Raw genomic sequence first — 71,208 nt, forward strand, 5'->3', positions numbered from 1 at the left:
AATATTGTGATCATGCATTGGGCCTCATCCATCCACATTTTCATATGGCCATTTATTGAGTATGTGTAACAAGAGAGGGCTCAGGGTGAGGTGGCAATGGACATCAAGCAGTCAGTTATTTATAAGTATAGGCTGAGTGCAGGGATGTATGACTACTGGACAGTGGGAGTCAACCTCAGCTCCTACCTGAGTGTGTGGCACCACAGGCTGATGCCATCTGAACTCAAGCCCACTCCCTTCCTGGACACAGTGTGCTACAGCTCTTAATGATTCTTCTTAGGCCCTGTAAGCTCCATGATCTTCTGGGGCAGGGTCTTGGTCCAGAACTGCAGCCTGTTGGCCTTCAGGGCCTGGCCCAGTGCAGGCTGGATGTCCAGCTTCAAGTACTGCTCATCGTGATGGAGCCTAGGCCAGTGGGGAAGGTCCTCACTGTTGGGGTTCCTGTGGACACACATCCCAGTAGGGTTAGTTGGGGACATTCTGATACCAAGTTTCAGATCTTGGTCAGGCCATGCAACCAGCAGGCTATGGGTGTGTAGAGACTGAAAGCCACATCCTATCCAGACAAGGAAAGTAAGGACCCAGTGTTTGGAAATGTGGGACGCAGCCAATTGGCATATTTGTCCCTTCTTCTCTGACGTAGGCTCTGATACTGACACAGTACACTGGACCAACTCTCATGTCTCTTGGACAAGGGCCAAATTACTGGCACTCACATCGTGACCTCCTCCTAGAGGAGGAGAGAACAATCCTATGATTAAGGACACGTGCATGGTAATGAGGCCACTCCAGATGAGAGGAGTGCTGGATGAGCCCAATGCAGGGATTGGGGTGTGTTGGGGTGCTCTCACGCATTCCGAGCAAAGTTGGCCCAGTACTTCATCATCCTTCTGCTTAGCAGCTCCTCCTCCTCAGTGAAGTCACCTGCATGGAGGACAGGTCAAGATCTGGCCACCATATCAGGGCACCCATCAGGCTCCACCCTCAACACCCTCCATAACCTGACCCTGGACCCCAGGCCAAGTCCCGTTCCCTCCCCTAACACTCAGGGCCAGGCTCTCCTTTGCCCAACCTTCGCTTATTCATTCCAACCTTGAGCTGTATCTGTCCTGAGCTCATTCCTGACCTCGCAGCCTCATCTTTCCTCTAACTCTGGGATATCCTTTAGGAACAATCATGCCTTTGACACCCCCCCAAGAACCCATACCTGACACTATGGTAGGTGCAGACAGTGGAAGGAACACAGGCTAGAGTCTGTGAGAGCTTGGATTATATCCCAAGCTTACATGGGTGGGTGGGAGGTCCCATCCCTCACACCACTCCAAGGTGCAGCAGGCTTAGGGAGTGCAAACCGCAGCGATCCAAGAGGTGGCTTGGCAAAGGGAATTCCCAGGAAGGTGTGGACCCCCACATTGGTGCCCTTCACTTGGACGAGGCTGCTCTGCACCTGCCCTGTGAGAGTGGTCCTGATGGGTCCGGCTGAGTTCTTGCCTGTGAGTGGAGAGAAGCACATGAGAGTTGGTTCTGCCCAATGAGATGTCATGCACGCTGTGAGTGTTGCCACCTCCTTGCTACTCCCAGGTCTGCCCTTGTCAAGACACTGGTCTGCAGACATTGGCCTCACATGGTTTCTCCTTTTAACACTTACGCTCCGACGCCACTTGTACTTAATTCTATTTTTGTAAAAAGTTCAAAATTTTCTATCACTAACAGGGTCAGTAGCTTGGTGTCTAGGGCTGAGGTTAGGGGTTGTGTTTGGGGCTTGAGGAATGGAGGTAGTTAATTTTGTGAATGTTCTAAACAGCATGAAATTCACAATGTGTTTACAGCCCAAGGGAATTTGATTGTTCTTCTGTAGAAGCCAGGAGTGTGGTGTAGACAAGTGCCAGTTACTATACCTCCATCTCAGTGAGTTCATATCCCTGGATTCATTCAATCTTGCAGATGGAAAACATGAAAAACAAGCAAGCAAAGAACTCTGTGCATGTGTTGACACACACAGACTTTTTCTTCATGTTCCCTAACCAACATAGTATTACAATATGTATATAGCATTCATGTTGAAGTAGTCACTATATGCAACCTGGAGGCTTTTCAAAAGCTACAAGCTCAGGTTACATGCAAATACTAGGCCATTTGTACTTTTTTGTGCCATTACGGTCTGAACTCAGGGCATGAAGCTTGCAAGCAGGCACTCTATCACTTGAACCACTCTACCAGATGTTTTCTTTTGAGTTTTATTGAGATAGTCTTATGAACTATTTGCCTAGAGCTGGTTTTGAACCATGATCCTCCAGCTCTCTGTTCCATATCCCATTTTAAAGTGGAGTCATTAGTGAGGTCTTGCCTAGAATGCCCTGGGGACTTTCCAGATCCTGACCAGGAGAGGGTAAGATAAGGAGTCCAGCAGTGGCAGCCATGGATGGGGAATTCTTAGGGCAGATTAGATTGGGTAAATGGGGGAAGTTATCATCAGGTCCCACACCAGGGGATTTAGGGGAGAGTGAGGTCAAGGGTTGCACATACATTCTGGGCATCGAGCCCTGAGAGCATGAACTTCTAATAAGATCCTGGAGAGTACGTGGCACGCAAAGAGCACATTCCCATTGCTCTGAAAGCAAAGTCATTACTTTGTCCAAGTCAGGTTCATAGTATGAAATGAACCCAAGTGGTCTCTCCTTTCAGCTTTGAGATGTGGTACCGGGGGTTTGTGAATCCTTTCAGGGCCAGTAACCTTGACTGGGGCCCATTTGGAGGGTGGCACGGCATTTTCCTGCCCCAGGAGATGTCACAATCAGAGACAAATAGCACTAGGAATGTATTATCACCATTGTGTGCTGACCACAAATGCAGGAGGAAAAGGTTCTAAATCCCACCCCAGGTTTCTGACCTGCCCTCCTGGCTCTTCACAACCCTCCTTAATTGCCTACCTATTCAGTGATGTGTCCTCAGCCAGCCCTGACCCTCTCAGCTTCAAGGACCACCCTAGGTTTTGGACATGTTAGGTGGACACAAGGTTCCCACACTTGAATTTTTATCACAGGTGTAACCGGGACCAGAAAAGGAAAATCCTTTCTGGATAGCTAGCTTGTCTTCTGGCCAGGATACTCTGCTGATTGATTAAACTGACTCTCTTTCCCCTCTTTGTCTAATTGCTGGAGAATCTGGTAACAAAGGTTAACTCCCTTTGTTCTTCAGTTACCCCCGGGGGTCTTCTACCCTTTATCTCTTCCTGACCACCAGAGCAGTAAACCTTCCAGCCAAGGTACAGCTTCAGAGAAGTGGTGACCGACACCTGGAGAATCAAGACCAATAACCAAGGTGGACACACCATTCAAGGTCTCCCTTCCAATATTGCAGGCCCTGTGTGGGCAGAGCTCTCCCTGCCCTTAATATTCCTCACCTAATTACAGCTGGGCTGTGGGGGCTGAAAGAGGCCCACTCCTCCCATACTGGGTCATCTCATAGCTCCTTCATGTTAACTGGACAGCAACAGGGTTTCTCCCTCATTCCTAGTTCTGTGACTGCTGTCCATCTCATGGGCAGGGTGTGCTCATGCTCTGCCACTTCCACTCCACCAACTCATTGACCTTGACCATGGCCAAGATCATAATAGAATCATGCAGTGAATAAGTCTCAGAAGTATATAAGCTCAGAGGGAGAGAGAGTAATTAACAGAGAGCGCGAGAGCAAGAGAGAGAGAGAGAGAGAGAGAGAGAGAGAGAGAGAGCACTATGGGGAAGGGGGTTGGAGGCCGAGGCTCAAAGTCTAGATTTCTATTTCAGTGACACACCCATTCTATCAAATCAGTTGTAAGACCCATAAGAACAAATGGTCAGGAGTACATTGAACAACTGGCATCGACTTGGCATCTGCACAGTTTAGGCAGATCTGAGCCCGGTTGCCATCTCCTCAATATGAGCCTCACCCAGTCTCAGCAGAAGGAGCAGGAGCCCACTGGACACAGTCCCCTGCTGCACTGGGTGTTGTTTGAGGGGCATGGTCTTCTCTCAGGCATACGTCAGTTCTGCAGAACAGGCCCAGACTTAGTGACAGCAATTGAGATCTGGCTGGACTTTGTACAGATCAGCAGAAGTTGGGGCTCTGCCTTGGCCTGGGGAAGCAGGGCTACAAGAGAGTGGCACTGAGGAAGCAGATTACAGGGTGGGCCAGGGCAACCTTTATGGCATGGTTGCCTCCCCTCTTCCCGTGCCCCCTTCTCCTCTTCTAAAGGTGCTGAGTGCCTTTTGCAGCACCTCAGGAAACCCAGCGTGAATCCTGCAGTACCAAGTTCAGTGTCGTTGCAGTCACAGTCTGATGAAGATATTGAGGGCAGAAAGGAAAGAGCAGGGAATGTTTGAGAACTTTGACAGGGCAAAAGCAACCACTTGAGCAGAGGCAGGGAAATGTGACTGTCCCCTTCACCCTGCAATTCCTCCTTGTTCTGAAGGACTCGAGCTCTACTGGAACCCCTTCAAATCTCTCCATCTTTAGGGTCATGGTCGCTGGGTCTGCACGGACCCATCCCAATTTGGGAAGGGGTATTCCGTGGACACACACTGTGACTAGCACTTCTTAAGGACCGATCCAACTACTACCCCCATCCCACCCTTTGACTGGCCTGGAGGCTAGCTCCCACCAAGAACAAACTCAGTCACCTACCTATTTGACATTTAAGAGGAACTTTTTTTAAATTTTATTTTATTATTCATATGTGCATACAAGGCTTGGGTCATTTCTCCCCCCTGCCCCCACCCCCCCTTACCACCCACTCCGCCACCTCCCTCTCCCCCACATCCCCTCAATACCCAGCACAAACTGTTTTGCCCTTATTTCTAATTTTGTTGTAGAGAGAGTATAAGCCATAATAGGAAGGAACAAGGGTTTTTGCTCGTTGAGATAAGGATAGCTATACAGGGAGTTGATTCACATTAATTTCCTGTGAGTGTGTGTTACCTTCTAGGTTAATTCTTTTCGATCTCACCTTTTCTCTAGTTCCTGGTTCCCCTCTCCTATTGGCCTCAGTTGCTTTTAAGGTATCCGCTTTAGATTCTCTGTGTTAAGGGCAACAAATGCTAGCTAACTTTTTAGGTGTCTTACATATCCTCACCCCTCCCTTGTGCGCTCTCGCTTTTATCATGTGCTCAAGACCAATCCCACTGTTGTGTTTGCCCTTAATCTAATGTCCACATATGAGGGAGAACATAAGATTTTTGGTCTTTTGGGCCAGGCTAACCTCACTCAGAATGATGTTCTCCAATTCCATCCATTTACCAGCGAATTATAACATTTCGTTCTTCTTCATGGCTGCATAAAATTCCATTGTGTATAGATACCACATTTTCTTAATCCATTCGTCGGTGGTGGGGCATCTTGGCTGTTTCCATAACTTGGCTATTGTGAATAGTGCCGCAATAAACATGGGTGTGCAGGTGCCTCTGGAGTAACCTGTGTCACAGTCTTTTGGGTATATCCCCAAGAGTGGTATTGCTGGATCAAATGGTAGATCAATGTCTAGCTTTTTAAGTAGCCTACAAATTTTTTTCCAGAGTGGTTTTACTAGTTCACATTCCCACCAACAGTGTAAGAGGGCTCCTTTTTCCCCCGCATCCTTGCCAACACCTGTTGTTGGTGGTGTTGCTAAGGATGGCTATTCTAACAGGAGTGAGGGGGAATCTTAGTGTGGTTTTAATTTGCATTTCCTTTATTGCTAGAGATGGTGAGCATTTTTTCATGTGTTTTTTGGCCATTTGAATTTCTTCTTTTGAGAAAGTTCTGTTTAGTTCACTTGCCCATTTCTTTATTGGTTCATTAGTTTTAGGAGAATTTAATTTTTTAAGTTCCCTATATATTCTGGTTATCAGTCCTTTGATGTATAGTTGGCAAATATTTTCTCCTACTCTGTGGGTGGTCTCTTCAGTTTAGAGACCATTTCTTTTGATGAACAGAAGCTTTTTAGTTTTATGAGGTCCCATTTATCTATGCTATCTCTTAGTTGCTGTGCTACTGGGGTTTCGTTGAGAAAGTTCTTACCTATACCTACTAACTCCAGAGTAGTTCCTACTCCTTCCTGTATCAACTTTAGAGTTTGTGGTCTGATATTAAGATCCTTCATCCATTTTGAGTTAATATTGGTATAGGGTGATATACATGGATCTAGTGTCAGTTTTTTGCAGACTGATAACCAGTTTTCCTAGCAGTTTTTGTTGAAGAAGCTGCTATTTCTCCATCATATATTTTTAGCTCATTTGTCACAGACAAGTTGGTTATAGTTGTGTGGCTTCTTATTGGGTCCTCTATTCTGTTCCACTGGTCTTCATGTCTGTTTTTGTGCCAGTACCATGCTGTTTTTATTGTTATTGCTTTGTAATATAGTTTGAAGTCAGGTATTGTGATACCTCCTGCATTGTTCTTTTGACTGAGTATTGCCTTGGCTATTCGTGGCCTCTTGTGTTTCCATATAAATTTAACAGTAGTTTTTTCAATCTCTTTAATGAATGTCATTGGAATTTTGATGGGAATTGCATTAACCATATAGATTACTTTTGGGAGTATCGACATTTTTACTATGTTGATTCTACCAATCCATGAGCATGGGCAATCTCTCCACTTTCTGTAGTCTTCCTCAATCTCTTTCTTCAGAAGTGTATAGTTTTCCTTGTAGAGGTCTTTCACATCTTTTGTTAGGTTTATACCTAGGTATTTGATTTTTTTTTGAGGCTATAGTAAATGGAATTGTTTTCATACATTCTTTTTCAGTTTGCTCATTGTTAGTGTATAGAAATGCTAATGATTTTTCTATGTTGATTATATATCCTGCTACCTTGCTGTAACTATTGATGATGTCTAGAAGCTTCTGAGTAGAGTTTCTTGGGTCTTTAAGGTATAGGATCATGTCATCTGCAAATAGGGATATTTTGACAGTTCCTTTACCTATTTGTATTCCTTTTATTCCTTCTTCTTGCCCAATTGCTCTGGCTTGTAATTCCAGTACTACGTTGAATAGGAATGGGGATAGTGGGCATCCTTGTCTGGTTCCTGATTTTAGAAGGAATGGTTTCAGTTTTTCTCCATTAAGGATAATGCTGGCTGTAGGTTTGTCATATATAGCTTTTATAATGTTGAGGAACTTTCCTTCTATTCCTAGTTTTCTTAGAGCTTTTATCATGAAATGGTGTCGGATCTTATCAAAGGCTTTTTCTGCATCTATTGAGATGATCAAGTGGTTTTTGTCTTTGCTTCTGTTAATGTGGTTTATTACGTTTATTGATTTTCATATGTTGAACCACCCCTGCATCCCTGGGATGAAGCCTACCTGGTCGTGGTGAATAATCTTTTTGATGTGTTGCTGAATTCGATTTGCCATTATTTTGTTGAGGATTTTTGCATTAATGTTCATTAAGGAGATTGGCCTATAGTTCTCCTTTTTGGAGGTGTCTTTGCCTGGTTTTGGGATAAGTGTAATACTGGCTTCATAAAATGTGTTTGGCAGTTTTCCTTCCCTTTCTATTTCATGGAACAGTTTAAGGAGGGTTGGTATCAGTTCTTCTTTAAAGGTCTGATAGAATTCAGCAGAGAATCCATCAGGTCCTGGACTTTTCTTTTTGGGGAGACTCTTGATTGCTGCTTCAATTTCATTTTGTGTTATAGGTCTATTCAGGTGATTAATTTCCTCTTGGTTCAGTTTTGGATGATCATATGTATCTAGAAATCTGTCCATTTCTTTTAGATTTTCAAATTTATTTGAATATAGGTTCTCAAAGTAGTCTCTGATGATTTCCTGGAGTTCCATGGTGTTTGTTGTTATCTCCCCTTTTGCATTCCTAATTCTACTAATTTGGGTTTTTTCTCTCCTCATTTTAGTCAGGTTTGCCAGGGGTCTATCGATCTTGTTTATTTTTTCAAAGAACCAACTGTTTGTTTCATTAATTCTTTGTATGGTTTTTTTGGTTTCTATTTCGTTGATTTCAGCTCTTATTTTAATTATTTCTCTCCTTCTATTTGTTTTGGGATTTGCTTGTTCTTGTTTTTCTAGGAGTTTGAGATGTATCATTAGGTCATTGATTTGGGATCTTTCAATCTTTTTAATATATGCACTCATGGCTATAAACTTTCCTCTCAAGACTGCCTTAGCTGTGTCCCATAGGTTCCGGTAGGTTGTGTTTTCATTTTCATTGACTTCTAGGAACTTTTTAATTTCCTCTTTTATTGCATCGATGATCCATTCTTCATTAAGTAATGAGTTATTTAGTTTCCAGCTGTTTGCATGTTTTTTGTCTTTACTTTTGTTGTTGAGTTCTACTTTTACTGCATTGTGGTCAGACAGTATGCATGGTATTATTTCTATTTTCTTATATTTGCTGAGGCTTGCTTTGTGCCCTAGGATATGATCTATTTTGGAGAAGGTTCCATGGGCTGCTGAGAAGAATGTATATTGTGTAGAAGTTGGATGAAATGTTCTGTAGACATCAACTAGGTCCATTTGATCTATTGCATATTTTAGATCTTGGATTTCTTTATTGATTTTTTGTTTGGATGATCTATCTATTGATGATAATGGGGTGTTAAAGTCTCCCACAACCACTGTGTTGGTGTTTATATATGCTTTTAGGTCTTTCAGGGTATGTTTGATGAAATTGGTGCATTGATATTTGGTGTATATAGGTTTATAATTATTATTTCCTTTTGGTCTATTTCCCCTTTTATTAGTATGGAATGTCCTTCTTTATCTCGTTTGATCAATGTAGGTTTGAAGTCTACTTTGTCAGAGATAAGTATTGCTACTCCTGCCTGTTTTCGGGGGTCATTGGCTTGGTAAATCTTCTTCCAGCCTTTCATCCTAAGTCCATGCTTATTTCTGTCAGTGAGATGCATCTCCTGTAAACAACAAATTTTTGGATCTTCCTTTTTAATCCATTTTGTCAAGCAGTGCCTTTTGATGGGCGAATTAAGTCTGTGAACATTAAGTGTTAGTACTGGTAGGTATGTGGTGATTCCTGTCATTTAGTTGTCTTAGTTGTTTGAAGGTTTGATTGTGTGTACCTAAGTTGAGGTTACTCTCTACTGTCTTGCTTTTTCTTTTTCTGTGGTTTGGTGCTGCCTGTCTTTTCATGGTTAAGTTGGGTTTCACTTTCTGTGTGCAGAATCCCTTGCAGAATCTTTTGTAGTGGTGGCTTTGTGGTCACATATTGTTTTAGTTTCTGCTTATCATGGAAGACTTTTATTGCTCCATCTACTTTGTATGATAGTTTTGCTGGGTAGAGAATCCTGAGGTTGAAGTTATTTTCATTCAGTGCCTGGAAGATCTCACCCTATGCTCTTCTTGCTTTTAATGTTTCTGTTGAGAAGTCTGCTGTGATTTTGATGGGTTTACCTTTGTATATTACTTGTTTTTTCTCTCTTACAGCCTTTAATATTCTTTCCTTAGTTTCTGAACTTGTTGTTTTAATGATGATATGTCCTGGGGTAGTTCTATTTTGATCTGGTCTGTTTGGTGTCCTGGAGGCCTCTTGCCTCTGTATGGGAATATCTTTCTCTAGATTTGGGAAATTTTCCATTATTATTTTGTTGAATAGATTACGCATTCCCTTCGCTTGCACCTCTTCTCCTTCTTCGATGCCCATGATTCTCAAGTGTGATCTTTTGATGGAGTCAGTGAGTTCTTGCATTTTCTTTTCACAGGTCTTGAGTTGTTTAATTAATAGTTCTTCGGTTTTTCCTTTAATTACCATTTCATCTTCAAGTTCTGAGATTCTGTCTTCTGTTTGTTCTATTCTGCCTGATTGGCCTTCCGTTTTGTTTTACAGTTCTGTTTCGTTCTTTTTTCTGAGGTTTTCCATATCCTGGGTGGTTTCCTCTTTAATGTTGTCTATTTTTGTCCTGAGTTCATTTATCTGTTTATTCATCATGTTCTTTGTTTCACTTTTGTGTTTATTCAGTGCTTCTATGGTTTCCTTTATTTCTTCTTTTGCTTTTTCAAATTATCTATTTTTGTTGTCTTGGAATTTCTTGAATGTCTCCTGTACATTTTGGTTGACATGAATCAGTATCATCTCTATATTATTCTCATTGAGTACCTGTGAGTACCATTTGATCCAGCAATACCTCTCTTGGGGATATACCCAAAAGACTGTGAGAGGCACCTGCACACCCATGTTTATTGCTGCACTATTCGCAATACCAAATTATGGAAACAGCCAAGATGCCCTCTAGTAATGAATGGATGAAGAAAATGTGGTATCTATACACAATGGTATTTTATGCAGCCATGAAGAAGAACTAAATCTAATCATTCACTGGTAAATGGATGGAATTGGAGGACATCATTCTGAGTGAGGTTAGCCTGGCCCAAAAGACCAAAAATCATATGTTCTCCCTCATATGTGGACAATAGTTCAAGGGTGAACACAACAAGGGGATTGAACTTTGATCACAAGATAAAAGCGAGAGCACACAGGGGAGATATGAGGATAGGTAAGACACCTCAAAAATTAGCTAGCATTTGTTGCCCTCAACACAGAGAAACTAAAGCAGATACCTTAAAAGCAACTGAGGCCAATAGGAGAAGGGGACCACGAACTAGAGAAAAGGTTAGAACAAAAAGAATTAATTTAGTAACACACATGCACAGGAAATTAATGTGCATCAACTCCCTGTATAGCTATCCTTATATCAACTACCAAAAACCCTTGTTCCTTCCTATTATTGCTTATACTCACTCTTCAACAAAATTAGAGATAAGGGCAAAATAGTTTGTGCTGGGTATTGAGGGGTGGGTGGGAGAGGGAGGGGGCAGTGTGGGACGTAAGGGAGGGGGTGGGGCCATGGGGGAGATTTGACCCAAGCATTGTATGCATATATGAATAATACAATGTAATAAAAAAATAATAATAATAAAATGGGAGCCAATTAGTGATGGTAGGCAGAACTTCCTGCTGGAAGGTTGGAGACTTCAGAAAGCCTGGTCACAGCAGGCAAAGGAGGAAGGCCCAAGCGGGGACTGAGCAGACAAAGAATGGGGTCAGGAGATGGGCAGATCCCACGGTGGTTCCCACGGACCTAACGCTAATGAGGGCTGCCAACTCTATTAGCTCCTCTCTTTCCCAAGCACCTTTTTTCCATACTCTGTTTTTGCTTGTGCACAATTCTGCATAAATCTGACCCTGGTCCTGTTACCCTCAAAGATGCCTCACCCTGGCCCCATAGAAGGAGAAGCAGCAGACCACAGGCCACGGTGCTCGGCTGCACTGGGTGTCGGTGTAGGGGCATGATCCTCTCTCAGGCCTAGGTCAGGACTGCAGGGCAGGACCAGCCTCAATGACAGGCAGCTGAGACAAGGCTGGAGTTTGCACCCAGCAGGGAGGAGGCGGTGCTCAATTTGGGGCCTCTTAAGGTAGGATTGCAGGAGAGTGGTATAGAGCAGACAGAGTCAAGAGGATCAAGTGGATAGCATGTGAGCATGGCTGCCTCCCCTCTTCCCATGCCCCTATAGCCTCTTCTAAAGGTGCTGAGTGGCTTCTGCAGCACCTCCAAAATGCTAGGACCCCTGTTTAAAACCTGCAGTCAATAAGTTTACTCTCCTTGCATTGCAGGACCAATGAAGATATGGAGGACAAGAAGGGAAGACCAGTCAGCTGTAATGAGACATCAGGAAGGCTTCCCTGATGAGGCACAGCACTCAGGATCCCAGGGATGGATGATGGCATGAATCTTTGAAAACTTTGAAAGGGCAAATGCAACCAGTTGAGCAGAGGCAGGGAGCTGTAACTATCCCCTTCATCCTGAAATTGCTCCTTGCTCTCAACGAGTCATACATTATCCCTTCAAATGCTCTCCACTCTTTGATTCATGCTCTGAGGGTCAGCATGGATCCCTCCCTGCATGGACCCCTCATTGTCTGGGAATGGCTGTTCAATGGAAACACAAAAGGACATATCCGCCTACTAACCCTACACCCACCTTGTGTCTCCCCTGCTTCTAGCTCCTACTGAGAACAAGCTCACTGTCACTTATCCAGCAATTAAGAGAGAACTTGCTGTTGCAGTGCTGTGATGAGACTGTGAACAAGCTGCTCTTGCTTTTAAATAACCAGTGTATGATTTTTTGTGTCTTTGTTTTTGAAAAACAGGGGGTTATTGCAATGCTTCTCTGAATACCTGGAACTCGTGGGATTGCAACCCTCCTGTGTGTCTCACCAGTATCTTGGATCACAGACCCTCCCCACAGTGACAGGTACTTCTTGTGATAATCCTGTTGTACCAGCTGATCTCACTAAGACCCCAGGACTTTTAGTAACTCGGGTTTCTGTTGACCCCTTACAGATGACAGAGAACATGGGACTTTTCTAGAGGTGCACATGTGATTTTTGACCCCTGATATGGATAACATTGCCCAAAGCAGCTTCTTCATTTGAATGGAATTTGGGATTGGGAAGATAGAGAGAGGGAAGTCTGGAAGAGGACCAAGGTGAGCCTGAGAGTAAGGGGCCAAGGGCCAGTGTTGTGTGGAATAGTGCATTCATGCATTGGGCCTCATCCATCCACATTTTCATATGGCCATTTATTGAGTATGTCTAACAAGAGAGGGCTCAGGGCGATGTGGCAATGGACATCATGCAATGAGTTATTTATAAGTATAGGCTGAGTGAAGGGATGTATGACTACCAGACAGTGGGAGTCAACATAGCGCCTATCTGGGTGTGTGGGCACCTCAGGCTGATGCCATCTGAACTCAAGCCCACTCCCTCCCTGGACACAGTGTGCTACAGCTCTTAATGATTCTTCTTAGGCCCTGTAAGCTCCACAATCTTCCGGGGCAGGGTCTTGGTCCAGAACTGCAGCCTGTCAGCCTTCAGGGCCTGGCCCAGTGCAGGCTGGATGTCCAGCTTCAAGTACTGCTCATCGTGATGGAGCCTAGGCCAGTTGGGCAGGTCCTCACTGTTGGGGTTCCTGTGGACACAACATCCCAGTAGGGTTAGTTGGGGACCTTCTGATACCAGATAAATATCTCAGTCAGGCCAAGCAACCGAACAGGCTAGGGGTGTGTAGAGACTGAAGGCCACATCCTATCCAGACAAAGGAAAGTAAGGACCCACTGGTTGGACATGTGGGACGCAGCCAATTGGCATATTTGTCCCTTATTCTCTGACGTAGGCTCTGATACTGACATAGTACACTGGACCAACTCTCATGTCTCTTGGACAAGGGCCAAATGACTGGCACTCACATCGTCACCTCCTCCTAGTGGTTGGGGAGGGAACAACCCTAGGATAAAGGACGCGTGCATGGTAATGAGGCCACCCCAGATGAGGAGGGCCCTGGATGAGCCCAATGCAGGGATTGGGGTGTGTGGGTGTGCTCTCACCCATTCCGAGCAAAGTTGGCCCAGTACTTCATCATCCTTCTGCTTAGCAGTTCCTCCTCCTCAGTGAAGTCAGCTGCATAGAGAAGGACAAGGAAAGATCTGGCCACCATATCAGGTCACCCCGTCAGGCTCCACCCTCAACACACTCCATAACCTGACCCTGGACACCAGGCCAAGTCCCTTTCCCTCTCGTAACACCCAGGGGCAGGCCCTCCTTTGCCCAACCTTTGTTTATTCATTCCAAACTTGATCTAATCTGTCCTGAGCTCATTCCTGACCTAGCAGCCCCTTCTTTCCTCTAACTCTGGGATATCCTTTAGGAACAATTATGGTTTTGAAACACCCCCGGTACCCATACCTGACACTATTGTAGATGCAGAAAGTGGCAGGAACACATGCTAGAATCTGTGAGAGCTTGGATTGTAACCCAAGTGGTATTTGGGGCTGTAAGTTGGTGCACACCTGATTCTGTCTGTCTCTGAGCCTCAATTTTCCACTAGTGGACAACTAGGACAATCACCCATCAGGTCCCAAGCAGGGTCCATCCCAATTCCTGGAAATGAAGAAAACTCACCATTGTTGTTCAAGTAGTATCCGAAGACAAAAGAAACCTCATCACCATGGTCAGCCTTTACGTGGGGGGGCCTGATGTCCTTGAAAATGCTGGACTGATGCTGGAACTCATAAAAGTAGACAGGGGCACGGGAACCTAGAGGTGTGGACAGGTTGGAGTGTAGTGATCTGTCACCTTGAACTGTCCTTCCTCACCATTACTGAAGTGTGAGTTAGGACCACAGCTGTCTGGAATCTGTATGATGAGGAGTGGAGCTCCAGGCTGGAGCAGATCCAGTGGGAAGGCCATGGTTCAGTCATGGCCTTGGGCTGCCAAGCTGTGTGGCCTAGGAAAAGTCACTGACTGTTACTGACTCAGTACGTCTTCTGTAAAATGGGGTGACATCTCTCTCACATTAGCCATGACAATGTGCTGATATGTGGAACATCAAATGCTTGGCACTCAGAGCTGATAAGGACATGGATGGGGACCAGGACACCACAGAGCTCACCTGGGACCACAGGTCTGGGTTCCCCAATGGCAGTCAGGCCTCAGTCACAGAAGTACTCACGTTGAAAATGTGCTACTTGGAGCGCAGGTATCACAAACATGAAGTCTGCCATCATCTCATGGAAATTGGCTTGGAGGATCTGTGGGTCCTCAGTATCCCCCATGTATTCTTCCATCAAGAGACCACCACAACCAGCAGGCAACCCCTAGCTCAGGGGAATCAGAGAGAGTCATCATAGGCAGAATCCAGGACATGGAGTAAGGCACCTCAGGTGGGGAGATGGGGCCTGGGACTGGACCAGGTGTACTGGGCAAGGTCCAGCTGTGGAGTGACCCCACCACAAACACTCATATACTTCAAATTTTCTTGCAGTACTAGGGTTCCTCAGGCCCCATGCTCGCTGGTCATGGGGTCTAGGCACTTGAGCCCCAGCATTAGTCCAAGCCCACCCTTTATTCCTTGAGTTTACTGCGCCAGCAAGATACCTTCGGATATCTCTCCATTGGCATCCAACCCTGGATCCTCACTCACCATGTTTGCTGTCGTGCTCTCCATAATAGCAGGCAAGGTTCCTCTGTTGATTTCTTTTATGGTTTCAGAGTAGCCCATGTACTGGGTGGTGGAAGGAGACTTTAAGTAATGCCATTAAGCCACATACTGCTAGGGCCTCCTTCCCACTACATGAGATTCCTAGGGTCCCAGGAGTTGCAAGTGAGACTTACATTGGGGAGGCCAAAGCCATACTCATCAGTGTTGACACCTATGATGCTGGGGACAGGATGAAAATCCGCAGAGACCAACAGCTCCTGGGGGTGCCTGGGTAGGAAGGCCCCATCTACCACTCCAGGTATGGTCTTGAAAGGCTGAAGGGGCATTCAAGGTCAGGGATCCAGGTCAGGCACAGGACATTTTCCCAGGCCCTTGAGTTACTTTTACCCATTCTAAATTCACCCCAGGATGCTCACAACCATCCAAAGAGATCTTATATGTTGTTTAGTCTCTCTTAGTCTCGATTTGGCGTTCATGGCTTAAGGGAACCATTTCATGGAGAAGAGGTAATTATTTCAGTGTAGTAAGAACTGACTCCTCAAACCCTATGTATTGTCCCTTTCCCCATACCCACACTATCAGCCTCACCTTGTTAATAGCCAGAATCTCCTCTTCACTCTTGCCCCTCAGGCAGTGTACCAGGGCCTCTGAGTTTACCTGCCCACAGGCAGACAGGTTGGCAACCATCTGTAAGGAAACAGGGCAAAGGCTGACTCATCCTTTCAGACAGGAGAACGGCGTTTCCCAGACTCCACCATGCTCCATGTGTCAACATATCACCAGGGTACAGTGCATGGCTTACTGCTGATGTGAAATTGTTTCCACATCCCTGATGTTTAGAAGTCAGGGCTACATAGGACACCCTAACTGTTTATAAGTTTCTGCTCATGAAAGAGGTCCCAGGGTGGCAACTTTCCTGACAACTGAACACACTGAGCCTCTATGAAGCAGGGGGTGTGCATTATAACCTTTGAGCCTTCAATCAATTCACAGGACAGAAACGTTTTCCAGAGGATCTCCATGGAGACAGAGACTCTGAGGGTGAGGCAGGTGTAAGCTGGGGTAGTTGAGGTCACTCACTGTGTAGACCACCTCAGAGGAGCTGGAGATGAGGTCTGGCAGAAGAGCCACCCCACTCTCCATGATGGCACCGTGGAAGAGTCCTTTGGACATTGGGGACACGACATGTGAGGACACACTAGTGCCACCTGCAGACTCGCCAAAAATGGTGACTTGGGCAGGGTTGCCCCCGAAATGGGCGATATTCTTCTGCACCCAACGAAGGGCGGCCACTTGGTCTAGGTAGCCCCAGTTGCCAGATGCATGCTGGTCTCCAGTGCTGAAAAGTGGCAGAGACAAGGGTCACAGGCCTGTCCTGGGCCTACCCTGTTCCCACTGTCCTGTCCAGCCCTAGGCTCACCTGAAGAAGCCAATGACACCCAGGCGGTACTGGATAGCGACCACCACCACATTCTCTGTGGCTGCCAGTATGGAACCATCATATGAGGAAGCCATGCCTGCAACCAGTGCACCTCCGTGGATCCACACCATCACCTGAGGAAATAAGACAGAGATCACACGTTCTGACCCAGCCCATACCCTCTCTGGCCTCTCCCTATACTGCTCACTTCGGCCTGTGCACCTGCCCCTGTAGAAAGAACTATCTCAGTTCTCCTTGACTAGGATCATGCATTAGGGACACAAGGCCACTCAGTAAATATTTTGGGGCCATCTCTTGAACCCAATCTGGAATAATGGCTCCAAGATTGCCAAATGGTACCAGTATCCTATACACATATGAAGAGAAAAGAAAAGGGGTGTTTCTCTGAGTGGCTCACTTAACATTAATGGAAAAGATCACATAAGTTCATTGGCACAGTAGATGGTCCATGGCTGGGAACTTGGGTGATGTCAAAGATGAGCACTTGGGCACCTGCATGGGTCTTCTGGGCCCAACTTTTTAGAGTGAGCCCTCAGTTCATCAAAAGGCTAAGGCCTCTGGCCTCTGACCTCTTGGAGTTGTCAGGCCTCTGTGTTCCCATACTAGGATTGGTTTCCCTTTCTGGGTGAGAAGACTTTGTGGACATGGCAGTGAGAGACTTCTCCTCAGGTTCATATTACATTGGGAGCCAGGTGATCTTGGCTCATTCCATCTCCTTGTAAATAAATGTCCTCTGTCCCTAGGTGACCATGGCATATCACTCACAGGCAGGTTGGAGCCCTCATGGGCATAGGCAGGTGAGTAGATGTTGAGATACAGGCAGTCCTCAGACATGGAAACAGGAGGCAGGGTCTGCTTCAGCTGCTTCAGAGCATCTGTATTCATTATATCAGAAGTTTGCAGACACCTGGTGAAAATGGCAATCACTTTTTCCAGGTACTGTACAGTGGCCAATATTAGACCCAGGTGCTAGATTTGCTCTGCTCCATCCTTAGACTTTGCTTTCTTAATTCGCTGACACACAGGTGAGGAAGTCCCTCCCCAGCAAGGTATAAGCCAAGGCTCTAGAGGAGCTATAATAGAGCCAGACGCAAGGGAGTCCTCAAGGTTTTCAAAGACCTTGGATCTCACATCTATTGAGGATGGGAAATCATGACTATTAGCAGTCTCTACAAGATCCAACGGCTGCAAGTGCTGACATTCACTACTTTTACTTGGAACAGGGGAGCAGCCACGTGAAGACCCATCACACCACTCACAAGTACTGCATGAATGACTGGGGACCTCTTTCCCATAGGGAAGTAGGACATCCCTCATCCCAAGTCCAGACTAAAGGGACATCAACCCTCCCACAGAGTCTCCAGCTGGAAGCACATAAACGAGATCCTTTGCTAATGGCTCCTAGCCCTGCAGGTTGGCACAATCCCTGTGGAGAGTGGATCCCCAAGAAAGCATCCCTGCTGCCATGCTTAGGTTCCTGCAGATTCTGCTGCTGGAACCAGGGCTCTCACAGTTCATGGAGCCAACCTAGACCTCTCCCATAGACACCTCCCCTGGTGCAGAGAACAGCGGGAACACCCAAGTGTGTCTCTGCTCCTACCACCGCACCCGGAGGTAACATGTCCAGGTACCAAGCCCTGACTTTGAGCCTGGCAGGGTTGCTCCACTCTCTCAACCTTAGCCCATTCACTGGAAAAATGCATGTGGAATCCTCCCAAGGCAGAGGGAAAACATCTGTGAGTTCCAATGGAAGAACCAGTAGGCCCGGCACAGCTCAGGGGGCCCTACCCAAAGGACTGAAGTTCCCTGGGCCCTGGGAGAGCTTACATGGCTGGGTGGGAGGTCCCATTCCTCACACCACTCCAAGGTGCAGCAGGCTTAGGGGGCGCAAACCGCAGCGGTCCAAGAGGTGGCTTGGCAAAGGGAATTCCCAGGAAGGTGTGGACCCCCACATCGGTGCCCTTCACGTGGACGAGGCTGCCCCGCACCTGCCCTGTGTGAGTGGTCCTGATGGGTCCGGCTGAGTTCTTGCCTGTGGATGGAGAGAAGCACATGAGAATTGGGCCTGCCCAGTGAGATGTCATGCACGCTGTGAGTGTTGCCACCTCCTTGCTACTCCAGTTCTGCATTTGTCAAGACACTGGTCCGCAAACATTCGCTCACATGGTTTCTCCTTTTTACACTGACCCTCCCACACCACTGGCTACTTAATTCTATTTTCATGAAAAGTTCAAAATTTTCTATCACCAACAGGATCAGCAGATTGGTGTCTAGGGCTGAGGTTAGGGGTTGTGTTTGGGGCAAGGGAAATGGAGGTGCATACTTTGTGAATGTTTTAAACAGCATTAAATTCACAATGTGTTTAAATCCCAAGGGAATTTGATTGTTCTTCTGCAGAAGCCAGGAGTGTGGTATAGACAAGAGTGTGGTGTAGACAAGTGCCAGTTACTGTACCTCCATCTCAGTGAGTTCATATCCCTGGATTCATTCAATCTTATAGATTGAAAATATTAAAAACAAGCAAACAAAGACCTCTGTGTATTTGTTGACCACACACAGAATTTTTGTTCTTGTTCCCTAAACAACATAGTGTAACAATATGTATATAGCATTCACGTTGTAGTAGTCACTATATGCAACCTGGAGGCTTTTCAAAAGGTACAAGCTCAGGTTACATGCAAATACTAGGCCATTTGTAATTTTTTGTGCCATTATGGTTTGAACTCAGTGCCTCAAGCTTACTAGACAGGCACTCTATCACTTGAGCCACTCTACCAGATGTCTTCTTTTGAGTTTTATTGAGATAGAGTCTTATGAACTATTTGCCTGGGGCTGGTTTTGAACCATGATCCTCCAGTTCTCTGTTCCATATCCCATTTTAAAGTGGAGTCATCAGTGAGGTCTTGCTTAGAAGGCCCTGGGGACTTCCCAGATCCTGACCTGGACGAGATAAGATAAGGAGTCCAGCAGTGGTGGCCATGGGTGGGGAATTCTTAGGGCAGATTAGATTGGGGAAATGGGGGAAGATATCTTCAGGTCCCACACCAGGGGACTTAGAGGTGAGTGAGGTCAAGGGTTGCACAAACATTCTCTGCATCGAGCCCTGAGAACATGAACTTCTGAGAAGATCCTGGAGAGTACGTGGCATGCAAAGGGCACATTCCCATTGCTCTGGAAACAAAGTCATAACTTTGTCCAGTCAGGTTCATAGTATGAAGTGAACCCAAGTGGTCTCTCCTTTCAGCATTGAGATGTGGTACCGGGGGCTTGTGAATCCCTTCAAGGCCAGTAACCTTGCCTGGGGCCCATTTGGAGGGTGTCAGGGGACTCTTCTACCCAGGAGATGTCACAATCAGAGAAAAATAGCACTATGAATGTATTACACCATTGTGTGCTGACCACAAATGCAGAAGGAAAAGGTTCTAAATCCCACCCCAGGTTTCTGACCTGCCCTTCTGGGCTCTTCACAACCCTCCTTAATCGCCTGCCTATTCAGTGATGTGTCCTCAGACAGCCCTGACCCTCTCAGCTTCGGGAACCACCCTGGGGTTTTAGACATGTTATGTGGATGCAAGTTTCCCACACCTGAATTTTTAACACAGGTGTAACTGGGACCAGAAAAGGAAAAACCTTTCTGGATAGCTAGCTTGTCTTCTGGCCAGGATACTCTGCTTGTTGATTAAACTGACTCTCTTTCCCTCTTTGTCTAATTGCTGGAGAATCTGGTAACAAAGGTTAACTCCCTTTGTTCTTCAGTTAATCCAGGGGTCTTCTACCCTTTATCTCTTCCTGACCCCCAGAGCAGTAAACCCTCCAGCCAAGATACAGCTTCAGAGAAGTGGTGACGGACACCTGGAGAATCAAGGCCAGTAACCAAGGTGGACACACAGGAAGTCACCCATTCAAGCTCACCCCCTGAACTCTCCTTGGAAAGGTGGATATTTTCCCTCAGACATGGGACGACAGAGATTTAAGGCCTTCACTTGCCCAATCCTCGTCTTTGTCCCACAAATAATAAAATTTGTTTCCTTTTCCTCAAATACAGCTCCCGTGATTTGTAAATTGTGAATTCCCATTTAATCAATGGGACCAGTCCCTTCCGTCTTGAAGCCCTCGGCTCCCAATCTCGGGCTGTGTCTCTGCACAGTGTGGCAGATCTGACCCTGGACCCTGTCATCCCCTGCAGAAGTCTCACCTTGGACATGGAGGAGGAAAAGCAGAAGCCCACAGGCCACAGTTCTCAGCCACATAGGAAGTTGTTCCAGCCGCATGGTTGACTCGCCGCACTGTGTCTGCAGTGTTTCACTGACAGGCAACTGATGATCAGAGCCTCACCCTGACTGGAGTTTGGACAGGGAATTGGTAGGAACAGTGCCAGGTGGGTGCTGCATGATAGTGGCACTAAACAGTCATTGGTCACAGGAAACAAGTGGCCAGCAGGTAGTGTATGGCTGCCACCCCTCTTCCCATGCCCCCTTCAGCTCCTCCAAAGTTACTATGAGTCTTCTGCTCTCCTCAGAGATACCTCAAAGCTCCTCCACAGAGCGAGTCACTGCATGACCATTGTCTCTTCAGACTGCATCCTAGTGACTAGACCATAAGGGGTGAAAAGAGGGAGCAGAAGGCTGTAATTTGAAACGCCAGGAGGGCATCTCTGAGGAAGTGCTTGCTTGTGTTCTCAAAGATGGACACTTGTCAAATTTTTGAGGAGGTGAAGGGAACTGCTTGAGCAAGTGCCTTTTGTCTAAGTAACTGCGTCCTTCATCTGCAGAACTCCTCCAGGCCATCAGCATGCATTGCACTCATCCCCTTCAACAGTTCCTTATCTCTTAGAGTCCACGATCTGAGGGCCCTTCCCAACTCAGCCTTGGCCCTTCTTTTGTAATATACTTGAGACTGTGGTTCCCATCACCCCTGACCCAACCCAGTGCACAGTTACTTATCCACAGGAACATCAAGAAATGGGAGCCTGTTGGTCCTGCACTAGGAACTAAGTAGAGCTTTGGTGAGCCAGGGGTGTCAGGGCCTCTCCTGGAGATTCTGAGCATCCTGAGGGCTGTGCTCATGTACGGCTGCCATCCTGGGTCTGTGATCATCCATCCAGCCTGACTTCCAAGAGGAAATATCGTTAAAGTCAATCTCAGACAGCCAATAACCAACAACTGCCTGCTCCATGGAAACCAACAACTACCTCTGCGTTCCTGCCCCCATAGGCACTCAGAGCCCACCCGGCACAGTTTTTGTCCTTCTCAGAGCCATGGTGGCAGCAACAGCATTTCCCCGGGACTGAGGGGCCAGGAGCCTGGATCACTGCTTCTCCTTGACCTGCCCATTCGTCAAGGCCTTCTGTCCATTCAAGGTCTCCCATCCAATATTGCAGTCCCTGTGTGGGCAGAGCTCTCCCTGCCCTTAATATTCCTCACCTAATTACAGCTGGGCTGTGGGGGCTGAAAGATGCCAACTCCTCCCATACTGGGTCATCTTATAGCTCCTTCATGTTAACTGGACAGCAACAGGGTTTCTCCCTCATTCCTAATTCTGTGACTGCTGTCCATCTCATGGGCCAGGTGCTCTCGTGCTCTGCCACTTTCTCTCCACCAACTCATTGACCATGACCATGGCCAAGATCATAATAAATTCATGCAGTGAATAAGTCTCAGAGTATATCAGCATAGAGGGAGAGAGAGTAAGTGACAGAGCGAGAGAGCCTGAGAGAGAGCGCACTATGGGGAAGAGGGTTGGAGCCGAGGCTCAAAGTCTAGATTTCTATTACAGTGACACACCCATTCGATCAAATCAGTTGTAAGACCCATAAGAACAAATGGTCAGGAGCACATTGAACAATTGGCATCGACTTGGCATCTGCACAGTTTAGGCAGATCTGACCCTGGTTGCCATCTCCTCCATATGAGCCTCACCCAGGCCCAGCAGAAGGAGCAGGAGTCCAGGGGACACAGTCCCCTCCTGCACTGGGTGTTGGTTGAGGGGCATGGTCCTCTCAGGCCTAGGTCAGTTCTGCAGAGCAGGCCCAGCCTCAATGACAGCAACTGAGATCTGGCTGGACTTTGCACCGAGCAGCAGGAGTGGGGCTCTGGCTTGGCCTGGCAAAGCAGGGCTACAAGAGAGTGGCACTGAGTAAGCAGATTACAAGGGGGGCCAGGGCTACATTTAGGGCATGGCTGTCTCCCCTTCTCCTGTGTCCCTTTTAGCCTCTTCTAAAGGTGCTGAGTGGCTTCAGCAGCACCTCCAAAATACCAGGAAGCCCTGCCTGAATCCTGCAGTACCAAGTTCACTGTCATTGCAGTCACAGCCCCAATGAGGACATTGAGGGCAGAAAGGAAAGAGCAGGGAATGTTTGAGTTCTTTCACAGGTAAAACAACCAGTTGAGCAGAGGCAGGGAGTTGTGACTGTCCCCTTCACCCTGCAATTCTTCCTTGCTCTCAAGGAAGGACTCATGCTTTACTGGGATGCTTCAAGGTTCTGGATCACTAGCGTCATGGTCTCTGGGTCTGCACGACCCATCCCTATTTGGAAAGGGCTGTTCTGTGGACACACACTGTGAGCAGCACTATTTAAGGCTTATCCAACTACTCTCCCCATCCCACCCTGTGGCTGCCCTAGAAGCTAGCTCCCACCAAGAACAAATTCACAGTCACTTACCCATTTGACAAGATTTAAGAGGAACTTTCTGATCACAGAGCTGTGATGAGACTGGAGTCTATGGACCTGTGCTGTGTCTGGGGAGACAGGAGTGTCTAAAACACCTAGAATCCTGCCTGGACACAGCAAAAAGAGCTGGGACCAGGAGCTCCCACCTGGCCTTACTTCCCAGAGGAAGTGGTATGGGATTTGACCTCAGACAGCCTTTAGTGCCTCCTGAGAACAGCCCTTTGCTTTTCATTCTAATACACGAAGTGCTGGGAACACAGAGACTGCTGCCACAAGAATTCCTTCTTGATACCTTTCTGTGAGAGATTATTTCCCCTGACACAGCATGACCATGGCTTCCCTTGACCTCTACCCAATCAGCAAGGCCTGCTACATTACATTGTCTCCCATTGGAAGCACTCTGGTCTGTCTGAACACCTGCTGTGCAGATTCTCCCTGTCCTTAATTCTCCTGACTTAATTAACAGTGGGACATGGGGTCTGAGACATCCCAAATCATCCCATCAGGCTCGCGAGCACATCCTTCTGGACAACACTGGGCTTCTTCCTAATCCTGGGGCTGCTGTCTACCACTGCCAGGGAGAAGAGCCCCTGTGCTCCACCACTTCTTGCACCATCTTAAGGAGGTCCTGGCATCCATGATGGCTAAGGTCATAGTAAAAGTATGCAATGAGGATGTCTCAGGAACATTTCTGTATGCATGGGAAAGTGAGGAGAATTCACTGTGGTCCAGTAAGAGAGAGACAGACAGAAAGAGAGAGAGAGACAGATAGAAAAAGATTGAGAGAGACAAATTGAGAGAGAGAGTGAAAAATTGAACAGATGAAAGAAGCAGAAGCTAAAAGTCAGGGAGATTCAGGCATGGTGACATATAAGCATAAGCCCAGTAATTAGGAAGCTGGGGCAGAAGGAACCTGACTTTCAGTTCATTTGTCTCAAGAAAAGTAAATAAATTAATTAATTTAAAAGTAAAATGGGTGGAGTAGCTACAGTGGTAAGAGTGCCTCCCTAGCAAACATGAGGCCCTAAGTTCAAAAACCACCGCCAAATAAATAAATAAATAAATTTAATTTAATCAAATTTAATTAAGGGTCAGGGACACATCTACTACAGAGACACCATAACTTAACACCATTCAATACAATGAGATTGAAGCACAATACAGTCAAGTGTTGGGAACATGGAGACTGGCACCATCATTCATGGCTGGTGGAATGCAAAATGACCTAGTCATTTTGGAAGCCAGTGTGGCCTTTTCTTTAAGTAAAATACATATGTGTCATATGATTCAGCAATTTCATTCTCAGGTCTTTACGGAAAACAAATGAAAGTCATGTCTGAAAATGTGTATAACAGCTTTATTAAAAAGAGCCCAGACTGGTGCTTGGTGGCTTGTGCCTGTAATCCCAGCAAACTGGAGGCTAATACAGGGGGATTGGATTTTTGAGGCCAGTCTTCACGACATAGCAGGAGACTTTAAAAAAAAAAAGACCCACAAAAAACAGCTGAAAATGGATGTTACTCAAATGTACATCAATCCATGTATTGTGTGCACACAAGGGACGGCTTGCCTCAGTAAAAGGAAGGAAGTGTTCCTTGAAACTCAAAGACATTATGCTTGATGGCACAGCAAGTCACCAATGATTCCTTTAATACAAAGTGACAGAAAAGTTTAACGTTTCAAAACTGTGTATAGTTTCCATACTACAGTTCATAGAAAGCTATTAGATGTTTGCTAGGAAGCAGGGTTACAGAAGCAAAAAGCAAGGTCTAGTCCGTATAGGATTATGTTTAATTTTATGAACTACTTTACCCTAGTGCTATGCGACTTTCCCCTCCCTGGTGCTATGTCACCTTCCTCATTTTCAGATTTCTCAGGTTTTATCTCTCTGCTATGCCATTCCTACCTCCCTGCTACTGAGTCAGGACTCAGGCATAGACTGTTATTTCTGATCCTCCTCCCTGATAAATTATTCCCCCCATTGATATTCAGACCCACTTAGGGTTAAAGAGCATATCTTAATGTAGGGGTTTGTATTTTTATAACAGCATTACATGTAAGGCAATTTGTCATCTTTTTCTCAAGCTCTGTGGTCTCCCATGTTGGGCCCCCCTACACACAAACTAGCATGAAGTTACATTTAATGTCTGGGCTATAGACTCAGCCACTGAGAGGAACTAGCTTTAGCAGAGATGGAAAGTTCATTTTTCATTTCCTTATTGAAGGAGTGAAAAACTTGGTATGAGGAACTCTCATGGGTAACAGTTACTGATTTGAGGTATATCAGACTCTCAGGGTCAAGACCCTTTTTATCTATTTTTGTATCAATTACTTTTCCCCATGTTTAGTCAGATGGCTTAAGAACAGCGAAATTTACAGGGTTACAGGTGCCACAGGTGTTGTTAGGGAAAGCTTTCCCCTTGTGGAGGAGGGCTGCATATTTTGTCCTTTTTTAAAACCAGATCAGTAACAATAAATAGTAATTATGCATCCTGCTCAAAAGAGATTGAAGAGAGCAAATGAAAACCTTCCACCGTGAGACCAGTGAGCGGGGCGGTTTCTGCCAAGCCTATGGCGAAGACTAGGGTGAGAACTACAGCAGCAGATACAGACAAGGGGTGACAATGCATTACAGTGAGATAACTGGGGTGAAAAACACCCGTATGTCCTGTTGGAGAGTTGACTCCTCAAGCTTCTGCTGTGCGTAGTCTAGACAGCTTCCAGTGGTGACTAGCACAGGGCTGTCATTCCATTGTTCTTGGTCCCCTGTTGTTTCCTGGGAAGCAGAGTTCTGTCAGGGGAGGGTACTCAGGTTCCCGAGGGTGAACCTGCATAGTGAAGCTGGATCAGGGATGCACTCCCATTCGAGAAAAGCTGCCTTGACTTGACTGTGGTGGATCCAAGGAGCAATCACTGCTACTTTAACTATGGTAGGAGTAGACAAGGTAACAACAAAAGGGCCCCTCCAATGGGGTTTTAATGGTAGGCTATTTTTTTTTACCCGATGTCTTTTCTTTTTTTAACTGAGTAGAATTTCTATAGCAACAATATACTGTCAGTGTACATGTCCAAGAAAACTCGTTGTGTAAAAAAAGTTAAAATCACCATCTTTAAGTATCAAAGGACATGTTTAGAGCCAGTAAGAACAGTTATTTTGTCTCTATTTAAGTAGAAGACCCTGTCTAAAAATAGGAGTTTGTGTCTGGAAGGGCTTTAATGCCAGATAGCCACACATGCATAAGAACCATTTCTTTAACCCTCTCGGCCTTGGTTATTTTTGAGAGGTGGCACCAGTGACTCCATTGGAACTTTGATGGCATTTCCCCCTTTGTGTCCAAACTGCTTGGCTCTGAGCACTCTCTTCTGAAGATCTGTCTTCCATCCAAGTGCTAACCAGGCCTGCCTCTGATTAACTTTTGAGACCAGATGAGATTGGGTGTGTTCAGGGTGATATGGCCTTAGACTCAAGATCTTTCTTGATTGCTCATCGTCAGGATTTGCTTTTTCCTGGATTTTGGTTGGTTGGTTGGTCTTGGTCCCACGTCGGGAGGGAATAAGGAGCCGATCAGCTGGGAGTCAGTGCCAATTAGACCCTTTTGGCCAAATTAAGCAATAAAGAGGCTTAGAAGGAGTGGCTCTTAGGAGGTGGGCTTCTAGACAAGGACAGTATAAAACAAAATCTAACAAAAGCAGATGTCTAAAAAGCTAACCTGGGTGACACATAAGTCGTTATTAGAGTCCTGCTCCTTGCAAACCAGGGTCCAGTCACAGCTTTAGGAAAGAAATAGACGAATGAGTGGGTTGTTTTCTTTGCCAACTTAAATGGTATTTAATCTACAGGACCGTAGTTAGAGACATTTTCAGTAGTTGGGTTCCTTTGGGCTCATAATTGGGAACTCTAGGTACTATTGTCTGACAAACTGTGTGCTCCACATTCATATGTTGAAACCTAATGTCTGATGTGATGATATTCAGAGTCCTCAGGACTTTGCATGATATTCAGATGATATGTACCTCTTTAGGTACATAGGGAAGGCTGGAAGAGGACCAAGGTGAACCTGAGAGGAAGGGGCTAAGGGCCAGTGTTTTGTGGAATAGTGCGATCATGCATTGGGCCTCATCCATCCACATTTTCATATGGCCATTTATTGAGTACGTCTAACAAGAGAGGGGTCAGGGTGATGTGGCAATGAACATCATGCAGTGAATTATTTATAAGTATAGGCTGAGTGCAGGGATGTATGACTACCAGACAGTGGGAGTCAACCTCAGCTACTACCTGGGTATGTGGGCACCTCAGGCTGATGCCATCTGAACTCAAGCCCACTCCTCCCTGGACACAGTGTGCTACAGCCCTTAATGATTCTTCTTAGGCCTTGTAAGCACCGCGATCTTCCGGGGCAGGGTCTTGGTCGAACTGCAGCCTGTCGGCCTTCAGAGCCTGGCCCAGTGCAGGCTGGATGTCCAGCTTCAAGTAATACTGATCGTGATAGAGCCAAGGCCAGGGGGGCAGGTAATCACTGTTGGGGTTCCTGTGGACACAACATCCCAGTAGGGTTAGTTGGGGACATTCTGATACCAAGTTTCAGATCTTGGTCAGGCCAAGCAACCAGCAGGCTAGGGGTGTGTACAGACTGAAAGTCACATCCTATCCAGACAAAAGAAAGTAAGGACCCAGTGTTTGAACCACGTAGGAAACAGCCAATTGGCATATTTGTCCCTTCTTCTCTGACGTAGGCTCTGATACTGACAAACTACACTGGACCAACTCTCATGTCTCTTGGACAAGGGCCAAATGACTGGCACTCACATCGTCACCTCCTCCTAGAGGTTGGGGAGAGAACAATCCTATGATTAAGGACGCGTGCATGGTAATGAGGCCACCCCAGATGAGGGGAGTTCTGGATGAGCCCAATGCAGGGATTGGGTGTGTTGGGGTGCTCTCACCCATTCCGAGCAAAGTTGGCCCAGAACTTCATCATCCTTCTGCTTAGCAGATCCTCCTCCTCAGTGAAGTCAGCTGCATAGAGGAGGACAAGGTCAAGAACTGGCCACCATATCAGTGCAGCCCATCAGGCTCCACCCTCAACACCCTCCATAACCTGACCCTGGACCCCAGGCAAAGTCCCATTCCATCCCCTAACACCCAGGGCGAGGACCTCCTTTGCCCAACCTTCGCTTATTCATTCCAAACTTGAGCTGCATCTGTCCTGAGCTCATTCCTGACCTAGAAGCCCCTTCTTTACTCTAACTCTGGGATATCCTTTAGGAACAATCATGCCTTTGAAACGCCCCCTCACCTCCACCCCAGCACCCATACCTGACACTATGGTAGGTGCAGACAGTGGAAGGAAAACAATCTAGAGTTTATGAGAGCTTGGATTGTAACCCAAATAGTATTTTGGAGCTATAAGTTGGGGCACCCTGATTCTGTCTCTCTCTGAGTCTCAGTTTTCCACTTGTGGACAGCAGGTACAATCACCCATCAGGTCCCAAGCAGGGTCCATCCCAATTCCTGGAAATGAGGAAAACTCACTATTGCTGTTCAAGTAGTATCTGAAGACAAAAGAAACCTCATCGCCATGGTCAGCCTTCACGTGGGGTGGCCTGATGTCTTTGAAAATGCTGGACTGATGCTGGAACTCATAGAAGTAGACAGGGGCAAGGGAACCTAGATGTGTGGACAGGTGGGAGGGTAGCGGTCTGTCACCTTGAACTGTCCTTCCTCATCATTACTGAAGTGTGAGCTAGGACCACAGTTGTTTGGAATCTGGATGAAGAGGATAGGAGCGGAGCTCCAGGCTGGAGCAGGCCCAGTGGGAAGGCCTTGGTTCAGTCATGGCCATGGGCTTCCAAGATGTGTGGCCTTGCAAAAGTCACTGATTGTTACTGACTCAGAATGCCTTCTGTAAAATAGGGTGACATCTCTCTCACATTAGCTATGGGAATGTGCTGATATGTGGAACATCAAATCGTGGCACTCAGAGCTGATAAGGATGTGGTTGGGGACCAGGACATCACAGAGCTCACCTGGGACCACAGGTCTGGTCTCCCCAATGGCAGTCAAGCCTCGGTCACATATGTACTCATGTTGAAAATGTGCTACTTGGAGCGCAGGTATCATAAACATGAAGTCTGCCATCAACTCATGGAAATTGGCTTGGAGGATCTGTGGGTCCTCAGTGTCCCCCATGTATTCTTCCATCAAGAGACCACCACAACCAGCAGGCAAGCCCTAGCCCAGGGGAATCAGGGAGAGTAATCATAGGCAGGATCCAGAACACGGAGTAAGGCACTTCAGGGTGGGAAGATGAGACCTGCCCTTGGGCAAGGTCCAAGCTGTGAGGTGACTCCAGCACAAACACTCAGATCCTTCACCTTTTCTTGTGGTACTAGGGTTCCTCAGGCCCCATGCTCACTGGTCATGGGGTCTAACCACTTGAGCCCCAGCATTAGTCCAAGCCCACCCTTTATTCCTTGAGTTTACTGCACCAGCAAGATATCTTGAGATATCTCTCCAATGGCAACCAACCCTGGATCCTCACTCACCATGTTTGCTGTCATGCTCTCTATAAAAGCTGGAAAATTTCCTCTGTTTATTTCTTTTATGGTTTCAGAGTATCCCATATACTGGGTGGTGGAAGGAGACTTTAAGTAATGCCATGAAGGCACATACCTCCAGGCCTTCCTCCCCACTACATGATATTTCTAGGGTTCCAAGAAGTTGGAACTGAGACTTACTAGGGGGAGGCCAAAGCCATACTCATCAGTGTTGACACCAATGATGCTGGGGACAGGATGAAAATCCGCAGAGACCAACAGCTCCCGGGGGTGCCAGGGTAGGAAGGCCCCATCTACCACTCCAGGTATGGTCGTGAAAGGCTGAAGGGGCATTCAAGGTCAGGGATCCAGGTCAGGCATAAGACATTTTCCCAGGCCCTTGAGTTAATTTTACCCATTCTAAATTCACCCCAGGATGCTCACACCCATCCAAAGAGATCTTATACGTAGTTTAGTCTCTCTTGGTCTCCATTTGGCATTCATGGCTTAAGGGAACCATGTCATGGAGGAGAGGTCATTATTTCAGTGTAGTAAGGACTGACTCCTCAAACCCTATATATTGTCCCTTTCCCCATACCCACACTATCAGCCTGACCTTGTTAATAGCCAGAATCTCCTCTTCACTCTTGCCTCTCAAGCAGTGTACCAGGGCCTCTGAGTTTACCTGCCACAGGCAGACAGGTTGGCACCACCTGTAAGGAAACAACAAGGGCTGACTCATCCTTTCACACAGGAGAAAGTTCTTCCCAGACTCCACCATGTTCCATTCATCAAATATCTCCAGGGTACAGTGTATAGCTTGCTGCACATGTGAAATTGTTTCCACATCCCTGATGGTTAGAGATCAGGGCTACATAGGACACCCTAACTACTTATAAGTTTTTACTCATGAAAGGAGTCCCAAGGTGGCAACTTTCCTGACAACAAAACACACTGAGCCTCTATGAAGCAGGGGGTGTGCATTATAACCTTTGAGTCTTTCATCAATTCACAGGACAGAGACGTTTTCCTAAAAACCTCCATGGACACAGAGACTCTGAGGGTGAGGCAGGTGTAAGCTGGGGTAGTTGAGGTCATTCAATATGTAGACCACCTCAGAGGATCTGGAGATGAGGTCTGGCAGCAGAGCCAACCCACTCTCCATGATGGCACCTTGGAAGAGTCCTTTTGACATGGGGTGCACTACATGTTAGCACACATTAGTGCCACCTGCAGACGCGCCAAAAATGGTGACTCAGGCAGGGTAACCCCCAAAATGGGCGATATTCTTCTGGACCCAACGAAGGGCGGCCACCTGGTCTTGGTAGCCCCAGTTGCCAGAAGCGTGCTGGTCTCCACTGCTGAGAAGTGCTGAGAAGGGTCACAAGCCTGTCCTGGGCCGACACTTCTCCTGTCTAACCCTAGGCTCACCTGAAGAAGCCCAGGACACACAGGCAGTACTGGATAGCGACCACCACCACATTCTCAGTGCCTGCCAGTATGGAAGCATCATATGAGGAAGCCATGCCTGCAGCCAGTGCATGTCCGTGGATCCACACCACCACCTGAGGAAATCAAGACAGAGATCACACGTTCTGACCCAGCCCACACCCTCTCTGGGCCCCTCCCTATACTGCTCACTTCGGCCTGTGCACCTGCCCCTGTAGAAAGAACTGTCTGAGTTTTCCTTGACCTGGACCATGCATTAGGGATACAAGGACACTAGTATAAATTTTGGGGCCACCTCTTGAACCCAATCCTGAAATAATGGCTCCTAGACTGCAAAGCGGTTCCATTATTCTCTACACATGTGAAGAGAAAAGAAAAGGGGTGTTTCTCCAAGTGGCTCACTTAACGTTAATGGAAAGGTCACCTAACCTCATTGGCACAGTAGATGATGAATGGCTGGGGACTTGGGTGATGTCAAAGATGAGCACTTGGGCACCTGCATGGGTCTTCTGGGCCCAAGTTCTTAGAGTGAGCCCTCAGTTCATCAAAAGGCTAAGGCCTCTTCCCTTTCTGTGTGAGAAGACTTTGTGGACATGGCAGTGAGAGACTTCTCCTCAGGTTCACATTACATTGGGAGCCAGGTGATCTTGGCTCATTCCTTCTCCTTGTACATAAATGTCCTCTGTCCCTAGGTGACCATGGCATATCACTCACAGGCAGGTTGGAGCCCTCATGGGCATAGGCAGGTGAGTAGATGCTGAGATACAGGCAGTCCTCAGACATGGAAACAGGAGGCAGGGTCGGATTCAGCTGTTTCAGAGTGTCCGTATTCATTATATCAGAAGTTTGGAGACACCTGGTGAAAATGGCAATCAGTTTTTCCAGGTACTGTACAGGGATCAACCTTAGACCCAGGAGTTAGATTTGCTCCCCTCCACCCTTAACTCTGCTCTCCTTATTCTCTGAGGCACACGTGAGGAAGTCTGTCCCCAGCAAGGTACAAACCACAGGCTCTCGAGGAACAATAATGGAGCAAGACTCAAGGGAGGCCTCAAGGTTGTTGAAGGCCTTGGATCTCACATCTACTGAGGATGGGAAATCATGACTCCTAGCAGTCTCTACCAGATCCATTGACCACAAATGTTCACATTCATTCCTTTTACTTGGAACATGGGAGCAGCCTCAAGAAGACCCATCACACCACTCACAAGTACTGCATGAATGACTGGGGACCTCTTTCCCATAGGGAAGTAGGACATGCATAATATCCCAAGTCTAGACTAACAGGAACATCAACCCTCCCACAGAGTCTCCAGCTGGAAGCAAATAAACGAGATCCTCTTCTAGTGGCTCCTGGCTCTGCAGGTTGGCACAATTCCTGCGGAGAGTGGATTTCCAAGGAAGCATCACTGCTGCCCTGCTTAGGATCCTGCAGTATCTGCTGCTGGAGCCAGGAGCTCTCACAAATCATGGAGCCAACCCGGACATCACCCATAGACACCTCCCCTGGTGCAGAGAACACCGGGAACACCCAAGTGTGTCTCTGCTCTTACCACAGCACCCGGAGCTCACATGTCCAGGTACCAAGCCCTGAGTTTGAGCCTGGCAGGGTTGTTCCACTCTCTCAACCTTAGCACATTCACTGAAAAAATGCTTGTGAAATCCTCTCAAGGCAGAGGAAAAACATCTGTGAGTTCCGATGGAAGAATCGGTAGGCCCGACACAATGTTCAGGGGGCCCTACCCAAAGGCCTGAAGTTCCCTGGGCCCTGGGAGAGCTTACATGGCTGGGTGGGAGGTCCCCTCCCTCACACCACTCCAAGGTGCAGCAGGCTTAGGGGGTGCAAACTGCAGCGGTCCTTCAGGTGGCTTGGCAAAGGGAATTCCCAGGAAGGTGTGGACCCCCACATCAGTGCCCTTCACGTGGACGAGGCTGCCCCGCACCTGCCCTGTGAGAGTGGTCCTGATGGGTCCGACTGAGTTCTTGCCTGTGAGTGGAGAGAAGCACATGAGAGTTGGTTCTGCCCAATGAGATGTCATGCACGCTGTGAGTGTTGCCACCTCCTTGCTACTCCCAGGTCTGCCCTTGTCAAGACACTGGTCCGCAAACATTGGCTTCACATGGTTTCTCCTTTTAACTCTGACACTCCCACACCACTGGCCCTATCCTTGTCTTTGTCCGACAAATAATAAAATTTGTTTCCTTTTCCTCAAACCCAGCTCCCGTGATTTGTAAATTGTAAATTGCCATTGAAGCCATGGGACCAGTCCCGTCCGTCTTGAAGCCCTCGGCTCTCAATCTCGGGCTGTGCCTCTGCACAGCATGGCAGATCTGACCCTGGACCCTGTCATCCCCTGCAGAAGTCTCACCTTGGACATGGAGGAGGAGAAGCAGAAGCCCACATGCTACGGTTCTCAGCCAGATAGGAAGTTGTCCAAGGTGCATGCTTGATCACCACACTGTGTCTGCAGTTGACAGGCAACTGGTGATCAGAGCCTCACCCTGATGGGAGTTTGGACAAGGAAGGGGTAGGAACAGTGCCAGGTGGGTGCTGCATGACAGTAGCACTGAACACGCATCAGTCCCAGGAAATGAGTGGCCAGCAAGTAGTGTATGGCTGCCACCCCTCTTCCCATGCCTCCTTCAGCTCCTCCAAAATGTGCCTTTTGCTGACCTCAGAGATACTCCTTCACAGAGCTAGACACTGCATGATCATTGTCTCTGCAGTCTGAATCCTAGTGACTGGACTATAGGGGGTGAAAAAAGGGAGCAGAAGGCTGTAATTTGAGAAGCCAGGAGGGCATCTCTGAGGAGGTGCTTACTTAGGATCACACAGGTGGACAATTGTTCCCACCTTTGAGGAGGTGAAGTGAACTGCTTGAGCAAGTACCTTTTAACTAAGTGACTGCATCCTTCATCTGCAGAAGTCCTCCAGACCATCAGCATGCATTGCACTCATCCTCTTCAACAGTTCCTTATCTCTTAGAGTCCACAATCTGAAGGCCCTTCCCAACTCAGCCTTGGCCCTCCTTTTGTAATATACTTGAGACTGTGGTACTTCGGCAGGTTCCCATCACCCCTGACCCAATCCAGTGCACAGCTAAATATCCACAGGAACATCATGAAATGGGAGCCTGTTGGTTCTGGCACCAGGAACTAAGTAGAGCTTTGGTGAGTCAGGGGTGTCAGGGCCTCTCCTGGAGATTCTGAGCATCCTCAGGGTTGTGTGAATGTACTGCTGCCATCCTGGGTCTGTGATCATCCACCCAGCCTGACTTCCAAGAAGAAACATTGTTAAAGTCAATCTCAGACAGCCTATAACCAACAACTGCCTGCTCCATGGAAACCAACAACTACCTCGGCGTTCCTGCCCCCATAGGCACTCAGAGCCCACCCGCCACAGTTTTTGTCCTTCTCAGAGCCATGGTGGCAGCAACAGCATTTCCCCAGGACTGAGGGGCCAGGAGCCTGGATCACTGCTTCTCCTTGACCTGCCCATTTGTCAAGGCCTTCTGTCCATTCAAGGTCTCCCATCCAATATTGCAGTCCCTGTGTGGGCAGAGCTCTCCCTGCCCTTAATATTCCTCACCTAATTACAGCTGGGCTGTGGGGGCTGAAAGAGGCCCACTCCTCCCATACTGGGTCATCTCATAGCTCCTTCGTGTTAACTGGACAGCAACAGGTTTCTCCCTCATTCCTAATTTTGTGACTGCTGTCCATCTCATAGGCAGGGTGCTCTCGTGCTCGGCCACTTCCACTCCACCAACTCATTGACCTTGACCATGGTCAAGATCATGATAAAAACATGCAGTGAATAAGTCTCAGAGTATATCAGCACAGAGGGAAAGAGAGTAAGTGACAGAGAGAGACAGCTAGAGAGAGAGAGAGAGAGCGCACTATGGGGAAGGGGGTTGGAGGCTGAGGATCAAAGTCTAGATTTCTGTTACAGTGACACCCCCATTCGATCAAATCAATTTTAAGACCCATAAGAACAAATAGTCAGGAGCACATTGAACAACTGACATCGACTTGGCATCTGCACAATTTAGGCAGACCTGACCCTGGTTGCCATCTCCTCCAAATGAACCTCACCTTGGCCCTGCAAAAGGAGCAGGAACCCACTGGACACAGTCCCCTGCTGCCCTGCGTGTAGGTGGATTGGCATTATCCTCTCTCAGGCCTAGGTCAGCTCTGCAGAGCAGGCCCAGCCTCAATGACAGCAAAGGATATCTGGCTGGACTTTGCACCATGCAGCAGGAGTTGGGGTTCTGTCTTGGACCTGGGAAAGCAGAGCTACAGGAAAGTGGCACTGAGTAAGCAGATTACTAGGGTGGGCCTGTGTCTAAATTTGGGTCATGGCTGCCTCCCCTCTTCCTGTATTCCCTTTAGCCTCTTCTAAAGGTTTCGAGTAGCTTCTGCAGCACCTCCAAAATACAGGACGCCCTGCTTCAATCCTGCAGTACCAAGTTCACTGTCGTTGCAATCACAGGCCCGATGAAGACAATTGAGGGCAGAGAAATAAGAACAGGGAATGTCTGAGACCTTTGACAGGGCAAAAGCAACCAATGAGTAGAGGCAGGGAGCTGTGACTGTTCCCTAAACCTGCAATTCCTCCTTGCTCTCAAGATCTCATGTTCTACCTGGATCCCTTCAAGGGCTCTCGATCTTTAGGGTCATGGTCTCTGGGTCTGCACGGACCCCTCGCTATTTGGCAAGGGCTGTTCTGTGGACACACACTGTGACTAGCACTTCTTAAGGACCTATCCAACTACTCTCCCCACACTATCCTGTGGCTACCCTAGAGGCTAGATTCCACAAGAAAAAATTCACCATCTTTTACCCATTTCTCAACATTTAAGGGGAACTTTCTGATCACAGAGCTGTGATTAGACTGGGGTCTATGGACCTGTGCTAAGGCAGGGGAGTTAGGAGTGTCTAAAACACCTAGAATCCTGCCTGGATACAGCAAAAACAACTGGAGTCAGGAGCTCCCACATAGCCTTACTTCCCAGAGGAAGTGGTACGTGATTTGACCTCAGACAGCCTTTAGTCCTTCTGAGAACAGCCCTTTGTTTTTTCATTCCACTACCCAATAGTCCTGGGAACACAGAGACTGCCACCACAAGAATTCCTTCTTGACACCTTTCTGGGAGAGATATTTCCCCTGACACAGCATGACCAGGGCTTCCCTTGACCTCTACCCAATCATCAAGGCATGCTGTAAATTCAGTGAATGAACAAAACGGGTTTTGACCTGGGAAGACTGGTGGCCTCAGAGGATGAGTTAGCTAGAGCTAGAGCATGGTGGAATCCTAAGGTGTATAGAAAGCTTCTTAAAGACCCATACAAAATGATTTGTTTGAGCAAAGAAACAGATTGAGCACAATTTGGTACCTTTGTAAAATGACATAAACTGCAAGGGAAGACATACTAGAGTGGTAAAACAGTGTAGGGAAAACAATAATGCCATAATGAAAATTAACCACTGGTGGACCATGCAGAGTAGGAGATGATCAGGGGGTCAAAAACATGCCAGGAGAGCTCTGCAACACATGAGAACAGCCTGGATGGAGAGACCTCAGGGAACCAGGTGGTAGAAATCTTGTAGAGTCTTTCTGACCCTCAATCCAAACTTCCCACAGACAATCTTCATTGATGTTTTCTGATCTTGTCTCTGTGGGTTTCACAGTGTGTGCAGAACCACTTAGAATACTAGCAAATGTCAGGCCACCAAGAAATGCCCCTGCCTCTTCAGGTACCATCTGAGATGTCAAAGGTTCAAGAGTCAATGGACATGTCCACTCCTGCACCTTGAAAACCAGGGACAAGTCACAGTTTTTAGAAGAAATAGATGAATGAATGGGTTGTTTCCAATGCCAAACTAAATGTCATTCAACCTACAGGAACCATAGGTGTAGACATTTTCAGTAGTTAGGATCCTGGGGGTTGATATTGGGGAACCCTATGTTCATATGTTGCAACCCAATCCGTGATGTGACGAAATTGAGAAGAGAGGTCCTTAAAGGTGAAATATCATGAGAGCATCATGTGTCACCCTGAAGTAAGGACACAAGGAACCGTCTTTCCATCTTTGATGCAGGGAGAAAGCCCTCATCTGACAACAAATCTACGTGCACCTTGACCTCAAAACCTGAACACTTTTGTATTGCTTTTAAAGAACCCAGCTTATGATTTTTTTGTGTTTTTTTATTTAAAAGGAGGAGGGTTATTGCACTGTTTCTCTCAGATAACTGAATCTCCTGGGCTCATGCAACCTTCCTTTCTCAGTTTCCCCAGTAGCTTGGGTCACAGACACACACCACAATTCCAGGTTACAGCTTTTGATAATTCTGTTATAGCACCTGAACTCACTAAGACCACAGGGTTTTTGTAACTGGGGTTTCTATTGGTCCCTTACAGAATCAAGAGAACATGGGACTTTTCTAGAGGTGTACATGGATTTTTGACCCCCTGATGTAGGTAACATTACTCAAAGCATCTTCTTTATTTGAATGGATTGGGGATTTGGAGGATAGGGAGAGGGAGAGAAGGTGGGAAGAGGACAGAGGTGAGCCTGAGAGGAAGGAGCCAGGGTCAGCGTTGGGTGGAAGAGTGTGACCATGCACTGGGCCTCATCCATCCACATTTTCACATGGGCATTTATTGAATGTGTCTAACAAGAGAGGGCTCAGGCCAACTTGGCAATGAACATCATAGTAAGTGATTTATAAGTATAGGCTGAATGCATGGCTGTGTGAGTATGGGAATGTTGTAGTCAACCTCAGGCTGATGCCATCTAAACTCAAGCCCACTCCCTTCCTGCACACCATTTTCTACAGTTCTGAGTGACTCATTTTAGCCCTATAAGTTCCGTGATCTTCTGAGGCAGGGTCTTGGTCCAGAACTGCAGCTTGTCAGCCTTCAGGACCTGGGCCACAGCAGGCTGGATGTCCAATTGCAAGTACTGCTTATCCTGGTCAAGCAAAGGCCAGTAAGGCAGATCCTCTCTGCTGGCATTCTGAGGATCTGTCATCCTTTAGGGTGGGTGGGGTTCATTCTGATACCAAGCCAAGTCATCAGCCCCCAGATCTTGGTCTGGTAAAGCAACCAAGCAGGTCAGGGGTAGAGTGTGAAGGTTACATCATATCCTGATGTAGTAATGGAATAACCTCCCATGAGCATTTGCTCCTCATGGGGCAGGGCCAGTTGGCCTATTTTTCCCCAACTTTTCTGAGGAAGTCTGTGATAGTGCCATAGTACTATGCACCAACTCTAAAGTCACTTTGACAAGGGACAAATGACAGGCACTCACAAGGTGTCCTCTGAGTGGGTTAGAGAGGGTTCAATTTCATGAATAAAGACCCATGCATGGGAATGAGGCCACCCCATATAGGGATAGTTCTCGATGAGCACAATGCAGGGAAACTGGGGTGTGTGGAGGTGCTCTCACCCATTCCAAGCAAAGTTGGCCCAGTACTTCATCATCCTTCTGCTTAGCAGATCCTCCTCCTCAGTGAAGTCAGCTTCATAGAGGTGCGGTCACCAAATCATGCCACCCAGTCATGCTCCACTCTCAACACTCTGTATAACCTGGCTCTGGGCACCAGGCCACGTCTCGTTCCCGCCCCTAACACCCTTCCCCAACCTTCCCTTATTCATCCTGACCTTGAGCTGCATCTGTCCTGAGCTCATTCCTTACCCAGCTGTCCCTTCCTTCCTCTCACCCTGGGAAGTCATTCAGGAGCAATCATGCCTTTGAACCACTCCCCCCTCTACACCTATACCTGACAGTATGGCAGGTGCAGGAAGTGGAAGGAGCACAGGCTAGAGATTGAGGGAGCTTGGGTGCTAACCCCAGTGTTGCCTTTGACCTATAAGAAGGTGCACTCCTGATTCTGTCTCTTTTTGAACCTCAGTTTTCCTCCACAGGACAATGAGGACAGTCATACTTCAGGGACCTAAGCAGGGTCCATCCTAATTCCTGGAAATGAAGAAAACTCACCATTGCTGTCCAAGAAGCATCCAAAGACAAAAGACACCTAACGCCATGGTCAGCCTTCATGTGGGGTGGCTTGATGTCCTTGAAAAGGCTTGACCAATGCTGAAACTCATAGAAGTAGACAGGGGCATGGGAACCTAGAGGTGTGGACAGGTTGGGGTGTGGTATCAGTCACCTGGAGCTGACCTTCCTCACCATTATTATTATTGAAGTGTTAGCTAGGTCCATGGCTGTCTGGAATCTGGATGATGAGGTGGGAGCCCAGGCTTTAGCAGGCCCAGTGGGAAGGGCCTTGGTTCAGTTATTGCCTTGGGCTTCCTAGCTGTGTGGCCTTGGAAAAGTCACTGACTGTTACTGACTCAGTTTGTCTTCCCTAAAATGCAGTGACATCTGTCTCTCACATTAGACATGAGAATGTGTGGGCCATTGAGTGCTTGGCACTCAGAGCTGATAAAGACATGGATGGGGACCAGGACGCCACAGCGCTCACCTGGGTCCCACAGCTCTGAGCTCCTTATGGCAATCAGGCTTCAGTCACAGATGTACTCATGCTGAAAATGTGCACTTGGAGCACAGGCATCACAAATACAAAGTCCTCCATGATCTCGTGGAACTGGTCTCAGAGGGTCTGAGGGTCCTCAGTGTCCCCCATGTATTCTTTCATCAAAAGTTCACCACACTCAGAGGGAACCCCTAGCCCAGGGGAATCAGGGAGAGTCATAATAGGCAGAATCCAGGCATGGTAGCTGCAGCTTCAGGGTGGAGAGGTGGGGTCTAGGATGGGATCGAGTATACTGGGCAAAGGACAAGATGTGGGGTGGCCTTAACTCAAATACACACATACCACACCCTTTACTCCCATTCTTTTGTGGCACTGGGGTTTGACCTCAGGACCTCATACTTGCTCGGCAGTCACTTCAGCATTTGAGCCTCTTCCCCAACCCCATCCCACCCTTTATTCATGGAGGTTACTGCATGAGCAAGATATCTTGGGATATCTGTGCAATGCAAACCAGTCCTGGAATCCTCAGTCACCATGTGGCTGTCATATTCTGTATAATAGCCGGCAATGTTTCTCTGCTCATTTCCAGTATGGTTTGATTTTACCCCATGATCTGGATGGTGGAAGGAACGTCTTAGTTTGGGGTGGCATGGATCAAAAGTCATGAAGTCACATACCACTAGGCCCTCCACCCACTAACTACATGAGCTCTCTATGGTCCCAAGAAGCTGGGACTTAGACTTACCATGGGGAGGACAAAGCCATACTCATCATTGTGGACACCAATGATGCTGGGGACAGGTTGAAAATCAGCAGAGGCCAACAGGGGTGCCTCTGGGGGTGCCTGGGTAGGAAGACTCAGTCTACAACACCAGGTATGTCTTGAAGGGCTGAGGTGGCATTCAAGGTCAAGAATCAAGGCCAGGTGCAGGACATTTTCTGATGTCCTTGAGTCATTCCACCCATTCCACATTCTTCTCAGGGTGCTCACACCCCTCCTAATAGATCCTATACCTGGTTTAGTGTTTCTAGGTCCTATTTTACATTGATGTTTCAAGGACACGTAGTCATGGAGAAGAAGTAATTGGTTGAGAGTAGTAGGGACTGGCTCCAACACCCTATTTATATCCCTCTTCTCCCACACTCACTTCATTCAAGCTTACCTTGTTAGCCAAAATCTTCTCATCACTCTTGCCTTTAGACAGTCCACCAGGGCCTCTAAATCCACCTGGTCACAGGAAGACAGGTTGGCCACCATCTGTAAAGAAAATAATCAAGGTCTGCCTCATCTGTTCAGAGAGAAAAGACTTTTCCCAGACCCTAACTCAGTGCATGTGTCCCCACATCTCATATGGGACAGTTTTGGATTGATGCAGGTTGATATTGCTCCAACTTCTCTGACATTCAGAAACTCCAGTAGGAGGGACCACCCCAAATTTCACAAGGTTCTGCCCATAATGGGTTGTCCAGGGTGGTAGCTTTCTTGGCCATGGAGCACACTCAGTCTTTGTGAGGCAGAAGGGTATATATGGTGACCCTTGAGACATTTAGCAATTCCCAGGATGAAGATATTTTCCAAGGCACTCGATGGAGCCAGTGACTCTGAGGGTAAGGGTGAGGCAGAGGGTCTGGGTTGGGCTGAGGAGGGCACAGACTGAGTAGGACACCTCAAAGGTGTTGGAGATGAGGATTGGCGGCAGAGCCACCACTTTCCATGATGGCACCATGGAAGAGTCCTTGGTACAAGGGGAACACTACTTGTGAGGACACACTAGTGCCACCTGCAGACTCACCAAAAAAGGTAATGTGGTTAGGGTTGCCACTGAAACAGCGAAGTTTCTCCTTGACCAGCACAGGGTGGCCACTTGCGCAAGGTAGCCCAGGTTGCCGGTGACGTGCTGGTCTCCAGAGCTGAGAAGTGGTGAGACTAGGGTCAATGGACTGTCTGGTCCTACTCAGTTCTTTTGTCCAGTGCAGTCCCATGCTCACCTGAAGAAGCCCAGAACACCAAGGCCATACTGGATAGGGATCACCACTGCATTCTCAGTGGCTGCGAATATGGAACCATCATGTATGGAACCCGGGCTTGCAACCAGTGTACCTGCATGGATCCACACAACCACTTGGGTCTATCAAGATAGCCATCAGTGGCTCTGTCCCACCCAAACCCATCTGAACTGCTCCCTACCATATTCTCTCAGGCTCTCTGCACCTGTCCCATAAAAAGAAACTCTCTGTCTTCCCTGTTCAGGACCATGAGTGAGGAACTCAAGATCAATCGTGTAACTTTTGGGTACCCCATGAGCTTATATCTGGATTAGTGACTCCAAGGCTGTTATAATGGTTCCACATTGGTGCCCATCAAGTGGACGAGGCTGCCCCACACCTGCTCTGTGTGAGTGGTCCTGAAGGGGCTGGCTGAGTTTTGGCTTGTGGGTGGAGAGAAGCACATGAGAGTTGGGTCTGCCCAGTCAGCAGTTGGGCATACTGTAGGTGTTGCTGCCTCTTTACCTTTGTCACCTCAGCGTTTCAAAAGAACTAGTGCTGCCAGCACTGACTTCACATATTACATGCCTGTCACACTGTCCTCAAATCGCCACCTCTATTCTCTTGGCTTTGCCCAACCCATGGTATGAGGCTCAGTGAGGGACCTTGGGGCTTGGACCCTCATTCGGCACTCAGCTGTCAGCAGTGGGTCCCATGTGCTGAGATAGGAAGCATCCATCCACCAACCCTGCCAGTTATGCAGCACACTAAGAGGACTTCAGGAACTGGAATGAACATTTAGAGCCTGCACAGATGTCACACTGGAGGTTGCAAGAAACGCCAAGAAGAAAGATCCTCCATGCAAGGAGTGAAAGGAGAGGAGCAAGGAGAGAGCCATGTATCTGTTACCAGATCTTGAAACGGCAGTCCTGCCTGGAGTTGGCATTAGGAATCAAAAGTCACCTATAGGCAGTCCTGGTAACTGCTGAAAGTGGAATGGGTACATTGGGGTTTTTCTACCTTAAACTGGGACACTCCTGGATACTATGTACCCATCAGGCAGCATGGATCCTCTGCTTCTGGGTGCAAATAGGACCACAGTTCCCTGCTGTTTTGTCATCTGCTCCATCTCCCATGTCCATGGTGCTTTCCTTCTCCCAGTATCACTTTCTCCCTCTGCAGAAATTGGTAGGTCTTGTTTCCATTTGAGAAGTAAAAAACCCAAACACTCTGGAGAGACTAGTGTTCCCCAGCCTGATGAGATCCTTGTGTATTATCAAGTTTATGCCACCTGGGGGACTGAGACCGAAGTGGCAGTCACCCACAGGAACCACAGATGGCAATTTACCAACCCCTTTCCAGGTACAAAGGTGCATCCCTCATCCTTGGTTATCATGCTGTCTCCCCAAGATGCCTTATAGAAGGGGACCTCTGTCCTGTAGCTCGCCATGGGCACAAGCCACTGATTTCTGATACTTGTTACAGACAAGGACAAGCTTACAGACATGTTCCTGTTAGAGAGAAGTCCTCTGTGGAGCCAGGGGCTTGTGTGTCCCCAAGGGCTACAGTGCTAACCTTGCTGAGGACCCTTTCATGTCAGGTGCCTTTCTGGCCTAAAGAGTGACACATTCACAATCAACTGGAAGCATGAAAGTTGTTATTATTATTAATATAATAATTATTATTACCCATGCCACAGTCATAGTCACACCCAGAGGAGGGAAATGTCCCAAATCCTGCCAGTTTGCCAGAGGCTTCTGCCTTGCAGGTCCAGTGAACACGAGAGGCCCTCATTCTGGACTCACTATTTGGAGTCCTAAGGCATTTCTAAGCTTAGGGGTCCACCCTGGGAGCCTTTTTGGGGGTTTTGGGTGGCTCAATTTTCCCACGCTCTTCTGTCATCTCCATTGGCTCTTCCCTCTCTGGAACCTTCCCTCACAGGTCTCAGGGTTTGCTCTGAACAGTGTGACAATCTAAGCCCTAGCCCTGTTCCCCTTTTAGGAGTCTCCCTGGACCAGGAGGGGGAGTAGCAGGAGCACCCACATCACAGCATTCTGCCAGGCAGGATGTCTGCACAGAGGCATGGTTGGAAGAAACAGCTAGTCACTGCTGCCTTGAAGCACAGTGCAATTACTGACAGGCAGAAGCATAACAGAGATTCGACCAGGCAGGAGTTTGGACCCAGCATGAAGTAAGTGGGGTCACTCAGGGTGAGATCGCCCACCTTTTCTAGCTCAGCATTTGACCTCCTGCAAAGGTGCTGTGGCTCCACAGCTCATGAGATAGGAGGAGTCTGTCCTATTGGGGTCACTATGTTCACTGAGCAGGAGGTTATAATGGACAAGCCAGGACTTCTGCTCTGAAGAGAAGCAGGCTCAGGACCCTACAGATGGACAATGGGATTCACTTTCCAAGGGCCTCAGGCAGCCCCTTGAGCGATCTCAGGGAGCTGTGACCTGTACCTTCCATCCGGAAAATCCTCCTTGCCCTCAAGGATTCATAGTCTGCTTGGTCCCCCTTAAAGGTCCTTGTCCTTAGAGTCATGGTCTGAGGTTCTGCACAAACCCCTTCCTATTTGGAAATGACTGTTTCATTAAATTATAGTTTTGACAGGCACTTATTATGCACCCACACCTATACTCCCTTGTACTCATTTGGCCTATATGGCTGAAGGACAACAAGTCATGGAGAAGAGGACTGAAACAAATAGGATCGAGGTCAAGGCCATCTGGGCATAAATTGAGACATGATCTGAAAATGACCAAAACACAAGGGCTGGTGGTGTGGCTCAAGTGCTAAGATGCCTGCCTGGAAGGCATGAGGCCCTAATTTCGAGCCCTAGTACTGCAAAATAAAATAAATTAAATGAAATGTAAGATAAGTACTAAAAATCTAAGGAGATGCCAGGAATCCCCCTTGGGACAGTGTCCTGCTCATCACAGAACTGAAAGCCACACAGGGCATGTTCACAGCAGGAGCTCAGCAAGGCTCTCAGGATGCAGTGGAATATTATACAACAGTCCCCTGCACTCACAGGTCTTTTGCTTTTGACCAGAGCCCAGGCTTCATGTTATGCTTGTCTGTTATTTGCTGTCCATAGCAGGCAATGCCAGAATCTTCTCATTTGAACCCAAACGTCATGAGAACCCTGAGGGTGGGTTTAAGTGCAGTAGGTAAAAGAAGAGGAATTTTCTCTGGGACACTGGTCCCCTTCAGACCTCGGCCAAATTATCCAGGGAAACCACACAGGGAAGTCACAAGGTCCTTAGGACAAGGGATATTGTCTCTTAATGACACACAAAATACTTTAGAAGAGCAAAGAGGCAGACTGAGCACAATTTGGCAATTTGCATAATGGCATAAACTGTAAGAGAAGACATACACTGGAGGTCAAAAGACATTGTACGGACAACAATAATGTAAGAATGAAGATGAATCACACAGTGGACCAAGAGGGCAGGGGATGCTCAGGGGGTCAGAAAGTTGCCAGGGGAATTCTAACAGGCAGGAGGACACCTCCCTTAAAGGAGATTCTGAGATAAGAAGGGGACAGGAGTCTCTTCGGCTAGACATATCTGGACATTCTGACACCCAACGTCACTTACAGGACACACACGGAAATGTCACGATTTGTTGTGATTGTGAAAGTGTGGCCTCCCAGTGTGTGCAGAACCACTGAGAAGAAGAGCACACCCCAGGTGACCTAATGAAGAACCCTCCTGGCTCATCAGGACCCTCCCCATGTGGCCCAGTTTCAAAGGCCAATGACACGCTCAGTCCTGCGTCTCACAAAACAGCATGTATTTCTGTTGGGCATGAGGCAGCATCTCACGGTACTCATGTTACATCAGTCAGAATGGACTAAGACTCTGCGGCTTCTGGGGTCCAGGGTTTTCACTGGCTTCTTGGAGAATATCAGGACAGTTGCTGAGGGGTGGGCAAAGGTTCAGTCACCCAGGATTGGGAAAGTTCTCTGATGACCTTGGCAACAGTGGAGGTCTTGGTAATTCTGAGGTAGGCAGGTGAAGATGTGAGAGAGTGTTGGAGAAGGTGAGGAGCAGAAGGTGACCTAGCTCAGTGGAGTTTGGAGGAAGGTGGGTATTCATTGGGGCTTTGCCACTAGCAGCTTCCTGGGGGAATTTACTGAATGTTCACACCAAGAGAGAGCACAGCAGGGTTGGCAATGGACTTCATACAGGGATTTTTATGAGTGTTGGCTGAATGCATGGATGAGAGGGGATGAATGGCTACGTGAAAGTAGGCGTCAAACCCCGCTCCTTATGGAGCATCTGTGTACCACAGGCTGACCCCAACTGCACTCAAGGCACCCCACTCCTCAACACAGTCTGCTACAGCTCTTCTAGATTCTTCTCAGCCCCCATGACCTTCTGGATACTATGAGGCAAAATCTTGGTCCAGAACTCTTGCCTGGAGGTCTTCAGGCCCGGACCATGGCAGCTGAATGACCAGCTGCAGGCACTGCTCATCCTGGTCAAGCACTGGCCAGTAGGGAAGGTTCTCACTTTTATAGTTTTTGTGGACATGCCTTCCCAGCTTGGCATGTGGGATCACTCTGAGCCACAACTTCATCCCCTGATCTAGGTCAGATCATGAAACAAGTAGACCTGAGGCTCCTTCTCTGTAGACAGAGGAGGACAAGGTCAAGGTCCTAGCCAACCCATCTGTCTTACTTGTCCTTTTCCACCCTCACCATTCACTTGAAGCCTGACCTCCCATCCCAACTTGGTCCATTGTCCACCCACACCACCCAGCCCAAGCCCTCCCCTTACCCAACTTGCCCTTACTCATGGTTGGTCTTATAGACACTGAGTTGCCATTAATCAGTTTCCTCTTTTGTTAAATGGGTGCTGTCTGTCCCTTGGACTAGTCATAAGGATTTACTGACATGATCACTGTCAAGTGCCTGGCACTCAGGCTCTGAGAAAGGCAGGTATTGGTCTGGACAGAACAGAGCTCATCTGGGAGTACTGCTCTGAGCAGCTCCCAGGGCAGTCGTGCCTCATTACAGATGTACTCATACTGAAAGTGTGCTGTTTGCAATGCAGGAGTCATGATGGTGTTGTCCTTCATCATCTCTAAGAACTGGGGTCGGTTGGTCTGGGGATCCTCAGTGTCCCTCATGTACTCTTCCATCAGCAGGTCACCATACTCAGGAGACAGCATGTAGCCCATGGAGGGGTCAGGATAGGCGGGCTCCTGGCAGCAGCCTCAAGATTGGGACATGGGGCCTGGGATGAGATGAGGAATAGGGGAAAGGGCGAAGCTCTGGAGCTCACCGAGTAACCCAAGCTTAGCTCACCTCTGTTACCTCTGTTCCTGGGGTTCCCTGTATGGGCAGGATATCTGGCATGTCCTTTCCATTGTTGCTGTCCCTGAAGGTCTCTCACCATCTGTGCTGACCTTCTCTTCAGGACGCCCTGTAGCATCTCCCCATTTTCTTCTGAGAGTCACAAGTGGCTGTGCTCTGCATTGTAAGGGAGAGTTTGTATTGTATTTCAAATTGGCCAAGACCTTCAGGAGAGGCATCTCAGACACCTGGTGTGATGTGCTGGAAGAGTGGCTCAAGCAGTAAGAGAACTTGACTTGGAAGTGTGAGATCCTGAGTTCCAACCACAGAGCCACCAAAAACAAAACTAAAGAAAGCAAAACACCTTTTATGAATCCATTCTACCATGAAGTAGTGTGAGGAAGTGGAAAAGCATGGTACCAGAAAGGGGGTGAATCTGTGACCCTTTAGGTGGAAACCAAGGATAAGAACATGCATGTATTCTTAGCCAATGTCCTAGGCTCTGTGTGTAAGACCTGTGCCCTGATGGTGTCTGTCATAGAGCCAGGTGTGAGTGGGATAGAAATATGTTCTTTCTCTCTCTCTCTCTCTCTCTCTCTCTCTTTCTTTTCAGTGGTGGTAGTTCTGGGGTTTGAACTCAGCACTTCACACTTGCTACGCAGGTGTTCGACCATTTGAGCTCTAGTCCCAGCCCAAGGCAAAACACTATTTAAAAGGGGAGCTAATTAGTGATAGTTGGCAGAACTTCCTGCTGAAGGTCCTGGAGACTTCAGAAAGCTTGGTCACAACAGGCAAAGGAGGAAGGCCCAAGCGGGGACTGGGCAGACAAAGAATGGGGTCAGGAGATGGGCAGATCCCACAGTGGTTCCCACTGGCCTCACGCTAATGAGGGCTGCCAACTCTATCAGCTCCTCTCTTCCCAAGCACCTTTCTTCCATACTCTGTTTTGCATCTGCACAGTTCTGTACAAATCGGACCCTGGTTCCTGTCACCCTCACAGGAGCCTCACCCTGACCCCATAGAAGGAGAAGCAGATGACCACAGGCCACGGTGCTCAGTTGCACTGAGTGTCAGTTTAGTAGCATGATCCTCTCTCAGGTCTAGGTCAGGACTGCAGAGCAGGACCAGCCTCAATGACAGGCAGCTGAGAGAAGGCTGGAATTTGCACCCAGCAGGAAGGAGACAGTGCTCAATTTGGGGCCTCTTAAGGTAGGATTGCAGGAGAGTGGTATAGAGCAGGCAGAGGTCAAGAGGAGCAAGTGGATAGCATGGGAGCGTGGCTGCCTCCCCTCTTCCCATGCCCCTATAGCCTCTTCTAAGCTGCAGAGTGGCTTCTGCAGCACCTTCAAAATGCTAGGACCCTGTTTAAAACCGGTAGTCAATAAGTTCACTCTCCTTGCATTGCAGGACCAAAGAAAACATGGAGGACAAGAAGGGAAGAGCAGTCAGCTGTAATGAGACATCAGGAAGGCTTCCCTGATGAGGCACAGCACTCAGGATCCCAGGGATGGATGATGGCATGAATCTTTGAAAACTTTGAAAGGGCAAATGCAACCAGTTGAGCAGAGGCAGGGAGCCGTGACTCTCCCCTTCATCCTGAAATTGCTCCTTGCTCTCAACGAGTCATACATTATCCCTTCAAATGCTCTCCACTCTTTGATTCATGCTCTGAGGGTCTGCATGGATCCCTCCCTGCATGGACCCCTCATTGTCTGGGAATGGCTGTTCAATGGAAACACAAAAGGACCTATCCGCCTACTAACCCTACACCCACCTTGTGTCTCCCCTGCTTCTAGCTCCTACTGAGAACAAGTTCACTGTCACTTATCCAGCAATTAAGAGAGAACTTGCTGTTGCAGTGCTGTGATGAGATAGGGCTCTATGGACCTGGGCTAAGATTCAGGAGACAGGCTTATAACCACACTGGAGAACAATACATTCAGGTGTTGAAGATAGGTAGCAACAGGTTCTGTCATTCATGGCTGGTGTGGATGCAGAATGACCTAGTCATTTCAGAAGACAACCTGGCATTTTCTTTAAGTTAAATATGCATTTGTCATATGACTCAGCAATTCCATTCTCAGGTCTTTACCAAAAACATGAAAGTCATGTCTGAAAATGTACATAACAGCTTGATTAAAAATTACCTAGACCCATGCATGGTGACATTTGCCTCAAATCTCAGAACACGGGAGGGTCACACAGGAGGATGGGATTTTGTGGCCAGTCTTCACTATACAGAAAAAAATCTGTCTTAAAAAATTGAACTCATGACAAAACAAAACATCCCCAAGCAGAAGTTACTCAGATACAACAATCCCTGTGGTGTGTGCACACATGGAATGGTTCTCCTCAGTAAAAGGAAGGAAGTGTTCCTTGAAACTCAAAGACATTGTGCATGGTGACAGAGAAAGGCACAAATGATTCCTTTAATACAAAGTGACAGAAAGGTCTGTAACTTTTCCTAACTGCGTATAGTTTCCAAACTGTGTACAGTTTCAAAATTGCAATTGACAGAACGCAATTGGGTGTTTGCTAGGAAGCAGGGTCCAGGACATAGTAAATGTACAGGGGTGTGAGGATGAGCACTGGGGTGCAAGAAGTGTCCTGATACTGGATGTGGGGGTGACTCCATGCCCCATACATTTACATAAATTTACCAACTATGCAGGTATATGGGTGAATTTAATTACATGTAAATTCTTCCTCAATAAAGGTCTAATGAAATAACTGCTGAAATGCGAGAAGTTCCCCGGGAACCCCCTCTGGAAGCATGTTGTGCATCGGCAATCCTGCAGCCACACAGGGCCTTGTGTGCAGCAGGAGCTCAGTGATGTCTCAGGACACAGTGCAGGAGTCCTGTCACTCACACTTCTCTTGATTTTGTCCAGCTTCTTACTACAGTCTTCATTTATCCTTGTCTGCTACCTACCTGGTACACTAGGCAACATGGGAATCTTCATCTTTCATCCTAACAAGTCCTGAGGCCCTGAGTTGGGTTTCAATACAGTGGATGAAAGAAATGGGATGTGATCTGGCCCCAGAAGACTTGTTGGTTAGAGGTAGGACATGGTAGATCCTAAGGTCTATAGGAAGAGGGACACAGCCTCAATTACACAGAGGAAATTGCTTTGGGGAGGTCAAAGAAACAGTGTGAGTACAATTTGGCATCTTTGTATATAACATAAAATGCAAGACAAGATTTATAATGGAAGGGGTTCAAAAACAGTGTAGGAACAAAAATAATGGAAATATGAAAAATAATCAGCTGGAGAACCAAAGAGACTAGGGGATGCTCGGAGGGTCAGAAACTTGCAGGGGAGCTCTGAAAGGCATGAGAACACCTCCTGGGATGGACAGACCTCAGGGAACCAGGTGATAGAAATCACTTCTGCTGAACACGTTTAGCCTTTCTGACCCCTACCACATTCCATCCTCAAGGACACTTCCCACAGACAAATTCAAAGATGTGCAGTGATCACATGTTTGTGGCCTAACACTGTGTGCAGACCACAGAGAATAGGAGCAATCTTCAGGCTACTGAGAAACACACCCGCCTCTTCGCGGTACCCCTGAGATGGCAAATGTTCAAGGGGTTAAGGGACTTGCCCAGTCCTGCTCCTTGCAATCTAGGGGACAGTCACAGTTTTAGGAAAGAAATAGAAGAATGAGTGGGTTGTTTCAATGCCAATGTAAATGACATTCAATCTACAGAAGCATAGTTAGGGACATTTTCAGTAGTTGGGTTCCTTGGGGCTCATATTTGGGAGCTCTAGGTACTGTTGTCTGACAGACTGTGTACTTCACATTCATATGTTGAAACCTAATGTCTGATGTGATGATATTCAGAGTCCTCAGGACTTTGCATGATATTCAGATGATATGCACCTCTTTAGGAGGTGATGAACTCATGAGGATCATCATTTATAGTTTCCAACACGTTTGGACACAGGTGCCATAATTTCTCCAGAGACAGTTCTCTTATTCCACACCAAATCTGGTTAACCCTCACCATGGAATTCTCAGTCTCCAAAACTGTGAACAAGCTGCTCTTCCTTTTAAATAACCAGCATATGATTATTTGTGGCTTTGTTTTTGAAAAGCAGGGGGTTATTGCAATGTTTCTCTGAATACCTGGAACTCCTGGGCTTGCAACCCTCCTGTGTGTCTCCCCAGTAGCTTGGATTTCAGACCCTCCCCACAGTGCTGGGTACTTCTTATGATAATCCTGTTGTACCAGCTGAACTCACTAAACCCCAGGGCTTTTAGTACTGGGGTTTCTATTGGCCCCTTACAGATGAGAGAGAAAACAGGACTTTTCTCGAGGTACAGATGAGATTTTTGACCCCCTGATGCGGATAACATTGCTCAAAGCAGCGTCTTTATTTAAATGGAATTGGGGATTGGGAGGATAGGGAGAGGGAAGGCTGGAAGAGGAACAAGGTGAGCCTGAGAGGAAGGGGCCAAGAGCCAGTGTTGTGTGGAATAGTGTGATCATGCATTGGGCCTAATCCATCCACATTTTCATATGGCCATTTATTGAGTACGTCTAACAAGAGAGGGCTCAGGGCGATGTGGCAATGAACATCACACAGTGAATTATTTATAAGTATAGGCTGAGTGCAGGGATTTATGACTACCGGACAGTGGGAGTCAACCTCAGCTCCTACCTGGTTGTGTGGGCACCTCTGGCTGATGCCATCTGAACTCAAGCCCACTCTCTCCCTGGACACAGTGTGCTACAGCTCTCAATGATTCTTCTTAGGCCCTGTAAGCTCCATGATCTTCCGGGGTAGGGTCTTGGTCCAGAACTGCAGCCTGTCGGCCTTCAGGGCCTGGCCCAGTGCAGGCTGGATGTCCAGCTTCAAGTACTGCTCATCGTGATGGAGCCTAGGCCAGTGGGGCAGGTCCTCACTGTTGGGGTTCCTGTGGACACAACATCACAGTAGGGTTTGTTGGGGACATTCTGATACCAGTCCCAGATCTCGGTCCGGCCAAGCAACCAGCAGGCTAAGGGTGTGTAGAGACTGAAAGTCACATCCTATCCAGACAAAGGAAAGTAAGGACCCGGTGTTTGGAAACTGACACAGCCAATTGGCCTATTTGTCCCTTCTTCTCTGACGTAGGCTCTGGTACTGACATAGTACACTGGACCAACTTTCATGTCTCTTGGACAAGGGCCAAATGACTGGCACTCACATCGTCACCTCCTCCTGGTGGGTTGGGAAGGGAACAATCCTATCATTAAGGATGCATTCATAGTAATGAGGCCATCCCAGAGAAGGGGAGTGCTGGATGAGCCCAATGCAGGGATTGGGGGATGTTGGGGTGCTCTCACCCATTCCGAGCAAAATTGGCCCAGTACTTCATCATCCTTCTGCTTAGCAGTTCCTCCTCCTCAGTGAAGTCAGCTGCATAGAGGAGGACAGGTCAAGATCTGGCCACCATATCAGGGCACCCCATCAGGCTCCACCCTCAACACCCTCCAAACCTGACCCTGGACCCCAGGCCAAGTCCCGTTCCCTCCCCTAACACTCAGGGCCAGGCTCTCCTTTGCCCTTCGCTTATTCATTCCAACCTTGAGCTGTATCTGTCCTGAGCTCATTCCGGACCTAAAAGCCCCATCTCTCCTCTAACTCTGGGATATCCTTTAGGAACAATCATGCCTTTGAAACACCCCCCAAAAACCCATTTGGGACCCTATGGTAGGTGAAGACAGTGGAAGGAACACAGGCTAGAGTCTGTGAGAGCTTGGATTGTAACCCAAGTGGTATTTTGGGGCTATAAGTAGGTGCACATGTGATTCTGTCACTTTCTGAGCCTCAGTTTTCCACTTGTGGACAGCAAGGACAATCACCCATCTGGTCCAAAGCAGGGTCGTCCCAATTCCTGGAAATGAAGAAAACTCACTATTGCTGTTCAAGAAGTATCCAAAGACAAAAGACACCTCATCGCCATGATCAGCCTTCCTGTGGGGCCGCCTGATGTCCTTGAAAATGCTGGACTGATGCTGGAACTCATAGAAGTAGACAGGGGCAAGGGAACCTAGAGGTGTAGACAGATTGGAGTGTAGTGGTCTGTCACCTTGAACTGTCCTTCCTCACCATTACTGAAGTGTGATCTAGGACCACAGCTGTCTGGAATCTGGATGATGAGGAGGGGAGCACCAGGCTGGAGCAGGCCCAGTGGGAAGGCCTTGGTTCAGTCATGGTCTTGGGCTTCCAAGCTGTGTGGCCTTGGAAGAGTCACTGGCTGTTATTGACTCAGTATGTCTTCTGTAAAATGTGGTGAAATCTCTCTCACATTAGCCATGACAATGTGCTGATATGTGGAACATCAAGTGTGTGGCACTCAGAGCTGATAAGGATATGGATTGGGACCAGGACACCATAGAGCTCACCTGGGACCACAGGTCTGGATTCCCCAATGTCAGTCAGGCCTCAGTCACATATGTACTCACGCTGAAAATGTGCTACTTGGAGCGCAGGTATATCAAATGTGAAGTCTGCCACCATCTCATGGAAATTGGCTTCGAGGATCTGTCGGTCCTCAGTGTCCCCCATGTACTCTTCCAGCAAGAGACCACCACAACCAGCAGGCAAGTCCTATCCCAGGAGAATCAGGGAGAGTCATTATAGGCAGAACCCAGGACATGGAGCAAAGTGCCTCAGGGTGGGGGAATGGGGCCCAGGTGTACTGGGCAAGGTCCAAGCTGAGGATTGGCCCCACCACAAACACTCACATCCTTCATCTTTTCTTGCGGTACTAGGGTTCCTCAGGCCCCATGCTTTGGTCATGGGTTCTAAGCACTTGAGCCCCAGCATTAGTCCAAGCCCATCCTTTATCCCTTGAGTTTACTGCACCAGCAAGATGTCTTGGGATATCTCTCCATGGCATCCAACCCTGGATCCTCACTCACCATGTTTGCTGTCATGCTCTCCATAATAGCAGGCAAGGTTCCTCTGTTGATTTCTTTTATGGTTTCAGTGTAGCCCAGGTACTGGGTGTGGAAGGAGACTTTAAGTAATGCCATGAAGCCCTATACTGCTAGGCCTCCTCCCCACTACATGAGATTCCTAGGGTCCCAGGAGTTGGAAGTGAGACTTACATTGGGGAGGACAAAGCCATATTCATCAGTGTTGACACCTATGATGCTGGGGACAGGTTGAAAATCCGCAGGGACCAACAGCTCATGGGGATGTCTGGGTAGGAAGGCCCCATCACCATCCAGGTATGGTCTTGAAAGGCTGAAGGGGCATTCAAGGTCACGGACCCAGGTCAGGCACAGGACATTTTCTAAGGCCCTTGATTTAATTTTCCCATTCTAAATTCACCCCAGGATTCTCACACCCATCCAAAAAGATCTTATATATAGTTTAGTCTCTCTTGGTCTCCATTTGCATTCATGGCTTAAGGGAACCATGTCATGGAGGAGAGGTCATTATTTCAGTGTAGTAAGGACTGACTCCTCAAACCCTGTGTATTGTCCCTTTCCCCATACCCACACTATCAGCCTGACCTTGTTAATAGCCAGAATCTCCTCTTCACTCTTGCCTCTCAAGCAGTGTACCAGGGCCTCTGAGTTTACCCACCCACAGGCAGACAGTTTGGCAACCATCTGTAAGGAAACAGGGCAAGGGCTGACTCATCCTTTCACACAGGAGAAAGTTTTTCCCAGACTCCACCATGCTCCATGTGTCAAGATATCTCCAGGGTACAGTGTATGGCTTGCTGCACATGTGAAATTGTTTCCACATCCCTGATGTTTAGAGGTCAGGGCTACATAGGACACCCTAACTGTTTACAAGTTTCTGCTCATGAAAGCGGCCCCAGGGTGGCAACTTTCCTGACAAGAGAACACACTTAGCCTCTACGAGGCAGGGGGTGTGCATTATAACCTTTGAGCCCTTTATCAATTCACAGGACAGTGACGTTTTCCAAAGGACCTCCATGGAGACAAAGGGGGAGGCAGATGTAAGCTAGGGTAGTTGAGGTCACTCACTGTGTAGACCATCTCAGAGGAGCTGCGATGAGGTCTGGCAGCAGAGCCACCCCACTCTCCATGATGGCACCATGGAAGAGTCCTTTGGACATGGGGGACACAACATGTGAGGACACACTAGTGCCACCTGCAGACTTGCCAAAATGGTGACTCTGGCAGGGTTGCCCCCGAAATGGGCGATGTTCTTCTGGACCCTACGAAGGGTGGCCACCTGACCTGCATGCTGGTCTCCAGTGCTGAAAATTGGCAGAGACAAGGGTCACAGGCCTGAACTGGGCCTACCGACTTCCCACTCTCCTTTCAAGGCCTAGGCTCACCTGAAGAAGCCCAGGACACCCAGGCGGTACTGGATAGCGACCACCACCATATTCTCAGTGGCTGCCAGTATGGAAGCATCATATGAGGAAGCCATGCCTGCAACCAGTGCACCTCCGTGGATCCACACCATCACCTGAGGAAATAAGACAGACATCACACGTTCTGACCCAGCCCATACCCTCTCTGGCCTCTCCCTATACTGCTCACGTCGGCCTGTGCACCTGCCCCTGTAGAAAGAACTATCTCAGTTCTCCTTGAGCTGGACCATGCATTAGGGACATAAGACCACTCAGTAAATATTTTGGGGCCACCTCTTGAACCCAATCCTGGAATAATGGCTCCAAGATTGCAAAATGGTTCCATTATTCTCTACACATGTGTAGAGAAAAGAAAAATGGTGTTTCTCTGAGTGGCTCACTTAACATTAATGGAAATGTCACCTAACCTCATTGGCACAGTAGATGGTCCATGGCTGAGGACTTGGGTGATGTCAAAGATGAGCACTTGGGCACCTGCATGGGTTCTCTCGGCCCAAGTTCTTAGAGTGAGCCCTCTGTTCATAAAAAGGCTAAGGCCTCTGACCTCTGACCTCTTGGAGTTGTCAGGCCTCTGTGTTCCCATACTATGGTTGCTTTCCCTTTCTGGGTGAAAAGACTTTGTGGACATGGCAGTGAGAGACTTCTCCTCAGGTTCACATTACATTGGGAGCCAGGTGATCTTGGCTCATTCCATCTCCTTGTAAATAAAGGTCCTCTGTCCCTAGGTGACCATGGCATATCACTCACAGGCAGGTTGGAGCCATCATGGGCATAGGCAGGTGAGTAGATGTTGAGATACAGGCAGTCCGCAGACATGGAAACAGGAGGAAGGGTCTGCTTCAGCTGCTTCAGAGCGTCTGTATTCATTATATCAGAAGTTTGCAGACACCTGGTGAAAATGGCAATCACTTTTTCCAGGTACTGTACAGTGGCCAATCTTAGACCCAGGTGTTAGATTTGCTCTCCTCAGCCCTTAGACTCTGCTCTCTTTATTCTCTGACACACAGGTGAAGAAGTCCCTCCCCAGCAAGGTACAAACCACAGGCTCTAGAGGAGCTATAATGGAGCAAGACTCAAGGGAGGCCTCAAGGTTGTTGAAGGCCTTGGATCTCACATCTACTGAGAATGGGAAATCATGACTCCTAGCAGTCTCTACAGGATCCATTGACTGCAAATGTTGACATTCACTCCTTTTACCTGGAACAAGGGAGCAGCCACCTCAAGACCCACCACACCACTCACAAGTACTGCATGAATGACTGGGGACCTCTTTCCCATAGGGAAGTAGGACAATCCTTATCCCAAGTGTAGACTAACAGGAACATCAACCCTCCCACAGAGTCTCCACCTGGAAGCACATAAACGAGATCCTTTTCTAATGGCTCCTGGCTCTGCAGGTTGGCACAATTCCTGTGGAGAGTGGATTTCCAAGGAAGCATCACTGCTGCCCTGCTTAGGATCCTGCAGTATCTGTTGCTGGAGCCAGGAGCTCTCACAAATCATGGAGCCAACCTGGACATTTCCCATAGACACCTCCCCTGGTGCTGAGAACACCGGGAACACCCAATTGTGTCTCTGCTCCTACCACAGCACCCGGAGCTCACATGTCCAGGTACCAAGCCCTGAGTTTGAGCCTGGCAGGGTTGCTCCACTCTCTCAACCTTAGCCAATTCACTGGAAAAATGCATGTGGAATCCTCCCAAGGCAGAGGGAAAACATCTGTGAGTTCCGATGGAAGAACCAGTAGGCCTAGTCCAGAGGTCAGGGGGCCCTACCCAAAGGCCTGAAGTTCCCTGGGCCCTGGGAGAGCTTACATGGCTGGGTGGGAGGTCCCATCCCTCACACCACTCCAAGGTGCAGCAGGCTTAGGGGGCGCAAACTGCAGCAGTCCTACAGGTGGCTTGGCAAAGGGAATTCCCAGGAAGGTGTGGACCCCACATTGGTGCCCTTCACGTGGACGAGGACTGCCCCGCACCTGCCCTGTGAGAGTGGTGCTGATGGGTCCGGCTGAGTTCTTGACTGTGAGTGGAGAGAAGCACATGAGAGTTGGTCCTGCCCAATGAGATGTCATGCACGCTGTGAGTGTTGCCACCTCCTTGCTACTCCCAGGTCTGCCCTTGTCAAGACGCTGGTCCGCAAACATTGGCTTCACATGGTTTCTCCTTTTAACACTGACCCTCCCACAGCACTCGCTACTTAATTCTATTTTCATGAAAAGTTCAAAATTTTATATCACTAAGAGGGGCAGCAGATTGGTGTCTAGGGCTTAGGTTAGGGGTTGTGTTTGGGGCTTGGGGAATGGATGTAGTTAATTTTGTGAATGCTCTAAACAGCATGAAATTCACAATATGTTCACAGCCCAAGGGAATTTGATTGTTCTTCTGTAGAAGCCAGGAGTGTGGTGTAGACAAGTGCCAGTTACTATACCTCCATCTCAGTGAGTTCATATCCCTGGCTTCATTCAATCTTGCAGATTGAAAATATTAAAAACAAGCTAACAAAGAACTCTGTGCATGTGTTGACACACACAGACTTTTTGTTCATGTTCCCTAAACAACATAGTGTAACAATATGTATATAGCATTCACATTGAAGTAGTCACTATATGCAACCTGGAGGCTTTTCAAAAGCTACAAGCTCAGGTTACATGCAAATACTAGGCCATTTGTAATTTTTTGTGCCATTACAGTCTGAACTCAGTGCATGAAGCTTACAAGCAGGCACTCTATCACTTGAGCAACTCTACCAGATGTTTTCTTTTGAGTTTTGTTGAGATAGAGTCTTATGAACTATTTGCCTAGGGCTGGTTTTGAACCATGATCCTCCAGCTCTCTGTTCCATATCCCATTTTAAAGTGGAGTCATCAGTGAGGTCTTGCCTAGAATGCCCTGGGGACTTCCCAGATCTTGACCAGGAATGGGTAAGATAAGGAGTCCATCAGTGGTGGCCATGGGTGGGGAATTCTTAGGGCAGATTAGATTGGGGAAATGGGGGAAGATATCTTCAGGTCCCACACCAGGGGATTTAGGGAAGAGTGAGGTCAAGGGTTGCACATACATTCTGGGCATCGAGCCCTGAGAGCATGAACTTCTGATAAGATCCTGGAGAGTACGTGGCACGCAAAGAGCACATTCCCATTGCTCTGAAAGCAAAGTCATTACTTTGTCCAGGTCAGGTTCATAGTATGAAATGAACCCAAGTGGTCTCTCCTTTCAGCTTTGAGATGTGGTACCAGGGGTTTGTGAATCCCTTCAGGGCCAGTAACCTTGCCTGGGGCCTATTTGGAGAGTGGCAGGGGATTTTTCTGGCCCAGGAGATGTCACAATCAGAGACAAATAGCACTATGAATGTATTATCACCATCGTGTGCTGACCACAAATGCAGGAGGAAAAGGTTCTAAATCGCACCCCAGGTTTCTGATCTGCCCTCCTAGTTCTTCACAACCCACCTCAATCACCTGCCTATTCAGTGATGTGTCTTCAGCCAGCCCTGACCCTCTCAGCTTCAAGGACCACCCTAGGCTTTTGGACATGTTAGGTGGACACAAAGTTCCCACACCTGAATTTTTATCACAGGTGTAACTGGGACCAGAAAAGGAAAAGCCTTTCTGGATAGCTAGCTTGTCTTCTGGCCAGGATACTCTGCTGATTGATTAAACTGACTCTCTTTCCCTCTTTATCTAATTGCTGGAGAATCTGGTAACAAAGGTTAACTCCCTTTGTTCTTCAATTACCCCGGGGGTCTTCTACCCTTTATTTCTTCCTGACCACCAGAGCAGTAAACCTTCCAGCCAAGGTAAAGCTTTAGAGAAGTGGTGACAGACACCTAGAGAATCACGGCCAATAACCTAGGTGGACACACAGGAAATCACTCATTCAAGTCACCCCCTGAACTCTCCTTGAAAAGGTGGACATTTTCTCTCAGACGTGGGATGACAGAGGTTTAAGGCCTTGACTCTCCCTTTCCTCATGCTTGTTCCACAAATAATAAAATTTGTTTACTCTTCCTCAAACCCAGCTCCCATGAGCTGCACAGTGTGGCAGATCTGACCCTAGTCCCTGTCATCCCCTGCAGAAGTCTCAGCTTGGACCTGGAGAAGGAGAAGCAGAAGCCCACAGGCCACGGTTTTCAGCCACATAGGCAGTTGTTCTAGCTGCATGGTTGACTCGCCGCACTGTGTCCGCAGTGTTTCATCCTGACTGGAGTTTGGACAGGGAAGGGGTAGGAATAGCGCCAGGTGGGTGCTGCATGATAGTAGCAAGTGAACAGGCATCAGTCCCAGGAAACGAGTGGCCAGCAAGTAGTGTATGGCTGCCACCCCTCTTCCCATGCCCCCTTTAGATCCTCCAAAGTTTCAATGTGCCTTCTGCTTAACTCAGAGATACCTGGAAGCCCCTACACAGAGCTACTCACTGCATGATCATTGTCTCTGCAGTCTGAATCCTAGTGAGTAGACTATAAGGAGTGAAAAGAGGGAGCAAAAGGCTGTAATTGGAGAAGCCAGGAGGGCATCTCTGAGGAGGTGTTTGCTCGGGATCCCACAGGTGGACAATGTCTCCAACCTTTGATGAGGTGAAGGGAACTGCTTGAGCAAGTACCTTTTAACTAAGTAATTGCATCCTTCATCTGCAGAACTCCTACAGACCATCAGCATGCATTGCACTCATCCCCTTCAACAGTTCCTTATCTCTTAGAGTCCACAATCTGAAGGCCCTTCCCAACTCCGCCTTGGCCCTTCTTTTGTAATATACTTGAGACTGTGGTACTTCAGCAGGTTCCCATCACCCCTGACCCAATCCAGTGCACAGTTACTTATCCACAGGAACATCATGAAATGGGAGCCTGTTGGTTCTGGCACTAGGAACTAAGTAGAGCTTTGATGAGCCACGGGTGTCAGGGCCTCTCCTGGAGATTCTGAGCATCCTGAGGGCTGTGTGGATGTACGGCTGCCATCCTGGGACTGAGATCATCCACCCAGCCTGACTTCCAAGAAGAAACATCGTTAAAGTCAATCTCAGACAGCCAATAACCAACAACTACCTGCTCCCTGAAAACCAACAACTACCTCGGCGTTCCTGCCCCCATAGGCACTCAGAGCCCATCCGGCACAGTTTTTGTCCCTTCTCAGAGCCATGGTGGCAGCAACCGCATTTCCCCGGGACTGAGGGGCCAGGAGCCTGGATCACTGCTTCTCCTTGACCTTGCCCATTCATCAAGGCCTTCTGTCCATTCAAGGTCTCCCATCCAATATTGCAGTCCCTGTGTGGGCAGAGCTCTCCCTGCCCTTAATATTCCTCACCTAATTACAGCTGGGCTGTGGGGGCTGAAAGATGCCCACTCCTCCCATACTGGGTCATCTCTTAGCTCCTTCATGTTAACTGGACAGCAACAGGGTTTCTCCCTCATTCCTAGTTCTGTGACTACTGTCCATCTCATGGGCAGGGTGCTCTCGTGCTCAGCCACTTCCACTCCACCAACTCATTGACTTTTACCATGGCCAAGATCATAATAAATTCATGCAGTGAATAAGTCTCAGAAGTATATCAGCACAGAGGGAGAGAGAGTAAGAAAGAGAGAGAGAGAGAGAGAGAGCAAGAGAATGCGCACTATGGGGAAGGAGGTTGGAGGCAGAAGCTCAAAGTTTAGATTTCATGTACAGTGACACACCCATTCGATCAAATCAGTTGTAAGACCCATAAGAGCAAATGGTCAGGAGCACATTGAACAACTGGCATCGACTTGGCATCTGCACAGTTTATGCAGATCTGACCCCGGTTGCCATCTCCTCCATATGAGCCTCACTCAGTCCCAGCAGAAGGATCAGGAGCCCACTGGACACAGTCCCCTGCTGCACTGGGTGTTGGTTGAGGGGCGTGGTCCTCTCTCAGGCCTAGGTCAGTTCTGCAGAGCAGGCCCAGACTCGGTGACAGCAACTGATATCTGGCTAGACTTTGTACTCAGCAGCAGGACTTGGGGCTCTGACTTGGCCTGGCAAAGAGGGCTACAAGAGAGTGGCAATGACTAAGCAGATTACAAGGGGGGCCAGGGCTACATTAAGGGCGTGGTTGCCTCCCCTCTTCCCGTTCCCCCTTCTCCTCTTCTAAAGGTGCTGAGTGCCTTTTGCAGCACCTCAGGAAGCCCTGCCTGAATCCTGCAGTACTAAGTTCACTGTAATTGCAGTCACAGTCTGATGAAGACATTGAGGGCAGAAAGGAAAGAGCAGGGAATGTTTGAGAACTTTGACAGGGCAAAAACAACCACTTGAGCAGAGGCAGGGAGCTGTGACTGTCCCCTTCACCCTGCAATTCTTCTTTGCTCTCAAGGATGCATGCTTTACCGGAACCCCTTCAAATCTCTCCATCTTTAGGGTCATGGTCTCTGGATTGCACGGACCCATCCCTAGTTGGAAGCGGTATTCCGTGGACACACACTGTGACAGCACTTCTTAAGGACCGATCCAACTAGTCTCCCCACCCCACCATGTGACAGCCCTAGAGGCTAGCTCCCACCAAGAACAAATTCACAGTCACTTACCTTCTGATCACAGCTGTGGTGAGACTGGGTTCTATGGACCTGTGCTAAGGCAGTGGAGACAAGAGTGTCTAAAACACCTAGAATCCTGCCTGGACACAGCAAAAACAGCAGGGGCCAGGAGCTACCACGAAGCCTTACTTCCTAGAGGAAGTGGTATGGGATTCGAACTCAGACAGCCTTTAGTGCCTTCTGAGAACAGCCCTTTGCTTTTTCATTCCACTACCCAATAGTCCTGGGAACACAGAGACTGCTATCAAAAGAATTCCTTCTTGACACCTTTCTGGGAGAGATTACTTCCCCTGATACAGCACAAAAAGGGCTTCCTTTGACCTCTACCTAATCAGCAAGGCCTGCTGTTAATTCATTGCTCCTTTTTGAAGCACTCTGGTCCAAATCATAACCTGAATGCCTGCTGGGCAGATTCTCTCTGTCCGCAATTCTCCTGACTTAATTAACAGCTGGACATGGGGTCTGAGACATCCCAAATCATCCCATCAGGATCACGAGCACATCCTTCTTGACAACACTGGGCTTCTTCCGAATCCTGGGGCTGCTGTCTACCACTGCCAGGGAGAAGTCCCCCTGTGCTCCACCACTTCTTGCACCATCTTAAGGAGGTCCTGGCATCCATGATGGCTAAGGTTATAGTAAAAGTATGCAATGAGGATGTCTCAGGAACATTTCTGAATGCATGGGAAAGTGATGAAAATTCACAGTGGTCCAGTGAGAGACAGACAGAGAGAGAGCTAGAGAGAGAGAGAGATAAAAAGAGACAGAGAGAGACAAATTGAGATAGAGACAGTGAGAAATTGAACAGAAGGAAGAAGTGGAATCTAAAAGTCCAGGGAGATTCAGACATGGTGACATACATGCATACCTGCAGTAATTAGGAAGCTGAGGCAGAAGGAACCTGAGTTTCAGTTCATTTGTCTCAAGAAAAGTAAATAAATTAATTAATTAAAAAATAAAATAGGTGGAGTGTCTACAGTGGTTAGAGTGTGTCCCTAGCAAACAAGATGCCCTTGTTCAAACACCAGTGTCAAATAAATAAATAAATTAATTTAATTTAATAAAATTAAGAGTCAGGGATACATCTGCCACAAAGACACCATAACTTAACAACATTCAATTCGATGAGATTCAAGCACAATACAGTGAAGTGTTGGGAACATGGAGCACTGGCACCATCATTCATGGCTGGTGGAATGCAAAATGACCTACTCATTTTGGAAGACACTGTGGCATTTTTTTTTAAGTAACATGCATATTTGTCATATGACTCAGCAATTCCATTCTCAGGGCTTTACCCAAAACAAATGAAAGTCATGTCTGAAAATGTGCATAACAACTTTATTAAAAAGAGCCCTGTCTGGTGCTCGGTGGATTATGCCTGTAATCCCAGCACTCTGGAGGCTAACACAGGGGGATTGGATTTTTGAGGCCAACTTCACTACATAGCAGGAGCCTTTAAAAAAAAATGAACCCACAAAAAACTGCTGAAAATGGATGTTACTCAGATGAACATCAATGTATTGTGTGAACACATGGAAGTGCTTGCCTCAGTAAAAGTAAGGAAGTGTTCCTTGAATTTCAAAACACCAATGATTCCTTTAATATGAAGGATTTACTACATGATTACTGTCAAGTGCCCAGCACTCAGGCCCTGAGAAAGGCAGGTATTGGTCTGGACAGCACAGAGCTCATCTGGGAGTACTGCTCTGAGCAGCTCCCAGGGCAGGCGTGCCTCGTTACAGATGTACTCATACTGAAAGGGTGCTGCTTGCAATGCAGGAGTCATGACAATGTTGTCCTGCATCATCTCTCAGAACTGGGCTCGGTTGGTCTGTGGGTCCTCAGTGTCCCCCATGTACTCTTCCATCAGCAGGTCACCATACTCAGGAGACAGCATGTAGCCCATGGAGGGGTCAGGATAGGCGGGCTCCTGGCAGCAGCCTCAGGATAGGGACATGGGGGCCTGGGATGAGACGAAGAATAGGGGAAAGGGCGAAGCTCTGGAACTCACCCAGTACCCAAGCTTAGTTCAACCTCTGTTCCTGGAGGTCCCTGTGTGGGCAGGATATCTGACATGTCCTTTCCATTGTTGCTGTCCCTGAAGGTCTCACCATCTGTACTGACCTTCTCTTCAGGACACCCTGTACCATCTCCCCATTTTCTTGTGAGAGTCCCAAGTGGCTGTGCTCTGAGTTGTAACGGAGAGTTTGTATTGTATTTCAGATTGGCCAAGAACTACAGGAGAGGCATCTCAGACACCTGGTGTGATGTGCTGGCAGAGTGGCTCAAACAGTAAGAGCACCTGACTTGTAAGTGTGAGATCCTGAGTTCCAACCCCAGAGCCACCCAAAACAAAACTAAAGAAAGCAAAACACCGTTTATGAATCCATTCTACCATGAAGTAGTGTGAGGAAGTGGAAAAGCATGGTACCAGAAAGGGGGTGAATCTGTGACCCTTTAGGTGGAAACCAAGGATAAGAACATGCATGTATTCTTAGCCAATGTCCTAGGCTCTGTGTGTAAGACCTGTGCCCTGATGGTGTCTGTCATAGAGCCAGGTGTGAGTGGGATAGAAATATGTTCCTTTCTCTCTCGCTCGCTTTCTTTAAAGTGGTGGTAGTTCTGGGGTTTGAACTCAGCACTTCATACTTGCTACGCAGGTGTTCGACCATTTGAGCTCCAGCCCCAGCCCAAGGCAAAACACTATTTAAAATGGGAGCTAATTAGTGATAGTTGGCAGAACTTCCTGTGGGAAAGTCCTGGAGACTTGAAAGACTGGTCACAACAGGCAAAGGAGGAAGGCCCAAGCGGGGACTGGGCAGACAAAGAATGGGGTCAGGAGATGGGCAGATCCCACAGTGGTTCCCACGGGCCTCACGCTTTTGAGGGCTGCCAACTCTATCAGCTCCTCTCTTTCCCAAGCACCTTTCTTCCATACTCTGTTTTTGCTTGTGCACAGTTCTGCACAAATCTGATCCTGGGTCCTGTCACCCTCACAGGAGCCTCACCCTGGCCCCATAGAAGGAGAAGCAGCAGACCACAGGCCACGGTGCTCGGCTGCACTGGGTGTCGGTGTAGGGCATGATCCTCTCTCAGGCCGAGGTCAGCACTGCAGGGCAGGACCAGCCTCAATGACAGGCAGCTGAGACAAGGCTGGAGTTTGCACCCAGCAGGGAGGAGGCAGTGCTCAATTTGGAGCCTCTTAAGGCAGGATTGCAGGAGAGTGGTATAGAGCAGGCAGAGGTCAAGAGGAGCAAGTGGATAGCATGTGGACATGGATGCCTCCCCTCTTCCCATGCCCCTATAGCCTCTTCTAAAGGTGCTGAGTGGCTTCTGCAGCACCTTCAAAATGCTAGGACCCTTCTTTCAAACCGGCAGTCAGTAAGTTCACTCTCCTTGCATTGCAGGACCAAAGAAAACATAGAGGACAAGAAGGAAAGAGCAGGCGGCTGTAATGAGACATCAGGAAGGCTTCCCTGAGGAGGCACAGCACTCAGGATCCCAGGGATGGATGATGGCATGAATCTTTGAAAACTTTGAAACGGCAAATGCAACCAGTTGAGCAGAGGCAGGGAGCCGTGACTCTCCCCTTCATACTGAAATTGCTCCTTGCTCTCAACGAGTCATACATTATCCCTTCAAAGGCTCTCCACTCTTTGATTCATGCTCTGAGGGTCTGCATGGATCCCTGCTGCATGGACCCCTCACTGTCTGGGAATGGCTGTTCAATGGAAACACAAAAGGACCTATCCGCCTACTAACCCTACACCCACCTTGTGTCTCCCCTGCTTCTAGCTCCTACTGAGAACAAGTTCACTGTCACTTATCCAGCAATTAAGAGAGAACTTGCTGTTGCAGTGCTGTGATGAGATAGGGCTCTATGGACCTGGGCTAAGATTCAGGAGACAGGCTTGTAAGCAGATTGAAGAACAATACATTCAAGTGTTGATGACATGTAGCAACAGGTTCTGTCATTCATGGCTGGTGTGGATGCAGAATGACCGAGTCCTTTCAGAAGACATCCTGGCATTTTCTTTAAGTTAAATATGCATTTGTCATATGACTCAGCAATTCCTTTCTCAGGTCGTTACCAGAAAGAATGAAAGTCATGTCTGAAAATGTACATAACAGCTTGATTAAAAATTACCCTGATCCGTGCATGGTGGCATTTGCCTCAAATCTCAGAACACGGGAGGGTTACACAGGAGGATGGGATTTTGTGGCCAGTCTTCACTGTACAGAAAAAATCTGTCTTAAAAAATTGAACTCATGAAAAACCATCCCCAGGCAGAAGTTACTCAGATACAACAATCCCTGTGGTGTGTGCACACATGGAATGGTTCTCCTCAGTAAAAGAAAGGAAGTGTTCCTTGAAACTCAAAGACACTGTGCATGGTGACAGAGCAAGGTACAAATGATTCCTTTAATACAAAGTGACAGAAAGGTCTGTAACTTTTCCAAACTGCGTATAGTTTCCAAACTGTGTATACTTTCAAAATTGCAATTGACAGAACGCAATTGGGTGTTTGCTAGGAAGCAGGGTCCAGGACATAGTAAATGTACAGGGGTGTGAGGATGAGCACTGGGGTGCAAGAAGTGTCCTGATACTGGATGTGGGGGTGACTCCATGCCCCATACATTTACATAAATTTACCAACTATGCAGGTATATGGGTGAATTTAATTACATGTAAATTCTTCCTCGATAAAGGTCTAATGAAATAACTGCTGAAATGCGAGAAGTTCCCTGGGGACCCCCTCTGGAAGCATGCTGTGCATCGGCAATCCTGCAGCCACACAGGGCCTTGTGTGCAGCAGGAGCTCAGTGATGTCTCAGGACACAGTGCAGGAGTCCTGTCACTCACACTTCTCTTGATTTTGCCCAGCTTCTTACTACAGTCTTCATGTTATCCTTGTCTGCTACCTACCTGGTACACTAGACAACATGGAAATCTTCATCTTTCATCCTAAAAAGTCATGAGGGCCTGAGTTGGGTTTCAATACAGTGGATGAAAGAAATGGGATGTGATCTGGCTCCAGAAGACTTGTTGGTTAGAGGTAGGACATGGTAGATCCTAAGGTCTATAGGAAGAGGGACACAGCCTCAATTACACAGAGGAAATGGTTTTGGGGAGGTCAAAGAAACAGTGTTAGTACAATTTGGCATCTTTGTATATAGCATAAAATGCAACATCAGGCCAGTGAGAAACACACCTGCCTCTTCACGGTACCCCTGAGATGGCAAATGTTCAAGGGGTTAAGGGATATGCCCAGTCCTGCTCCTTGCAAACTAGGGGCCAGTCACAGCTTTAGGAAAGAAATAGAACAATGAATGGGTTGTTTCAATGCCACCATAAATGACATTGAATCTACAGGAGCATAGTGGGACATTTCAGTAGTCAGGTTCCTTGGAGCTCATAATTGGGAGCTCTAGGTACTGTTGTCTGACATACTGTGTGCTTCACATTCATATATTGAAATCTAATGTCTGATGTGATGATATTCAGAGTCCTCAGGACTTTGCATGATATTCAGATGATATGCACCTCTTTAGGAGGTGATGAACTCATGAGGATCATCATTTATACTTTCCAAAACGTTTGGACACAGGTGCCATCATTTATCCAGAGACAGAGCCCTTATTTCACACCAAATCTGGTTAACCCTCACCATGGAATTCTCAGTCTCCAAAACTGTGAACAAGCTGCTCTTGCTTTTAAATAACCAGCATATGATTTTTTGTGGGTTTGTTTTTGAAAAGCAGGGGGTTATTGCAATGTTTCTCTGAATACCTAGAACTCCTGGGATTGCAACCCTCTTGTGTGTCTCCCCAGTAGCTTGGATCACAGACCCTCCCCACAGTGCTGAGTACCTCTTATGATAATCCTGTTGTACCAGCTGAACTCAAAATACCCCAAGCTTTTAGTACAGGGGTTTCTATTGGCCCCTTACAGATGAGAGAGAAAACGGGACTTTTCTAGAGGTGAACATGAGATTTTTGACCCCCTGATGTGGATAACATTGCTCAAAGCAGCTTCTTTATTTGAATGGAATTGTGGATTGGGAGGATAGGGAGAGGGAAGGCTGGAAGAGGAACAAGGTGAGCCTGAGAGGAAGGGTCAAGGGCCAGTGTTGTGTGGAATTGTGTGATCATGCATTGAGCTTCATCCATCCACATTTTCATATGGCCATTTATTGAGTATGTCTAACAAGAGAGGGCTCAGGGCGACATGTCAAGGAACATTATGCAGTGAGTTATTTATAAGTATAGGCTGAGTGAAGGGATGTATGACTACCGGACAGTGGGAGTCAACCTCAGCTCCTACCTGGGTGTGTGGGCACCACAGGCTGATGCCATCTGAACTCAAGCCCACTCCCTCCTGGACACAGTGTGCTACAGCTCCTAATGATTCTTCTTAGGCCCTGTAAGCTCCGCGATCTTCCGGGGCAGGGTCTTGGTCCAGAACTGCAGCCTGTCAGCCTTCAGGGCCTGGCCCAGTGCAGGCTGCATGTCCAGCTTCAAGTACTGCTCATCGTGATGGAGCCTAGGCCAGTTGGGCAGGTCCCCACTGTTGGGGTTCCTGTGGACACAACATCCCAGTAGGGTTAGTTGGGGACATTTTCATAACAAGTCCCAGATCTGGGACAGGCCAAGCAACCAGTAGGCTAGGGGTGTGTAGAGACTGAAAGCCACATCCTATCCAGACAAAGGAAAGTAAGGACCCATGTTTGGAAATGTGGGACGCAGCCAATTGGCATATTTGTCCCTTCTTCTCTGACGTAGGCTCTGATACTGACATAGTACACTGGACCAACTCTCATGTCTCTTGGACAAGGGCCAAATGACTGGCACTCACATCGTCACCTCCTCCTAGTGGTTGGGGAGAGAACAATCCTATGATGAAGGATGCGTGCATGGTAATGAGGCCACTCCAGATGAGAGGAGTTCTGGATGAGCCCAATGCAGGGATTGGGTGTGTTGGGTGCTCTCACCCATTCCGAGCAAAGTTGGCCCAGTACTTCATCATCCTTCTGCTTAGCAGCTCCTCCTCCTCAGTGAAGTCACCTGCATAGAGGAGGACAAGGTCAAGATTTGGCCACCATATCAGGGCACCCCATCAGGCTCCACCCTCAACTCCCTCCATATCCTGACACTGGACCCGAGGCCAAGTCTTGTTCTCTCTGCTAACACTCAGGGCCAGCCCCTCCTTTGCCCTTCGCTTATGCATTACAACTTTGAGCTTTATCTGTCCTGAGATCTTTCCGGACCTAGCAGCCCCTTCTTTACTCTAACTCTGGGATATCCTTTAGGAACAATCATGCTGTTGAAGCACCCCCGAAAAATGCATACGTGACACTATGGGAGGTGCAGATATTAGAAGGAGCAGGCTAGAGTCTGTGAGAGCTTGGATTGTAAACAAGTGGTATTTGGGGCTATAAGTTGGTGCACATGTGATTCTGTCACTTTCTGAGTCTCAGTTTTCCATTTGTGGACAGCAAGGACAATCACACATCTGGTCCAAAGCAGGGTCCATCCCAATTAATGGAAATGAAGAAAACTCACTCTTGCTGTTCAAGAAGTATCTGAAGACAAAAGAAACCTCATCACCATGGTCAGCCTTCACGTGGGGCGGCCTGATGTCCTTGAAAATGCTGGACTGATGCTGGAACTCATAGAAGTAGACAGGGGCATGGGAACCTAGATGTGTGGACAGGTTGGAGTGCAGTGGTCTGTCACCTTGAACTGTCCTTTTTCACCATTACTGAAGTGTGAGCTAGGACCACAGCTGTCTGGCATCTGGATGATGAAGAGGGAAGCTCCAGGCTGGAGCAGGCCCAGTGGGAAGGCCTTGCTTCAGTCATGGCCTTGGGCTTCCAAGCTGTGTGGCCTTGGAAGAGTCACTGACTGTTACTGACTCAGTATGTCTTCTGTAAAATGGGGTGACATCTCTCTCACATTAGCCATGACAATGTGCTGATATGTGAAACATCAAATGCGTAGCCCTCAGAGTTGATAAGGATGTGGATGGGGACCAGGACACCACAGAGCTCACCTGGGACCACAGGTCTGGGTTCCCCAATGGCAGTCAGGCCTCAGTCACAGAAGTACTCACGTTGAAAATGTGCCCAATGCTCGCTGGTCATGGGATCTATGCACTTGAGCCCCACCACCAGTCCAAGCCCACCCTTTATTCCTTGAGTTTACTGCACCAGCAAGATATCTTGGGATATCTCTCCAATGGCTTCCAACCCTGGATCCTCACTCACCATGTTTGCTGTCGTGCTCTCCATAATAGCAGGCAAGGTTCCTCTGTTTATTTCTTTTATGGTTTCAGAGTAGCCCAGGTACTGGGTGTGGAAGGAGACTTTAAGTAATGCCATTAAGCCACATACTGCTAGGCCTCCTCCCCACTGCATGAGATTCCTAGGGTCCCAGGAATTGGAAGTGAGACTTACATTGGGGAGGATGAAGCCAAACTCATCAGTGTTGACACCTATGATGCTGGGGACGGGTTGAAAATCCGCAGAGACCAACAGCTCCTGGGGGTGCCTGGATAGGAAGGCCCCATCTACCATCCAGGTATGGTCTTGAAAGGCTGAAGGGGCATTCAAGGTCAGGGATCCAGGTCAGGCACATGACATTTTCTCAAGCAATTGAGTTAATTTTACCCATTCTAAATTCACCCCAGGATGCTCACACCCATCCAAAGAGATCTTATACGTAGTTTAGTTTCTTTTGGTCTCCATTTGGCATTCATGGCATAAGGAAACCATGACATGGAGGAGAGGTCATTATTTCAGTGTAGTAAGGACTGACTCCTCAAACCCTATGTATTGTCAATTTCCCCATACCCACACTATCAGCCTCACCTTCTTAATAGCCAGAATCTCCTCTTCACTCTTGCCTCTCAGGCAGTGCACCAGGGCCTCTGAGTTTACCTGCCACAGGCAGACAGGTTGGCAACCACCTGTAAGGAAACAGGGCAAAGGCTGACCCATCCTTTCACACAGGAGAAAGTTTTTCCCAGACTCCACCATGCTCCATGTGTCAAGATATCTCCAGGGTACAGTGTATGGCTTGCTGCACATGTGAAATTGTTTCCACATCCCTGATGTTTAGAGATCAGGGATACATAGGACACCCTAACTGCTTACAAGTTTCTGCTCATGAAAGGGGTCCCAGGGTGGCAACTTTCCTGACAAGAGAACACACTTAGCCTCTATGAGGCAGAGGGTGTGCATTCTCAACTTTGAGCCTTTCACCAATCATAGGACAGAGACATTTTCCAAAGGACCTCCATGGAGCTAGAGAATCTGAGGATTAGGCACCTTTAGTCTGGGGTAGTTGAAGTCACTCACTGTGTAGACCACTTCAAAAGAGCTGGAGATGAGGTCTGGCAGCAGAGCCTCCCCACTCTCCATGATGGCATCGTG

General features: G+C 47.8%; 2 protein-coding genes and 2 pseudogenes across 3 annotated transcripts in view; all 4 read right to left on the reverse strand.

Moving 5' to 3' along the window:
• Window positions 1-12,769: 12,769 nt before the first annotated feature.
• Window positions 12,770-20,901, reverse strand: LOC109680192 (pyrethroid hydrolase Ces2e-like). Of its 2 annotated transcripts, none has more exons than XM_020155129.2 (12): window positions 20,612-20,901; window positions 18,244-18,448; window positions 17,182-17,323; window positions 16,396-16,529; window positions 16,056-16,314; window positions 15,564-15,662; window positions 15,149-15,289; window positions 14,958-15,038; window positions 14,487-14,631; window positions 13,937-14,071; window positions 13,363-13,435; window positions 12,770-12,947 (listed from the first exon to the last, which is right to left on the reverse strand). In XM_020155129.2, the coding sequence occupies exons 1-12, from the start codon at window positions 20,685-20,687 to the stop codon at window positions 12,770-12,772; spliced, it is 1,668 nt and encodes a 555-aa protein (XP_020010718.2). In that variant the 5' UTR covers window positions 20,688-20,901. The 2 variants fall into 2 exon arrangements, with proteins under 2 accessions (XP_020010718.2, XP_020010717.2); XM_020155128.2 differs by having other exon boundaries at window positions 18,244-18,443; window positions 20,601-20,901.
• Window positions 20,902-27,442: 6,541 nt separating this feature from the next.
• LOC141417594 (pyrethroid hydrolase Ces2e-like) lies at window positions 27,443-33,520 on the reverse strand (annotated as a pseudogene).
• Window positions 33,521-51,609: 18,089 nt separating this feature from the next.
• Window positions 51,610-59,387, reverse strand: LOC109680190 (pyrethroid hydrolase Ces2e-like; annotated as a pseudogene).
• Window positions 59,388-68,093: 8,706 nt separating this feature from the next.
• The window catches only part of LOC109680908 (pyrethroid hydrolase Ces2e-like), a 12,691-nt gene continuing 9,576 nt past the window's right edge, over window positions 68,094-71,208 (reverse strand). Inside the window, exons 4-10 of the mRNA XM_074056928.1 lie at window positions 71,130-71,208; window positions 70,231-70,370; window positions 69,980-70,122; window positions 69,828-69,841; window positions 69,338-69,472; window positions 68,767-68,839; window positions 68,094-68,354 (exon numbers count right to left, since the gene is read on the reverse strand). The exon at window positions 71,130-71,208 is cut by the window's right edge and continues 184 nt beyond it. Coding sequence (XP_073913029.1) covers window positions 68,177-68,354; window positions 68,767-68,839; window positions 69,338-69,472; window positions 69,828-69,841; window positions 69,980-70,122; window positions 70,231-70,370; window positions 71,130-71,208 — 762 coding nt within the window. The 3' untranslated portion in view covers window positions 68,094-68,176. The remainder of the gene's footprint in view (window positions 68,355-68,766; window positions 68,840-69,337; window positions 69,473-69,827; window positions 69,842-69,979; window positions 70,123-70,230; window positions 70,371-71,129) is intronic.

The sequence above is a fragment of the Castor canadensis genome, chromosome 15 (assembly GCF_047511655.1).
Source record: "Castor canadensis chromosome 15, mCasCan1.hap1v2, whole genome shotgun sequence".
In the NCBI taxonomy this organism is placed as follows: Eukaryota; Metazoa; Chordata; class Mammalia; order Rodentia; family Castoridae; genus Castor; species Castor canadensis.

Bases quoted from the DNA above. Each gene is read 5' to 3' on its own strand.
- LOC109680192 (XM_020155128.2), bottom strand. From the start codon at position 20,687: ATGCGGCTGGAACAACTTCCTATGTGGCTGAGAACTGTGGCCTGTGGG. The intron at 18,444-20,600 runs GCAGGGGATGAC...TCCACAGGCAAG, and splicing joins ATGTCCAAGGTGAGACTTCT to AACTCAGCCGGACCCATCAG. The intron at 17,324-18,243 runs GTAAGCTCTCCC...CATTTTCACCAG, and splicing joins GGGACCTCCCACCCAGCCAT to GTGTCTGCAAACTTCTGATA.